This window comes from Miscanthus floridulus, chromosome 8 (assembly GCF_019320115.1).
Source record: "Miscanthus floridulus cultivar M001 chromosome 8, ASM1932011v1, whole genome shotgun sequence".
Classification (NCBI taxonomy): domain Eukaryota; kingdom Viridiplantae; phylum Streptophyta; class Magnoliopsida; order Poales; family Poaceae; genus Miscanthus; species Miscanthus floridulus.
Window position 1 is genome coordinate 181451256 of NC_089587.1, and position 70161 is coordinate 181521416.

Sequence of the window (70161 nt, forward strand, 5' to 3'; positions counted from 1 at the left end):
GACGTGTCCAGTATGGATGACCAGAAGCCAACGGCTAGTTTTCAAAAGCCGTGAGGGTCGGGAGTTCCGACGTAAGTCGGGAGTTCCGACGGTCGGGAGTTCCGACATATGTCGGGAGTTCCGACACCTCACTAACTTTAACTCAGTTACATGTTTTTCAAAATTACTGAGGGTCGGGGGTTCCGACTTGGGTCAGGAGTTCCGATGGTCGGAAGTCCCGGCGTTCTTCGGGAGTTCCGACGCCTCACAACTTCACTGTAACTTAGTTACCGTTGGCGCAGTGTGAGTCATACCGGACGTGTCCGGTATTGCAACGGCTATAAAACGGCTAGTTTTTCAAGGGGGCTATAAATACCCCCAAGCCTCCACCTTTGGAGGCTGCTGAGATAGACACACGTTTTTGAGCCTTGCCAACTCTCCTAAACCCTCTCTTAGTGAGTGTGTGATCCAAATTGCAAAATCAATTTGTGGGTTAAGAGAGAATTTGAAAAAGAGAGCAAGCCACCACTTGAGCACTTGTGCATATTGTCAATCTCGTGATTCGCATTTGTTACTCTTGGACTCTTCGGTCCTAGACGGCTAGGCGTCGCCGGAGAGCAACCGAGAGATTGTGGTTGCTTCGGAAAGTTTGTAACGGTCGATTCCGCCGCCTCGGAATCATTTAGTGGAAGGAGGAAAAGGAGTTGGAAAAGACTCCGGCTAGAGTGACCTTCGTGGTACCCTCTAGGGCTGACCTTCGCTGGGTCGCCCGCAGCCCCCTCAACGAAGAGTAGGACTCGAACGAGTCCGAACTTCGGTAAAACAAATATCGTGTCTAAATTCGCATTTCATTTGATATTTGTGTTGCTCTAGCTGTTTTGCAGGTTCTCTATGTATATTGTCATCTCCACTAGGTGCCTGCAGTTTGGTTTGAAGATAGAAATCGAAAGGAGCAAGTTCGGGGCAGATCTGCAGAAATCGTGTATACCGGACACGTCCGGTATTCATACCGGACATGTCCGGTATTTCCTGCCTGCACTGAAAATATTTATTCTCTGTTCTAACTTGGTGTTGCAGGGTTGTAGCTTCTAGATATATCCTTTATACCTTGTTTACTTTGTGGCTAACTTGTGAGGGGTGGTAGTACTCTTGATTTGGAGTTTCCATTTTGTAAACTCCCCTTTCTAATTGTTTCCGCATTTAAAGGTGTTAATTTTCAGAAACACCTATTCACCCCCCTCTAGGCGGTATCCTAGGTCCTTTCACCCCCCTCTTCGCTACTACTCACGACGTCCTCGACCGTCGCCTGAGCCCGTGACTCAGGCACCGACCCGGCATAAATTCACTGCTGATGGTGCGTTGGAGCGTTACAAGGCTCGATGGGTTCTTTGAGGTTTCACACAGCGACCTGGGATTGACTTCTCGGAGACCTTCAGTCCTGTCGTCAAGCCTGCAACCGTCCGCACTGTGCTCTCTCTGGCTTTCTCTCGACGGTGGCCGATCCATCAGTTGGACGTCAAGAACGCCTTCCTCCATGGGACCCTGTCCGAGACGGTATACTGCGCACAGCCCGCTGGTTTTGAGGATCCTGCTCTTCCTGGCCACGTCTGCCGCCTGAACCGTTCTCTCTACGGTCTCAAGCAGGCGCCACGTGCGTGGTACAGCAGGTTTGCCACCTACCTGCAGCAGCTGGGCTTTGTGGAAGCCAAGACTGACACGTCGTTGTTTGTGTTCCATCAGGGTGCTGACACGGTGTATCTCCTCCTCTACGTCGATGACATTGTCTTGACCGCCTCCTCCTCGCAGCTCCTCCGTCGGACCATTGATGCTTTGCAACGTGAGTTCGCTATGAAGGATCTCGGTACTCTGCACCACTTCCTGGGCATGCGTGTACAACCATCTGGAGACGGTCTTCTCCTCGATCAGCACCAGTTCATGCTGGAAATTTTGGACCGTGCTGGCATGGCTGATTGCAAACCATGCTCGACGCCCGTGGACACCAACCCGAAGCTGCCCAGCTCTGAGGGGGATCCTCTTCCTGCCGACGTTGCCTCAGACTACAAGAGTCTTGCCGGTGCACTGCAGTATCTCACCTTCACTAGGCCAGACATCGCCTACGCCGTCCAGCAGGTCTGCCTTCACATGCATGACCCAAGGGACCCGCATCTTGCTGCTCTGAAGCGCATCCTTCGCTATGTCCGTGGCACCCTTCACCTGGGACTACTGCTTCGCCCGTGTGCACAGACCGACTTGGTGGTTTACTCCGACGCTGACTGGGCCAGCTGTCCCGACACCCAGAAGTCCACCTCAGGCTACGCCGTCTTCCTGGGAGACAATCTTGTCTCCTGGTCGTCCAAGAGGCAGACTGTAGTCTCTCGTTCCAGCGCCGAGGCTGAGTACCGAGCAGTTGCCAACGCTGTTGCTGAGATCGCCTGGCTTCGACAGCTACTTCTGGAGCTACTAGCCCCCCTGCGCCGCACAGCCTTGGTCTACTGCGACAACATCAGTGCCATCTACATGTCCTCCAACCCCGTTCAGCATCAGCGAACCAAGCACATCGAGATCGATCTGCACTTCGTTCGGGAGCACGTTGCCACTGGTGATGTCCGCGTCCTTCATGTTCCGACGACTTCGCAGTACGCCGACATTTTCACTAAGGGGCTGCCTTCTTCTGTCTTTACCGAGTTTAGGACCAGTCTGAACGTTTGATCGGCCGACGATCAGACTGCGGGGGGATGTTAGATATATATGATGTACGTGTGTGTGTATGTCTGGCGTGGCCTGTCACGCCAGGCTTGGACGGCTGAGTCAGCCCTGCCCTCAGAATAGGATCGGTAGCATCCCCAGGATTGCTGCCCAAGATAGCCACCTCCCCTGATTCTAGGCTTCCATAGTTAGCCAGGGAGGCGCCTATATGTACTACCCTCTGGGCCTTTCCTATTCATCTAAGAATTCCACACAATCTAATCTACTTACAATGAGGAACGTATCCGTGCCTGTAGTAGTCAACATATCCTCATGCAAGAGTTGCACAGGCTTTATGCAATGTCTAAATTGCGCCTTTTCCTATGATTCATGCTACTAAACAGCTCCTTGCATATAGGCTAATAATATTTCCTCTAATGGTTATGCTTAGCCTAACCAAGTGTTGCCGCTGTACTCATTTCTTTCTAACAGCAGCTGTCTCTAATTATCTATTCTCTAATGTTTCTCTTTCTACTTCAGGTTTGATCCATACTGTATGCCATCCATGTAAGGATCGCAAAGCCTTTGTTCCCCTTCTACAGATCCCTTTTGTTCCATGATATATAATACGTGCTCCACATCTTATAAGGTAATAATTTTCCTTGCACAATTGTTCATGACATCATCCATAACTATTTTGTCAGTACAAGGCTGTTTTTAACCTCAAACCATTTATTCCATATGTTTTGGTGGCCTCATTTTAGGTATCTACATAGCAAGCAATCGTCCTTGAGTCAAGAGAGAACAAGACAGAGCCATCCGCCTTTTGGTCAGCATGTAGCTTTAATATTTTGCCAGCTAGCTACGTTTGCCGTTGGCGAGACCAACATTGCTCCTACTATTGCAGTGCTGCCCCTATGTGTAAAAATACATAATTTTGTTGCAATATGTGCACATACATGGTTCATTGTCCTTTACGTTTTCAGACCCGCTGCTGAATGGTCATATACAAAATTTTTATGCTTCTGTCACTACATTCAAACAAAAATGAATCCATACGCACCTATCACTCTTACAGTGCCTACCCGCGCGCGGGGGTTCTGGCTAGTATGGTCCCTACTCCCTACAAATCTCGTTAACTTGTAATGTATTTTTTAAATCATAACAGATCAACATCTGAATTAAAAATAAAAGGGGAGCAGACCTACTGTCGGAGGCTCCCACATGAGTGGGATCTGGGGAAGGAAAAAACCGAGGCAAGCCTTCCTCCTGTAAAATCTACGAAGAGGCTGCTTCGAACTCGCGACCTGGTGACTCAGTGAGACAGCTCTCACCACTGCACTAGACCTGCCCTTCCTGAATTAAAAATAAGAAGTAGGTTAACATCTAAGAGCATTTGCAATAGTTCTCAAATAATCAATTGGTAAATCAATGAGTTTTCCAAATGGCTTAAAAAGTTGGGTGTATATTTGTTGACCTTCTTCGACAGTTTTCAAAATCCTGCTCCTAAAATATAGAATACAATTTTGCATCAGAATCCTAGACTACTGTCAATCACCCTAACCGATTTTGTACTTTCTTTTCGCTTGTATATTTACGTTCGGAACCCTGTCTAACTCTTTATTCTTCCCCCGCATCTTTCTACCTTCAAATTGGCGGACCGATAGGCACGCGTATATTTCCGCGGCCAATTTTGCCAAGTGCGAAAAGATTGGGAGTTAAGAGCAACTCCAAGAGACTCTGTATCATATCCTTCCTAAATGCTAGGAATAGAGATTTTGGTGTGAAAGCAACTAGGCCCCTAGTTGGGTTTCGGTGATTAATGACAATATGTGATTACTATGACTAACGTGTGTTTTGCAGAGGCAATTAAGTTAGGTCATGGTAATGGAGATCGATTGGGCAATCATGGTGGTCATGCCTCTACGATGGAAATCGTTTCGGTTTTTAAAGGATGGACGACAAGGTTAATGATGAACTAGTTCTAAGTGTCGTTTGGTGTTGAAGAGACACTTAGAGTAGTTTAGGACTTTGTTTTTCCTTTGGCCGTACTATTAAGGGGGTATGGACGGGTAGCCTGACCTAGGTGAGTCTAGTGGGTTAGGTGTGGTGCACACTTGCTAAAACTAGCACTAGGTAGCTCCTAAAAAGCCTTTAGATCCATTGGAGCAAACTTCATTCACGTATGATCGAGAGTTGTAAGTGAATGGAGGGTCAAATACTGATTGGACGCTGGTTCCGGTGTGATCGGATGCTAGTGCAGAGTCCGGTCAGTTCATTTGATCAAGGTGAAATCGTCTGGTGTGATCGGACGCTGAGAGGTGAGCGATCGGACGCTGGGTGCCAGCGTCCGGTCGACTCCAGTAAGGTTCCAAAGAGGGAAAATCTCGACCGGACGTGTTCGGTCAGTGCTGATCGAACGTTGTCCAATGTCCGGTCACTACTTTAACACTGGAGGTCGGGGTGAACTGATCGGAGCGTCCGGTCGCCCCGCAGAGGCACATAACGGTTCGTTTTTCAACCAAGGTTATAAATACTTCCTCCATTCGTGTGAGGGGGTACTTTTGCTCATTCCAACAACTGAGAAACACCTTTGAGAGTGCCAAGAAGAGTAAGGTCCTAGTGAGGTGATTGAGATTTGAGAATCCTAAAGAGAGCCCTCATTAGTGAGATCAAGAGTAGCAAAGTGTGCATCCACCTTCTCATTAGGCTTGTCGTGGTCATGTGAGAGTCCGTGCTTGTTACTCTTGGTGATCGCCATCACCTAGATGGCTTGGTGGTGATTGGGAGCTTGGTGATTGTTGACAAAATATGGTTGGCAGTCCACCGAGGGGGGTGCCCATGGTGGTAGATTATCGGTAGGATGCGTGTGATCTGGAACCGGATGGTGACACAAGGCGCAGAGACAGCGATTTAGACAGGTTCGGGCCGTCTGGTCGACGTAATACCCTACGTCCTGTGTCTTTGGTGTATTGTATTGAGATGTATACTGTATGATCTCTATGGATCTGTCCTCTAGGGGACCCTTGTATCTCCTTATATACTCCGAAGAGACAAGGTTACAAGTAAAGTATCCAATTTGGTACTATTATAATATCTAGTACAACTTGTAATCTTGATGTGCACGCCTTGATCTTACGGGCCGGGCCACCTCGGATGGTGCGGCCCATGTACCATCTTGTGGTACCCGGGGGTCTATCCCCCACAGCTAGTCCCCGAGCGCCATGTATTTTGATACGACATGCCATTTCAACCTTCTCCGAACAGTGAGGCTTGAGTTCTTGACATCTCCGACCACCATTGTCGCCGGAGAAGGAGGTTGTCCGAAGAATGTATGGTGCTCTTAAAAAGAAAGAAAAAGATTTCCGTCCTGGGAAGTATGCCCACTTGTATTTCTGAAAAGAAATGTAAGTGCGTCCTGAAGCGTAGCGTCCTTGATCATCAGAGGCGTAGAGGTCGAAAAACAAACACATTCACCGCAAGGTGAAGTGTGCCCACTTAGTCCCCGAGCCTGGTAGTAGGTGACGTAGGCACGTGGTGCCAGGGTCTAAAAAGAATTCCCAATTAAGTTGAGAATCCAACCATCGTACAGGCGATACAAGATGCACCGGCAGGTGCATCGTACCGATGTAGTCCCCGAGCTTGCTGGAAGGCGAGGTATGAGCCTTATAGCAAGGTCTAAATGAGAAAGAATATCCCCAACTGTATGCGAGTTGCCTGTCGCATGTAGTCGAGACGCAAAGTCCCCGAGCCGTGGTCGGAGAGTGGTCGAGGCAGTCCCCGAGCATAGGTCGAGGAGCGAGCAACGAAGTCTCTGAGCACAGGTCGAGGAGCGAGCGACGAAGTCCCCGAGCCGTGGTCGGAGAGTGATCGAGGCAGTCCCCGAGCACAGGTCGAGGAGCGACCGACGAAGTCCCCGAGACGTGGTCGGAGCTCAGTGGAGTTGCTCGAGATGTGATCGACGTGGTCGGAGCTCGGAGTGGTCTGGCGAGAAGTCCCAGAGCATGGAGTGGTCTGGCGAGTCTCCGAGCACGAGCGTGGTCTGGCCAGAGTCCCCGAGCACGAGCGTGGTCTGGCCAGAGTCCTCGAGCACCGTAGTGGTCTTGGCGAACCCTGAAGCATGAGCTCACTGACCGAACTGTGTTCCTGAAAAATAAACACGGAGAGCGGTAGTACATGATGATGTACGAAATATATTGACCTCTCTATAGGAGGTGAAGTAAACACTTGGTGTTCGGTTGGCGATGAATTATACTTGGTGTAATATTCGAAAAATAACATTAGCTGTTTTTAGCCCTTTTGTTATGTAGAGGCGTAGCGCGATGTATTAACCTGTCCTGAAGAATGCGCCAGCCCTGGGCTGACCAACATCTCGTAGCGCGAGGTACGGAACGCTGCCGCGCGTAGAGTGCCAGTGTTACCAGGGAGCGACTGCCGACTACCCGTAGCGCAGAGGGCGGACTCTCATGCACGCGTGGGGTGGAGCCGGAGACAGTGCCGGCTCTGGGATTCTCAAGCAGGAAGGAAAACGTATCGGCGAACCATTGTAAAAACTTATACATGTTTTGGACTGTATGTATGGAGAAAATTCGACGCGGAGCGCACCCTAAGGGTGGTCGGCGGAGGTGTACGATGATCGAAGAAATTTTCAATTAAAAATAATACTTAGCTTTATTGACGACCGGTGGGTGTAGTCGGTGTGTTGCGATGTTCGAGAGATGGCTTGACGTGTCATTGGCGATGAAGTTGTCTGGTCCTTGAGCTTTTCGACCTGTCGTCATGACTGTGGTCGCGATTGTCGTAGCGCCGTTCTTCGCGGCGATCATCATGGCGACGTAGTCTTGTGGTCGAGGTGGTCGGAGCTCGGTAGAGCCACTCGAGACGTGGTCGACGTGGTCGGAACTCGGCGTGGCTCGCTTGATGGCTTGCTGCGGCTCGCCAACGGCTCGGACAGCTTGTTCGATGGCTTGGAATCTCATCTCGGCGATGATGTCGTCGTCGGAGATCTTGTGGTCATGAGATGAGATGCTCCCGGCTTGGCCGCGGCGGTTGGCGCACGATGTTGAAGGTTTCAACTGGAGTCGGTGCAGCCGTGCAGGTTACGTGTTCGTCAGACTCGGAACTCTTGCTTGCTTGTCGCTGCTTGATCAGAGACGAGTAGTCGCTTGCGTGGTCATGTACGTGGATGCAAGTACGTGAAGCTTGCATGTGATGCATATATACATGTAAGTTGATCGCAAACATCCTGGTAGCCTCTGGATCAAGTAGTCATTGGATGAAAACAGCTAGCCTGTACGTGATACATATACACGTATATGCATGATTAGCTTGCATGCCTTGCTCCTTCCTTATTGGCTTGTCGTATATCTTGTTGATACGACGTGACCCTAAAGTCTGTTAGGTTCCGTGGGGTGCTTGTAGGCTTTCTCTCGGAGAGTTGGAGCCGGTCAGGGCAGGTTGCCCACGTGTCGGAGTCGGCGTGGATTCAGCAGAAGTTGAACGCTGGAATCTGCAGGTAGTCGAATCGCCGTAAATCGAGGTGCTCTGCAGGTAGCCGAATCGCTGCAGATGATAATGGTTTCCGTGCAAGACCGAAGAACGATCTTGCGGACAACGTCATGTTGATCTTGAGGTCCATCTGGTTCACCGGAGGATCAGCACGCACGAGCCCCTAAAGGGGTCCCCTACCTGGCGCGCCAGCTGTCGATGTTTAACCACCGGTAGCCCGCCATGGGAGTACCCGGGGCGGTGATTTGTTCGGAGGGGTATCGGCGTATGTAGGAACTCGGTAGTAAACGTAGGGAGACAACGATTTATACTGGTTCGGTACGCCGGAAAATCACGGCGCCCTATGTCCAGTGTGGGGTGGATAGTATATTGTGCCCTGCGCTATTTGTTGTGTTGCGAGGTATCTTGTGGTTATGTGTAGGTGCCGGTCTAGGGACCCCTGCCCTCCTTTATATAGTCCAGGAGAGGCGGGAGTCGTCGGTTACAAAGTAGAGATCCTAGTAGGATTACGTATAACTAGTTCTAGTAGGATTACATGTAGGAAATCCTAGCGGTTGTGGGTGATTCACCGCGACGAAGTCTCAAAGAATCAACCCGTAGAGAGCACTTGATCCTTGCGCGGATCAAGGAGGAGCTACACCCTTGCGCGGGTGCTCCAACGAGGACTAGTGGGGAGTGGCGACTCTCTAATACCTCGGCAAAACATCGTCGCGTTCCTCATTCTCTCTTTACTTTGAGCATTTACTTTGAGCAATTCAATTCTTGTCATTTACATTCATAGAATTGCCATGCTAGAGCAGGATTGGAACATATGTTGCTAAACTTTTGTGTGGTAGATCAATATAAACACTTTCTAGGCGTAAGGGGTTAATTGGGCTAACCGTAGGATTTGATTATTGCAAAGAAATTTAGAATTAGCCCAATTCACCCCTCCCCCTCTTGGGCATCTTGATCCTTTCATGGTGAAAAACTACCCTCCAGTAGCTTTTCTAAATGATCATCTAAATATAGCCATCTTCTATTCTATTTTTTCGCTAGCCAAAAATAGAAGACGAGAATGACTTTCTAGAGTGCGCACGAGATATAGAAAATTTGTAAGAGAGTGAAAAGATATAGAAATCATTTTTTATGCGAATGACTCTCCAAATGATAATTTAGATAGTGAGATTTAAAAAGGCTCTTAGAGATGATCTAAGGTAGAGAGTTGTTGGAGAGCAGTTTTTTTTATCTTACCCAAAAAAATCAAGATTGGGTGGGTTTTGGAAACTCTTGGAGATACTCTAAGGTCCTATTTAGGAGGGATACTCCTCCATAGTGGCTTTAATTTCTAAAGTAATCTTATGCTCTAAGAGCATTTCTAAGAGTCTTTTAAAATTTTCTCTCTAAATCATGAATTAGAGAGTCAATTGAGTAAAAAATCACTTTTTATATCTTTATATCCAGCTTTTTTATATCTGGTGTGCACTCTAGAGAGCCATCATCGCTCTCCATGGCTAGCGAAAAATCTAGAATAAATGATGTCTATATTCGAAGAACCGATTAAAGAGGCCAATTAGAGTTTTTTTTCACCAACATCTCCATTCTAATAAATTAGAAATGATACAAAGAGACTCTTGGAGTTACTCTAAACTATTTCTCTTTCTTTTTTAAAAAAATACACTAGAGATCGATAAACTCAGACAAGAGAAGCTCTTTGTGTTGAACTATAAATCTTTCAAAATAGAATTTGGAAAACTACGCAGGTTGTGTTGAAAAATGAAAACATTTCACATTGAGTCAAACCATCACATCCAGAGGCAATGTTTTCCTAAACGGTAAACGGTCTTTACATGGTCGCCCTTTGTTTAGCGTTTAGACTGTTTACATGGTGTTTAAACGAAGTTAAACGGTCTAAATGGTTTTGTACTTTAAAAAAATACATATAATTATATATGTGCATGTAAAAAATTAAGTATTCTAGCATTTATACATATTTATATGAGCAAAAATCAATTATTTTAGTATGTATATATATTTATGCATGTGAAAAGAACCGAATATAGATATTTATGTATGTAACATATCAAGTGTACACATTTATAAATATAATAAACTTAAGTATACAAATTTATTCATACAAAACTGAACTAGATTTACCTCATGTTCGCCTAAACAGCCGTTTAAACAGCTGTTTAGCCCCTTTAATGCTGTTTATCTCCATTCCGTTTAGGCCGTTTAGACCATTTTTCCTGTTTTTTTGACCGTTTTAAACGGTCAACCGTTTAATTTTCGTTTACCCCCTAAATAAAACAGTTTACCACCGTTTACCGTTTACTGGCTGTTTAAACTGTTTAGGCGAACACTGTCTCGAGGTCTTGTTTATTGGGCAACAAAACCTCATCAATTGTATTTCAATTATCTCTTGTATGAGAATGTAACCGTAAATCCCACGCCCACCGCCAACATCATCCACCTTAGTTCAGTCACCAATGGGAAGCCATGCCTACTTCACCGAAACCCAAAATCGTTTCTCATCGGGAGGCCTCACCCTCTTCCTCTACCTAGCCTTCTACCGACGCTAGTATAGTGGAGATCTATCGGAACCTACATCAATTTCTTCTTCTTTTAGAGCTTGTTTGGATGTCCATGTTTCACCTCAATCTATGTGAGTTGGGTGGGTTGATGTGGAATTTAGTGGGCAAATCCTGGATCTATTTGATTTGGAAATATAGCGTTAGATTAGATTAGGAAGGCGATATCATCGGGGGCTGATATGTGCCGATCAGTGTCGATGAAATATGGTCGGCAGTCCACCGAGGGGGTACCCATGGTGGTAGATTATCGGTAGACGGTGCGTGTAATCAGGAACCAGATGGTTACAGAGGCACAAGACACAAGATTTATACAGGTTCGGCCGCCGTGTTGGCGTAATACCTACGTCCCGTGTCTCATTATTCTGTATTGATTGAGGTGCCCTCTGAGGGGGACCCCTGCCTCTCCTTATATAGTCTAGAGGAGGAGGGTTACAAGTAAAGTATCCTATTTGGTACTATTACAATATCTAGTACAACTTGTAATCTTGCCGTGCACGCCTCGATCTTATGGTCCGGGCCACCTCTGATGGTGCGGCCCATGTCTTGTCTTGAGGATACCGAGGGCCATGCCCCCACAACTAGTCCCCGAGCCTAACAGTAGGTGACGTAGTCGCGTGGTGCCAGGGTCAGAAAGTAGAAGACTAGCCGAGCAGGTAGCCAGTCCCTAGGCGTAGCCTCGAGATGAGAACAAGCACATTCACCGCAAGGTGAAGTGTGCCCACTTAGTCCCCAAGTCTACTGGAAGATGAAGAATGAATCTTGTAGCAGGGTCAAAGAAGTCGAAAAGCTTGGTGACGTCGTCTGACATGCGTGTATCAAGACCCCAGACGTGCTGCCCAAGATTAGCACCCTGATCCAAATAGCATGGAGTAGCTTGATAGCACACCGACGAGACGTAGCAAGATCCGAGCAGCAAGGGAGTCCCCGGTGTCGTTGGCGATGACCGAGCACTGAGGAGCGAGGAGTCTCTAACGTCGCTGGCGATGACCGAGCACCGAGGAGTGAGGAGTCCCCGGCATCGCTGGCGATGACCGAGCACCGAGGAGCGAGGAGTCCCCGGTGTCGCTGGCGATGTCCGAGCATCGAAGAGCGTGGAGTCCCCGGCGTCGCTGGCGAGGACCAAGCACCAAGGAGCGAGGAGTCCCCGGCGTCGCTGGCGATGACCGAGCACTGAGGAGCGAGGAGTCCCCGACATCGTTGGCGATGACCGAGCACCGAGGAGCAAGGAGTCCCCGGCGTCGCTGGCGATGTCCGAGCACCGAGGAGCGAGGAGTCCCCGGCGTCGCTGGCGATGTCCGAGCATCGAGGAGTGTGGAGTCCCCGGCGTCGCTGGCGATGACCGAGCACCGAGGAGCGAGGAGTCCCCGGCGTCATAGGCGATGATCGAGCACCGAGGGGGGGTACCTGTGGTGGTAGATTGTCGGTAGATGGTGCGTGTAATCAGGAACCAGAGGATGACATAAGGCGCAGAGACAGCGATTTAGACAGGTTCGGGCCGTCTGGTCGATGTAATACCCTACGTCCTATATCTTTGGTGTATTGTATTGAGATGTATACAGATTAACCTGTCCTCTAGGGGACCCTTGTCTCTCCTTATATACTCCGAAGAGACAAGGTTACAAGTAAAGTATCCAATTTGGTACTATTACAATATCTAGTACAACTTATAATTTTGATGTGCACGCCTTGATCTTACAGGCCGGGCCACCTCGGATGGTGCGGCCCATGTACCATCTTGTGGTACCTGGGGGTATATCCCCCACAGCTAGTCCCCGAGCGCCATGTATTCTGATGCGACACACCATTTTAACCTTCTCCGAACAGTGAGGCTTGAGTTCTTGACATCTCCGACCACCGTTGTCGCCGGAGAAGTAGGTTGTCCGAAGAATGTATGGTGCTCTTAAGAAGAAAGAAAAAGATTTCCGTCCCGGGAAATGTGCCCACTTGTATTTCTAAAAAGAAATATAAGTGCGTCTTGAAGCGTAGCGTCTTTGATCATCAGAGGCGTAGGGGTCGAAAAACAAACACATTCATCGTAAGGTGAAGTGTGCCTACTTAGTCCCCGAGCCTAGTAGTAGGTGACGTAGGCACGTGGTGCTAGGGTCTAAAAAGAATTCCCAGTTAAGTTGAGAATCTAATCGTCGTACAGGCGATACAAGATGCACCGGCAGGTGCATCGTACCGATGTAGTCCCCGAGCTTGCTGGAAGGTAAGGTATGAGCCTTGTAGTAAGGTCTAAATGAGAAAGAATATCCCAACTGTATGTGAGTCACCAGTCGCATGTAGTTGAGACGTAAAGTCCCCGAGCTGTGGTCGGAGAGTGATCGAGGCAGTCCCCGAGCGTAGGTCGAGAAGTGAGCGACGAAGTCCCCGAGCTATGGTCAGAGAGTGATCGAGGCAGTCCCCGAGCGTAGGTCGAGAAGCGAGCGACGAAGTCCTCGAGCATAGCTCGAAATTCCTGTAGATAAATATGTAGAATGGTAGTACATGATGTACAAAATAATAAATTATGGAGAAAAAATCAGCGGTGAAGAAACAACGCTCAGCAGTCATTTGCAAATGAGCATGATGTGATAAAGCAATTGGTGCTTTGTAAACATCAGTGTTAATATGAAGTTTGTGTTTATACTTAATATAAACTGCCCGACCAGTTAGTATGTAGCTGAGTCTCCAGCCCTAGCTAGCCCGTTAACCATAACGCGGGGCACGGAGCCCGTGCACGTGTAGGAAGAATAAAGCGTCACTAAAGAGCCGCTGCCGACCACCCATAACGCAGAGGACAGACGCTCGTGCACGTGTAGGGAGGAGCCAGAGACAGGGCCGTCTCTAGAGGCATCGAGCGTCAACATGACTGGTCGAGGATTTGTATTAAGTATAGCTGTATGTTATATTTAAGATGGTATACATGGACAAACGTTATTTGAAGAATAATCATGACAAGGACGTTGTGGAGAAACGTCATAATGAAAATTATATTAAATATAAATATTAGAAGTGTACTTATCTTTGGATAGAAATCCGGTCGGCGGTGATGAAGTTGTCCGGTCCTCGAGCTTTTCGGCCTGTTGTGACGGTGGTCACGGTTGTCATAGCGCCGTTCTTTGTGGCGATCATCATTGCGACGTGGTCTGGTGGTCGGAGCTCGACGGAGCCGCTCGGGACGTGGTCGACGTGGTCTGGTGGTCGAGGTGGTCGGAGCTCGGCAGAGCCGCTCGGGGGCATGGTCTGGTGGTCGGAGTTCGGCGGATCCGCTCGGGATGTGGTCTGGTGGTCGGGGCTTGGTGGAGCCGCTCGGGACGTGGTCGACGTGGTCTGCTTGTGGCTCGACGCGGCTCGCTTGGCTCGATGTAGCTTACTCAATGGCTCGATGCAGCTCGCCGTGGCTCGCTCAGCGGCTCGACACGACTAACCAGACGGCTCGGCGTGGCTCGCTTAGCGGCTTGCTCGGTGGCTCAGCTGGGTGGCTATTGATCCCGTACATTGGAGTCCGCCTCATTTGCTTGCATATAGTGCTTCAGCTGGAGTCGATGCAGGTTACGTGCACGATGGACTCGGACTTGGAACTGCATTTTCTTCAGGCGTGGAGCCATCGTTTTAGGAGATTGGACTTGCGACGGATCATGCAAGCATAGGCAAGCATGGAAAAATTATTCCATGCCTTGCATGCCTGACGTACATGCATGATCGTCAATATCTTTATTATTTCCTTAATTAGCTTTCTTGCTTGCCATCTTTGGTCCTGGTCAGATCCGACTCCACTCGATGCAGACGGGGTAGCGGATCCGCAGCCGATCGTCCTTGATGTAGCGCGCCTCCAGTTTGTGGAACACCTCAGGAGCGTCGACCACGTAGGAGCAGGAATTGGTGGGTGAACACCGTGTCCTCGTCCTCCTCTCTGCTTCCGATCTTTGTGGGCTTCTCCCCACGACGTGATCCGCGACACCAATGCGAGACGACGCAGAACGATGACGAGCGTAGTTGGATTCCTGCCAAAATAATCATGCGTATATGTAGATATCTGGACACGTACTATATCATAGGATATTATAGATTGAAGATTGACTTAGCTTTCGAGATGAAATTGCATGTGACAACATCGAGCATCCTGCATCCCACCGCTCCGTAGATCTAGATGCATACGTGCTCGAATATTTCTTCGATTGCTCCAGTTTGCTCGTACGGCCGATTAGCATCTTTGATGGAAACATAGCTCCATGTTGCTTTATTGCTGGTCGCCGCTTGATCGTTGGAGTGCAGTAGATGCGAAATCAGATCCGTCTGTCGAGGGATGCCGCCGCCAGTCGCCAGGTTGCCACGGATGAAGTTGGTGAAGAAAAAGCCCATCTGGTTCGCCGGATGATCAGCACGCACACCCCTTACCTGGCACGCCACTGTCCACGAAATATGGTCAGCAGTCCACCGAGGGGGGTACCCGTGGTGGTAGATTGTCGGTAGACGGTGTGTGTAATCAGAAACTAGATGGTAACACAAGGCGCAGAGACAGCAATTTAGACAGGTTCGGGCCGTCTGGTCGACGTAATACCCTACGTCCTGTGTCTTTGGTGTATTATATTGAGATGTATACAGATTAACCTGTCCTCTAGGGGACCCTTGTCTCTCCTTATATACTCCGAAGAGACAAGGTTACAAGTAAAGTATCCAATTTGATCCTATTACAATATCTAGTACAACTTGTAATTTTGATGTGCACGCCTGGATCTTACGGGCCGGACCACCTCAGATGGTGCGGCCCATGTAACATCTTGTGGTATCCGGGAGTATATCCCCCACAATCAGGGTGGCACCCAATCATGCGCCGACTAGAAATTAATAATGCTTACAGTTTGTTATAGGGGTCGAAAGACTATACTTGGGCCGTGTAAAAAAAGCAGGTCGGTAAGCAGCGCGCATACAGAGAAAGCACATGCCGGTGAATACTTTTGCTCACATCATCCATATCGCGTTTCAAAGTTTTAATAGTTGTATTTCTTAAACCAAATTTTAAATTTAAATTACGATTGCACCATGGTGTTTCTTACCATAAATCCTTCAAAATAAAATCTCACTTTATATTTTAAAAAATATTAAATAAATTTTTTGATGAAGATATAATATTTTTTATTAAGCATATACGATGTTCTAGGCCCTCTAAAGACAAATGTTCTAAATTTTAAAAATAAAATATTTCAGGAGCATAATAAAATACATTATATAAGACAAATGTTCTTCTATTAGATCTCACTCAAAGATAATTACAAAACATCACAATTATGTAACGTGAACATAACAAAATACGTGATAGGACAGACATACATACATACATATATATATATATATATATATATATATATATATATATATATATATATATACATATATATATATATATATATATATATATTACGTTAACATTGTAACAAAATACGTTAGAGAATAAAAAACTATGAAAACATTATAAATTACATAGTAGAACATCACACGTACAATATGTGAGAATATATCATCGAACATCATATACACAGTGGACATCTTATTTCTTTATCCCATCCTCTTCCCGCACCCTCTCGCATCCCCGCCCTCCGAACCCCCGCGACTCCGCTCTCCGACCCCCGCGACCCGCGCCGCCGCCCTCCGACGCCCGCGACTCCGCCGCAGCCGCCCTCTGCACCGTTATCGCCGCGTACCCCTGCGACTCCGACCGTGGCCCGCAGTCCGGCTCGCCGCCAGTACTCGGAGCCCGCAGGCGGCGCCCGCAGCCGAGCCAGAGGTCGCCAGCGCCGCCAGAAGACTTGCTTCGAGGGATTTCCCTAGGGTTGGTCTTATTCTGACGGCCTTTTGTTTGCTAATTTGATTGCAGCATGGTTTGCCTGCTTACTGAATCCCGTTCAGTTTATGGTATGAATCTGTTCTTCCTCTTCTTCAGGGCACAAGGTCAATCAGGTGTGGTTGCACTTTTCCATTTTTAGGGTTCAGCTAAACTGAACCCTCATGTCCCATGGTGTGCCCGCCCCCATGTTAGAAGAGTTGGCGAGGGAGGCAACACTCGCCGATGTGTCTATTCTTGTGGATGGGAATGGCGCAGAGCTACATGGCAATGGCGCAGAGGTACATGGTAATGACGCAGAGTTACATGGCAATGGCGCAGTGCTGAAAAGAGTTGAGGTGCCCCAGGTTAGAGAGGTGTAGGTTAGTTTGAATGTTTATTTTTGGTGCTGACTGCTATGGAAACTTGTAATGCTTTGCTTTGTTCGCTAGGATTTGGGAAGGATTTCGCCCAAGGAGGTGCCGCTGCATGAGGGCAAGGAGGTGATACTCGTGGATGATAATGACAGCGGGCAGGAAGATGATGGGGAGGGTAAGGTGGATGAGAACGCACCGCGTGTTGGGCTGAGATTCAAAACTTATGATGACGCTCTCAAGTACTATAAACAATATGCTGAGGATTCTCAGTTTTCAGCAATCATTCTGAAGTCGTCTTATTTAAAGTCAGGGGTGTGCCGAAGGTTGGTGATTGGATGTAGTCGAGCTGGGAGAGGGAGAGCAAATGCGTGCTATCTATCGAGAGAGTCGACCAAGATAAATTGTCCAGCAAGGATCTCTTTGAAGTTAAGGCAAGATAGATGGCTTCATATTGATGATGCTAAGCTCGAGCACAACCATCCACTAAACCAGTCCTCTACATCACTCATTAATTGTTATAAAAAGCTAACAGATGCCAAGAATGGGGGATCTGCCTCACGACTGAAGGGTCGCAGGAACATTCCAGCTGAAAAAGAGCAAGGGAACTTCACGGAGATAGGAAGGCTTAAATTTGGGGAAGGAGACGATGAATATATCCAGAAGTTTTTTGGGACTATGCAGAACAAGAATCCTTACTTCTTCTACTCAGTAGATTTGGATAATCAGGGCCGTTTGAGGAACTTATTTTGGAGTGATGCTAGGTCACGGGCAGCGAATGATTACTTTGGTCATGATGTTGTTTACTTTGACACCTCATACTTGACAGAAAAATATGATTTGCCACTTGTTTTCTTCACTGGGATGAATAACCATGGTCAGCCTGTTCTGTTTGGTGCTGGTTTACTATCAGATCTAAGTGCTGATAGTTATGCTTGGTTATTTAGAGCTTTTTTATCATGTATGAAGGGTCTCTGCCCAAAGGCAATCATCACTGAACATTACAATGCTATTCTAGATGCTGTTCAAGAAGTTCTCCCTGAAGTTAGACATCGCCTTTGCCTGTATCGAATTATGAAAGATGTAGCAGAGAACTTGAAAGAACATGCAGAGTTTAAAACAATCAAGAAAGCACTGAAGAAAGTAACATATGGGTCTTTGAAGATCCCAGAGTTTGAAATGGACTGGAAGAAGATTATCGAGGAGCATGGACTTGGAGAAAACGGGTGCCTCAGTTCCCTTTATGAGCATCGCCAACTCTGGGCACCTGCATATCTGAGAGATAAATTCTGGGCAGGGATGTCTATTTCACAGCGTGGGGAGTCTATTTCCTCGTACTATGATGGGTTTGTGTACCCAAAAACTTCTTTGAAGCAATTTTTCAGTAAATATGAGATGATATTAGAGAACAAATACAAGAAGGAGTGGCAAGCAGATGAAGAATCTTCCCATAGGTCTCCATTGACTGTAACAAAATTCTACATGGAAGAACAGCTGGCCAAAGCCTACACAATAAACATGTTCAGAAAATTTCAAGATGAGTTGAAAGCAACAATGTATTGCGATGGTATGCCAATTAAAGTTGATGGCCGACTTGTTACTTTTGAAGTGAAAGAATGCTCATACATGGAAGATGGAAAGGACACAGAGAGCAGGACCTATGAAGTTTACTTTTGTAAAGAAGAGCCCAAAGTTGAAATTGAGTGTGAATGTGGTTTCGTTCAGTTCACTGGCATCCTGTGTAGACATGCACTGTCTGTGTTGAAGTTGCAGGAGATATTTGAGATCCCAAAAGATTATGTTCTTGATCGCTGGAGAAGGGATTATAAGAAATTATATTCTAACGCAAAGAAACCTAATGAAATGCCCCTTAGTGACATTGTTGAGCGCTCTGATTATTTGTTCACACAATGTAGTCAGCTGCTCAATCTAGGGTTTGTATCTGAGAGTAGGTACCTTGTTGCTCTGAAGTTACTGAGAGAAGCGGAAAGATCTCTTCTGGATGATGGACTGCCTGCTAGAGACAGGCAGCCAATGCTTCTTTCCTTTGAGGCTGATGCACAAGAAAATGGTCAAGGCCTTTTTAGTCCTCAGTTTTCAGAGGGAGTAAAGAATTCTCAGTCAGCCCATGCAAAGCGCCGTGGTCGGCCACCGAAGAAAGTGACAGAATCTAATGATGACACCGTAACACAGCCAAATAAAGAACAGGTCAGTCTCAGTTCCCTTTTTTATCGAGAGTATATTCATGAGCCTCAGACCCACACTTCAGTTAATATAATATGAATACCCCTTTTGTTGTTCATGGATATTCTTGTTGAGCAGGATTTCCTACGGTCATCATTTGTCAGAGACAATACAAATATGATCCAAGGGCCGTCTTCTGCCTCCCATCTTGAAGGTCCTCACATGGGAGTTCAAGGAGGCATTGATTTAATGGTACACATTATTATTTTTGTTTGCCGCTGCTATTAATACTACATATATTTGATAAAGTCTCGCTGCAAACTTACACAGGAAGGAATACCAAATCTCTCATTTGGTAATCATTTTGGAATGGATATTAATCACCAGCATCAAGTGCCCAGCCACCAAAGGATGCAGCAGAACAATTTTATACAGGTTTCTGTCATACAATTGGCCATGTCTTGATAATTTCGTATAGTTGTCTTTGTTTGCAACTATTTTTTTTTGACACCTTGTTTTTTAGGTGCAGGCAGAACCACATGGGTTTGGGAATCAGTGGGTTTACCACCCAATGCTGCAGGTATTTCTAGTCAATCTTGGTTCTTGACTTTGAAGTTTATCTATGGATATCTGTCTGAAAATGACTCATATGGCCATGTTGCAGGATAATCCAGTGCTAAGAACTCCTACGCGAAGAGCAGGGTAGTGCATATTCATTGCTCCAATTATTTCAGTTAAACTTTAGGTAACGTGTCAGCTTTTTCTTATCCATGTAGCTATGTGTCCTTGTTTAATTTTTCCATCATCCTCCAAGTGCCAACCTTTAAGACTTTTTATTTTTCTTGGTTCAGAATTGTGCCCATGCATATTCTGTGAGAAATGCTATTCCTTATTTACTTTGATATATATAGGTATTTGAGTTAACTTGCATGGGTATGCCACTTGGGTTCTTGAAGAATTGAGTCCCACACCTTAACTGTGTTATATTGTCAATGGGGTCCAAAATTTGCTTAATTGGTCGTGACATAACATCTTTGGTTCAATCTATATTGTTTTCTTTTAGAGTTTTCAATCTATCTATATTATTTTCTGACCAATGGTCATCGTGTGGAATAAATAGAAAAATCGAACATCTTTCAATGTGGACAGACTATTACATGCTTTTGGTATGTTTATATAGCATTGTTTAATATTATCCAGCAAAAGTATAGCTACACTTTAACTTTATACACTGTCACAGCAAGATGCAATTGATAGTTAATAATTGAAGTTGGGTTTGGACTTAACTCGACACTCCTTTACAAGATTAGGGACCTAAATACGAATTCTTGTTTGAAGGACTTGAACAAAACACATGAACTGTGATGCATTTTCATCACTCGTTCTAATATTTTTTTTATACACAAACTCAGTAACATCAGGATTTTTCCCACCCCTTCTTTTAATCAAGATCAGAGCCCCTGTTGTTTCATTAGAAAAAACCACCACTTCAAGCTTATTTTGCATTGCTACGAAAGTACTCAGCACTTGAGTGTGCTATATGCCATGTCTGGGTCACACGCTCACAGATGTGATGAGGGAAGAAGAGATCCTTGTAGTTTCTGCATTTTTTTTTCTGGCATGGCGCCATAGAGCTTATTTCAAACCGATCGCCATGGTTTATCACATGATAACTTCACTATTTTGTATTACCTACACTATTTGCTGCTGTTAATTGTTATACCATCTATTGCTAGTTATGGTAGTCATGCATCTCTAGACATAAATTTTTACCATGATAATTTCTTTACACCTGAGTTCAGCGATGATTTCTCAGCTTCACATATAGTTATGACCTAGATGCAGTCATACACTACGACATGATTTTTGAGCCTAATTGTTGTTTAGTATTGTAGTGTTGTCTTTTTGTCCAAGGCTTTATTTATAACATGAACTTTGATCATACACTGTACCCTTATGAAACTATGTGTCGGGTATCGATATTAAGGATACCTAAAGCAAGGAAGTTAGCGTCCCATGCTGACTTTCCCGGATGGCTCGAGACGTATTAAAAGGTCTCGCCCGACTCCAAGGCCGCGGGCTCCTGTCTCGCCTGAGGCCGCGGGCTCCGTCTCGCCCGACCTCGAGGCCGCGGGCTCCGTCTTGCCCGACCTCGAGACCGCGGGTCCCGTCTTGTCCGACCCCTTGGGTGCGGGCTCTGTCTCGTCCGCCCCCAAGGCCGCGGTTTCCGTCTCGTTCAAGGTCTTGGGCTCCGTCTCGCTCGACCTCTAGGACGTGGGTTCCGTCTTGTCCGACGGGGACCCATACCGCTGCCAACCACTCCAGGTCCAAGCGTATGGGCTTGGGTCAAAACTCTGATGCCAGGGAAGAGGCTAGCACGCCTCGATGTAACCCGTGGCTAGGTACCCGTGGTCATGACGGGTCATACCTGGGGATTCACATCAAGAATAGTGTCGGGTGTGCCGGTGCTGTTCTACCTAATCATCGTACGGACGCTGACAGGCGCGTCAGTTCACCACGACGTCCGCCGGGACGGAGTGGAACGGCATGATCGGCAGATGATGCCTGCGCATGGCGCCAGTGACGAGTAGGGCCGCGATATGGAGCCGTCCCTGTTGACATCTACAGGATCGGCGGGGCTTGCATGAAGGAGAAGAAGGACCCGACAACCCTAGAAGCCTTCTCTCTCTCGTTCTTCTCCTTTTCCTCCTCTGTAACCTGCGTTTTTTCTTCGCCTATAAAAAGGGAAGCAGGGCGTCCCACAAAGAGGAGAGCTGGACGGGAGATTTGAAAAACTAGAGACACAAGCACACGGCTGAGCGGCAAGCGAGCTCTCAGCACCCGTTCACTATTTTCATCAGAGACTTGGGATCCTCTTCCTCTTTTGCCTGTTTGTAACCCCTACTGCAACCCAAATGTTGGTAACACGAGCAACAGCGAACTGGACGTAGGGATGTTCCGCTCGAACCAGTATAAACTTTTGTGTCCTCCGAGCACACCATTCGAGCTAAACGTGTAAATACAAATTTATTCGTCGGTGGTCCGAAAACATCGACAATTGGTGCGCCAGGTAGGGGCTTTTTGCGCGTCTCGACGTCCACATCAGGCCTCGGATGGCTAGTCACGGCGTTAGTTGGGTCCCGGGCGCGCACGTGCGCTTCGGGAACCTGGACTTCATCGTTACGACAGAGGAAGAGTTGGCGTAGGTTTCCGCCGTCGTCCAGCCTCTCCACTCCGTCCGGCCTCGACGCGATCGCCGAGACGCTTAAGGAGCTGCAGCTACACGCACTGGAGACCCGCGCCTCCGGGAGCGACCTGCTTCTCGGCTTCGATTATCGGAGGCTAGAGCGCCAGCTCGGCGCCTTCCTAGGACCCCGACCGTCTCGGGAGGACCTACGCTGCCTCACCTTCTCGTTCGCCAACGTCATGATGCAGCTTGCCGGAGGAGAGCCGCTCTCCCACAGAATACCTCATCCGGAGCGTCCCGACAACGCTCCCGTTCGGTCTTGCGCAACGCTGCAGAGACTGTTGGTCCACCTTGTGGCGCAGCGCACGCCCCCATCCCCTATGAACGACGAGTTCATGGGGATGATCGAATACGTCGTGGAATCTTTCCATGACCTTCTCGTGGGAGAATCAGAGTCGTCCCTCCGACTCTGACTCCAGCAGGGGGAGCCATCACCCCTCGCGAGAATGTTTCATGGCAGGTACCCCCGAGGGATACATCGAAAGCATCCACGAGGGAGGGGCTACCCCAATAGATGACCTCGACGACGAGGTCGATGGGGATGCAGGGGCCCCACCTCGCCCGCGGGTAGAGCAGCTGAGGGCGTGGCACCAAGAGCTCGAAGAAGCATGACTCCAGCTCGAGCAGGAACGTGCGGAGCTCGAGCGAGAGATCGAGCGCCACGGAGACGGTGGGCGTGCACGCGCCGTGGCTCGTGACGTGAACCGAAGGATCATCGAGGACGATGAAGCCCTACCACACTTGACCTGGGCAAGCCAGAACATCGCTGCCGTGGCGGCCTTGCTCCGGGGGATTTCGGAGCCTGCGACACCCGAGGATCGTCGGGCCCATCACGAGATTCGCACGCTACTCGAGCGTGCGGCGGCGCAGCAGACCGAGAGCTCGTTGTCTCGACGACGCGAGCTCAACGTCAGCAAGCGCGCGCCCTTAGAGCGACCCGACAGGGACGTGTCAGTCCACCAAGCGTAGCGAGGCGGCAGGCCGTTTGCCACGGCCCCGGTGCATGAGCGTCTTGGCCTCCACCGTGGTGCGTGGAACACCCTGGATGCCCGCAGGCGTGCCCGCGGCGATGAGAGGGAGGAGGCTAACCGCGGCTACCACCCTCGTCGTGGCGGACGCTACGACAGCGGCGAGGACCGAAGCCCAGGGCCCTGACTTGCAGGGACCTCAGGCCTTTGGACGACACATCCTCAACGCCGTCTTCCCACCGCGGTATCGACCGTCGATCAACATCCTGAAATACTCCGGGGAAACAAACCCAGGACTGTGGCTCGAGGATTATCGGCTTGCTTGCCAAGCCGGTGGAGTGGATAGTGATAATTTCATTATCCGCAATTTATCATTGTTCTTGGCCGATTCGGCGCGAACGTGGTTGGAACACCTTTCGCCCAATCGAATCCAAAGTTGGGCGGACCTAAAAGAGATCTTTGTGGGAAACTTCCAGAGCACATACGTGCGTCCTAGGAACCTATGGGATCTCAAGAATTGCCGACAGAAGTCTAGGGAAACTCTTCGTGGGTATATCTGATGCTTCTCCCGGTAGTACAACGTGCTGCCCGACGTCGCCGACATTGACATCATAGGAGCTTTTCTGTATGGGGCCAACTGCGAGTTCCTGGTTCACAAGCTGGGACGTAAGGGCCCGCGAACCATCAAGGAGCTCCTTGACATCGTCACTAGCCACGCCTCGGGTGAGGAGGCGGTCGGGGCGATTTTCGACCGTCCCAAGGGCAAGGCAAAGCGGGACGAGGACGTCGACGAAGGCGCCTCCAATAGCTAGATGAAGCGCGCGACATTGCCCTCCTCTGCTTAGCCAAGTACTAGCAAGCGTTGCGTCGGAACCACAGCTGTCGAGTGCGAGGTCGGGCCTTCAATGTCGGGGACCTGGTGCTCTGCCTCGTTCAGAGCAATAAGAACCGCCACAAGCTCTCTCTGCCGTGGGAAGGACTGTACGTTGTCGCGGAGGTGCTCCGACCAGGCACCTATAAGCTCAGGACCATCGACGGCGAAGTCTTCGTCAACGCCTGGAACATCGAACAACTACGTCGCTTTTACCCTTAATCAACGCACGCTTTCTCTTATCGGTTTTGCTATCGACTCCTCGATCTTTAGTGACACTCGACCCCAGCAACGGCAAGGGGTCGGGCCTCACTCGGGGGCTGATAAGAGCATATCTATTTGGTAGACATTCTCTATGTCCGACCCTTTCTCACGTTAAGATCTAGAAGCAAGGGTTGTGGAAATAAACGCTGAGTAAAACTGATCGGACCGCAAGAAACCTACACCCCAGTGGCTACGACGTTTTTTCTCACCAGCATGATCAGAGTTTTTTGCCTGCACCCCTAGCTTTTTAGTCTTAACTACGAAAAGAGTCGGGACGCATTAGAGTATATCTACCTAGCAAACATTCTCTGTGTCCGACCCTTTCTCACGTTAAGATCTAGAAGCAAGGGTTGCAGAAACGAACGCTGAGTAAAACTGGTCGGACTGCAAGAAACCTATGCCCTAGCGGTTACGGCGTTTTTGCTCACCAGCGTTATCCGAGTTTTTTCACCTGCACCCCAAGCTTTACAGGCTTAACGACGGAAAGGGTCGGAACGCATTAACCTTTTTATAAAAAAGTAGAGAAGAGCTAAAAATTTGTTTGGCCATAACAAAATTTAAGAGTTTGCCCACTCATTACAAGTTCGTCGCCTGGCTTATCTACCTAACTAATTTTTTGGGGGATGATCTCATCCTCTATCTCGGCAGGTAAGTCCTGTGCCAGAGGGGCCACCTCCTTCTTGATGTTGTCCAGCTCGGCGTCGGTGTAGACAGGCGCGAAAACCATTACAGGTAAAGAGGGATACGGAGCTGAAAACGCTCCTACGGCCCATTCAGGCCCAGGAGTTTGAAGGCTGGGCCTTCGACGGGTTCACAGCCGCTTCGGGGCACCCTTAGAGTGAGGGGTGGAAAGGGTGGGCCCACTAGTGGCTAGTACCCGGGTGCACGAGCGTCACAGGCATCTCGGCCCATGTTCGTGTCTTGGTCGGTTCCTAGTCCATGGTTTTGCCTCGAAGAAAGGCAACGAGCCCTTGGGACTGATCGAACGGACCCGAGAACTATATGGATTGGCCACTGAGAATCTGGAGTCGGTCACCAACTGACCCATGTCGAACCCCCGCGAACGGGAAGCCGGGCCCCACTCGAACTAGCCCGTTAACAGCTCACCGAGCACCATGTTTCGTCCATTTAGGAAAAACGTGGCACGGCTCAGCCCCTCCGTTTTATCGAAAAAAACGCTTGAGGGATGATCACAAAGACGAGCCGACCCTCGACCGAACCCTGCTACGCGCGGAGGCTCGAGGGAAGTTGGACTCACAAGGAGACCGAACGCGCGGTCGCAGTACGACGGCGGACCAATCGGATACTAGGGACCGGAATGAAGAAAAATCTTTTCGACCTCCCGAATCCTACGGTTACATGCCCCAAAGAAGACTGATTGCGATAAAAGGAAATCGCCGTCCTAAGACGCCACGAGCTTCAGAAAGAAGGCCAAGGCCCTCAGAGTCCTCCCGTCCGGAAAAGCCTCCAAAGGAGTATTCTACTCCTCCGCAGGCTTGGGGGCTACGGTCGGGTATCGATATTAAGGATACCAAAAGCAATGAAGTTAGCACCCACGCTGACTTCCCCGGATGGCTCGAGACATATTAAAAGGTCTCGCCCGACCCCAAGGCTGCGGGCTCCGTCTCACCCGACCTCGAGGTCGTGGGCTCTGTCTCGTCCGACCTCGAGGACACGGGTTCCGTCTCGTCCGACGGGGACCCATACCGTCGCCAACCACTCTAGGTCAAGCGTATGGGTCTGGGTCAAAACTCTAACACCAGGGAAGAGGCTGGCATGCCTCGATGTAACCCGTGGCCATGACGGGCCATATCTGGGGATTCACATCAAGAACAGTATCGGGCGTGCCGGTGCTGTTCTGCCTAATCCTCATACGGACGTTGACAGGTGCGTCAGTTCACCACGACGTCCGCTGAGACGGAGTGAAACGCCATGACCGGCAGATGACGCCTGCGCATGGCGCCAGTGACAAGCGGGGCAGCGACATGGAGCCGTCCCTGTTGACATCTACAGGATCGGCGGGGCCCGCATGAAGGAGGACCCGGCAACCCTGGAAGCCTTCTCTCTCTTTTTTCTTCTTTTCCTCCTCTGTAACCCACGCTTTCCCTTCACCTATAAAAGGGGAAGCAGGGCGCCCCATGAAGAGGAGAGCTGGACGGGAGATCTGAAAAATAAGAGCACGACAAGAGCACACGGCTGAGCGGCACCGAGCTCTCAGCACCCGTTCACTCCTTTCACCAAAGACTTGGGATTCTCTTCCTCTCTCGCCTGTTTGTAACCCTTACTGCAACCCAAGTGCCCGTAACACGAGCAACAACGAACTGGACGTAGGGACGTTTTGTCCTGAACAAGTATAAACCCTTTTGTCCTCTGAGCACACCATCCGAGCCAGACGCGTAAATACAAATTTACTAGGTCGATGGTCTGAAAACACCGACACTATGGATCTGCATGGAATACCTTTGTTTCAATTAATAATAATTATATACTGTGCCAATGGTTCATTAGCTTGGTAAGGATGCATGCATTCCCAATATGTATCAGATTTTCATAGCCAGTTCCTGCTTTAAACTGATTAGAAAAGCAGAAACACAGTAGTTTGCTTTCTTAGATAATAATTTACAATTATATAAAACATATATCTGCAATGGTTCTTACTAGCTATGTAGCATCGATGTTTTAAATAGCTGGCTAAAGTTGCGCTATAGCAAATTTCTGAACTTGGCTTTTACGTCTGTGAAAATTGCAATTTAAAACCTTGGTTAGCATCAGTACCGGTATACCAGCTATCCGTCCTTAATAGGTTTCCCTGTGTAATTTCAGGCACCATGACTTCTCAGGCTCCTGTAATGACTTCCTGAGTCCTGAACTAACCTAAGGATACCGAGGCTGTACGTGGCACTGGCGCTCCAGATGGCAAGAACTTGGCAGAGGGTCCAATGGATCAAAACATTTTTGTTATATGATACTGTTAGCTGCTGTCGCTAGGATGAATGTTCAAACTGTACATAACATTGGCTCAATAATAGGTTTTCTTTTTTTTGCCTGATGTGCGCCAGATTTGATAATGTGGCAGAGGACGCGTATTGTGTAGCTTATCGGTTAGTTTCAGACAAAAATCAGACTAGACCGTTCGCGTGCCCTTAAATCTGGTTTGATTTGCTTTTTTTTTTTAATCCAAAATAGTATTTTTTTATCATAAATTTCTCTGAATTCCTTCAGAATTCGGGCCTAAAACGGAGGAGCGGCGGTAGCCCAAGACGTCCTCGCCAGTCGCCAGCACCGTGTACTGTACCTCATATTCCGCCCATACGCGACGTCCGTTCTCCGTTGCCCCTTGCCATGCCTAGTTGCCAAGTTTTGGCTTGGCTCACCAGCGTTACGGACCAAAATACACCGTGTATTGTTTTAGTTGCTATATACATCAGCCATTGCCACGACGGATGTGTTGCTAGCGGCCAGGCCCATCACCATCAGTGAATCCGCGACAGCTGCTGGATCGCGTTCACGGGCGTGTGCCGTCTGGGCGCGGGAGACGCCCGAGGTGCTGAGGAGCGGCCGGGCCCCACTTCTCTCTCGGGTCGGGCCCTTGTGCAGATGCGCAGAGGTAGCGCCGTAGCGGGCCCCTAATTCATTTGTCACCGAACTTTGCACCCGCCTCCCCCGTACCCGTCCGAAACCCTAGCCTACCTCGTCGGCGGCGGGCCCTCCGGCGATGGAGGTGGAGGAGCCGCTCCTAACGTCCAAGAACCCCCGCCGTGCAAGGCGCCGGGACCTCAACGCACTGGTCAGGCTCGCCCCGTCCCTCCTGTTCTTCTGTCGTTCATGATCCTTCTATCGCCTTTGTGATCCTGAGAGTAGAGTTTGATATGTGCTAACTTGTCGGTGTGGGGAAATTTCCATTTCCTTCCTTGATTGATTCTGATTTCAATTTGAACTCTAGACTAGAAGTGGGCGGGCAGACAGTGGTTGTCATTTAGGGTTTGGATTTGATTGATTCATTTGGTTTTGATGGATAGTTATTTCGTATTTGAACTCTATTTTCGTGACGTGGACTAGCATTTGTTTTTTTCGTAAGCGGTCTAGTGTCTAGTAATTCTGTTCATCACTATGGGCTTGAGGTTCTAATTTAGGATATCCTTTGCTTTGGAGGCATTGATAATAGCACTGCTTAGTTGGTGGCCATTGGAGCATTTACCAGCAGTTGAAACCAAATGTTAGTGTCATGCCATCCTGAAATACCTACATTCAGGACGTTCGATTTGCTCTCAGTCACTCATGCTGTTCCTATGTTTTAAAAAGTTAATTTTAAGTTGATTTCACTTTGTATTAGCTTGAAAAACTTAAAAAAAATTCCGGTAGTTTGCAATGTAAGTGGTTTCATGATGAAGTTTTTTTTTTAATTTTTTTTAGGATCCCAGCATGGAGGAGTCCGATGGGGAGGATATTGGTGTTCCAGAAGTTGGCATGGTGTTCAATAATCACACAGAAGTCAACCGATTCTACCGCAAGTATGCCCGCCGTGTTGGCTTTGGTGTCTCAGTAAGGAGGTCCTCTTTCTCACAAGAAGGGACCTGCTTATATCTCGAGCTTATGTGCTGCAAAGGAGGGCGGCCACGTTATGAGCCAAAGTTTCGGAAACGGTCTTCATCGACCACTAACTGCCCAGCCAAGATCCGAGTGAAGTTGTGGGGAGATAAATTGTTGCATGTAGAGTTGGCGATCCTCGATCATAATCATCCAGTGAGCCCAGCAATGGCAAGGTTTTTGAACTCTTATAAGCAGCTCTCTGGCCCTGCGAAGAAGCGGTTGCGTATGGGTGGCCCTGGGGCTATGCCTGTTGAAGAGTCAAGCGAGATGCCCATGGATAAGCTGGGGGAGCTTGAGCAGCTTCTTTTTGGCGAGAGCAAGCACCACAGCTTTGTGGAGAGGGGTCAGTTTGAAGCTCCAACCTGGAGATTCAGAGGCCCTTCGTCTTTTCTTCACTCGGATGCAGGCCAAAAATGCCAACTTTTTCAATGTCATTGACCTGGACGATGAAGGCTGTACCAGGAATGTTTTCTGGGCAGATGCACGGTCAAGAGCCATGTGTGAGTACTATAGTGATGTCATCACACTTGATACGTCATATGTGGCTAGTAAATATGATATGCCTCTTGCAACATTTATTGGGGTGAATCATCATGGACAATCTGTCTTGATGGGGTGTGCCCTGCTTTCTGATGAAACAGCAGAAACCTATTCATGGCTACTTAAGGCTTGGATAGCATGTATGTATGGCAATCGTCCGAAGGCTATTGTCACTGACTATTGTAGGGGCATCCAAAGTGCTGTAGCTGAGGTTATTCCAGGAGTCCGTCATAGAATGTGCTTGTTTCAGATAATGAGGAAGGCCGCAGAACGTTTAGGTGGGCTGTCAGAGTACAGAGCTATCAACAAGGCGATGCATAAGGCTGTGTATGATTCTTTAACCATCGATGAGTTTGAAGGGGAATGGAATACTTTAATTACATATAGTGGGCTTCAGGGCAATGACTGGCTAAGATCACTTTATGAATGCCGATCTTCATGGGTTCCTGTTTTCATTAAAGATACATTTTGGGCAGGAATGTCTGCTACACAAAGAAATGAAACAATCACTCCTTTCTTTTATGGATATGTTGATTTAAAAACCACCTTGAAGCATTTTCTTGGCAAGTATGAGATGGCTTTGCAGAGTAAATATGAGAAGGAGGCCCAAGCAGATTTTGAGACATTTCATAAGCAACGTCCACCGGTATCAAAATTCTATATGGAAGAGCAGCTCTCAAAGGTATACACGCATAATATGTTCAAGAAGTTCCAAGATGAGATTGAAGCCATAATGTACTGCCACGTATCTTTAATTGGTGTTGACGGGCCTGTCTCCACATTCAATGTCAAGGAGTGCATTTTCCTTGAAGATGGTAAAAGGACCATGAGTAAAATTTTTGCAGTGACATACAAAGCGGACGAAAAGAGTATTAGTTGTATATGTGGAGGTTTCCAATTCAGTGGCATACTATGTAGGCATAGTCTCTCAATGCTCAAGTTTCAACTGGTTCGTGAAATTCCACAACATTATATTCTTGATAGGTGGAAAAAGGATTTTAGACAGTTGCATGTGAAGAGACGCCCTCCAAGCGATCTTGTCCCCAACAATCGCATGGATCGATATGACTATATATCAATGAGATGTTTGCAACTTGTTGACTCTGCAGTCCTATCAGATAAGTATCGCCTTGCTTTGAGGTTGGTAAGGGAGACAGAAAATTTTCTGCTAAATAGCAACACACATGATGATACACAACCAAGGATCAAGTCTCGTGTTCCTAAAGTAAATAAACCAAATACAGTGACTGGTCAAACCGTGGTGGGTGCAGCTACTGGAAACAGAAATGATGGTCTCAAAGGAGCAGAGGTACTGGTTCGACCTATAATAAATCTTATATACACATGTTTGCTTGTAAGCTTTGTGGAAATTAGAATCGATAGTCCATATGATTTGCTTAAATGGGTTGTTTGGCAATATGCAGGCTCCAGCAGTCATGCAAGTACCAGCAAATCCAAAAGGTAAGATTGCACTAAGCATTAGTTAATTTTATATCCTTAGTTGACACATTTGGCTCTGAGGATATTGATTGGTTTGTAAGACTATATGCTTCCAATATCAGAGACCTCCTTAAAAAGAAGATATTGATTGGTTGCTATTTTTACTCCAGGGAGGGGCAGAAAAAGGAATAGTTCCTACTGGCTACATTGGAGTACCAGCTAATATCCAGCAATTTGTAGGCAATCAAGCAGCATTTCAGCCAAGCATTGTGTACATGGTACCGGTATGTCAGAACAGATGGTCATATATGCTGACTCAGTATCTTTGACTAAATCCCACAGGCACTAGAAAACCAAATTTCCATGATACCAAAATAGTATGGCGCCCAGGGGTGCTGGCGCCCTCCTTATCTGGAGTCGTTGCCTGGCATCGCTGAGATTTGTTTTGACGACAGGCTGTGATGGTATTTCTTCCTCCACCTTCTTCCTCGCATTGCGTTCCTCAGCTTCTGTCCTTGTCTCACCATGAGCACAGCCCTCCCCCATGAGTGCTGTGTCCGTGACTGTGCCCGGCCTCACATTCCTCCGCTCCCAGTCCGTGCGCCCCATGAGCACACCCTCCCCCATGAGCGTGTGCGCCTCTCCACGAGTGTGCCCTCCCCCCTGAGCGCATGCACCTCTCCATGAGAGCGCGCCTCCCTTGTGACTGTGAGCGTGTCCCTCCTCCCCCATGAGCGCTGTGTCCATGACTGAGTGCCGGCCCATGATCGAGGTCAAGCAGCGGTGCAAGAAGCCAGTAGATCCGCGCCTCCTCCCCCGTGATGCGGCAGCTGGAGCTAGGAGGAGACTGGGAGGCGCAAAGGGGGTCACAAGGGAGCAGGCCCATGGCTAGCATGCTTGTTGGCGGTGTGAGGAAGATGATCGGTGGTGCGGGCTGTGTGGCGCAGTGGCAGTGAGGAAGAGGAAGACGGCTCCATTATCTCTGTTTTCTTCTGTTTATTTCTACCAAGATGTCTGCTCCAGATAAGGAGGCAGCCTCCCTGGGTGCCAAATCCGTACTCTTCCAGGATATTTGGATGCTTTTCTTGCATATTAAATCAGGAATATTTGCAATAAACAGTAGTTATTCATCGTTCTCTATAGTTGGTAAAAAAAATTGAATCTTCTAACAAAAATAAATCATATGTCATTCCGTTCCAATTTCCAAATTGTAAATCATTTTGGCTGTTTCAGATACATAGTTTTTGCTATGTATCTAGACAACGGATGCACAGCAATGTGCCTAGAAAATCCAAAACAACTTACAATTTGGAATGGAGGGAGTACTTATTAATCGGTAATTGTTCTTTATTTTCAAGTTTTTCTTTATTATTTTTACTTTGAGGCAGATTCTATTCTGTAGGAATATGCTACTGACTGTTGCTGATTTAAAATTTCAGAGTGGTGTTGACCCACATGCTTTTGGAAATGTTCTGATGCCGGTGATGTACCAGCAGATGTTCCAGGTTTGAGTTTATGTTTGTTTGCAAGTTCCATTCATCTTGCATGGACTTTTTTTTGGCATAAATTGATGGCATTCAATGGCACGGTGGTATGGCTAGGTGCCTCCGAAGCCAAATGAGACCGTGCAAGATACTTCAGCCAACGGAAAAAGGAAGCGACCTCGTGGTCAGAAGCTTACAGAGACATCTCAACAGGCAAATGGAACCCCAGCATCTGCATCTGGCTAGGGGGGACTGCTAACATTTAGAACAGGTTCTCCTGATTTACTCCTAATACTTGGTATGCTTTGTTCAACTATAGTCACCTCACCTGAGTTGTGGCAACTGTGTTTGTTCTTCCCAGGATTTCTGTACATACGTTGACCTCCTGCCGTGAGAAATTTTACATATGGACGCCGGCACTAACAATTACCTCAATTGTGATCCAAGGTATCTGGCCCAGGAATGGAAATTTAGTTGCTCACACATTTTTTTTGCTGATTTCAGCAAGACAGGTTGCACTCGGGGAATATCCAGTATCCACGGTTTTATTGTAATGTGCAAGTCCCCGTGTCCTTTTTTATGATATGTAAATGATTTTTTTTTGGAATAGCTCTGTGGCTCATGAGTACAGTGTCAGTTGCCTTTGAATTCCCATTGTCGATGCACCAGATCGATGTCTAATGCATATTTGAGAAATATAAAGCATGGAGGGTGGAAGCGTTTCCTGACTGTGGTCATTGGGTACTTTGGCAACAATCATGGAGCAAGGACATGCCAAAGCAGAGCTCTGTTGGAAATTAAGTTATTCTCTCGATATTTAAGACAGCTAATTAATTCAAAACTAATAAGCGTGTCATAAATGTGAAAAATGCGCTCTTGTTCTATTATAGCCTTTTTGTTTTTCTAGAGATATACTCTCTCTATTCTAAATTGCAAGACGTTTTGACTTTTTTAGGTCCATAATTTTTGCTATGTATTTAGATATATATTGTAAAAACTATGAACCTAGAGAAGCCAAAGCAACTTACAATTTGGAATGATGGTATATATAATGTATCTAACATAGTGAATATGTACCTAGAAAAGCCAAAGATGATCTATAATTCAGGATAGAGAACTAGGTAATACAATTTACCTATAATTTGGGACAGAGAAGTAGGTAATATAGTTTACTCTTAGGGAGCTTGCAACATGTCTAAAAAATTTAGAAGTTGGAAAGAAAGAAATAGTGCATAGTGATATACTGGTGTTGTATTGGATTGCTCAAGGTTCTTAAGGATATTAGAAGATTGCAGATTGGTGAACAGGTTCCGACACAAAAGAAATGAAAAAGGAAAAAAAATGAATACTCCCAAAACTTTTACAAGCTGCAGAATGCGACATTCAATTACTTCACTGCACACATTGTTTGTTGTACAAGCAACATGGCTGACAGCGTGTAAATGTAGGGGCCAACAGCCCAGGGCTCCGACTTCCCATGCGAGTTTCCTGATCGCCCATTTCGGTCCAAATTCACAATTTTAAATTTCAACTTATGAAAATTGACTCCAACCACGTAGGCATGTAGACAACAGATCATAATTGGTCATGATAAAATCAGCTAACACCATAATGATTCCATAAACTTTATGGGTTGGTTCCGGTGACTAAAATTTAGGTGTGTCGGGAGGATGTTGCATGGGATGTTCGGATACTAATAAAAAAATAAATTATATAATCCATCGGTACTCCACGAGACGATTTTTTAAGCCTAATTAATCTATCGGTAGCACATGTTTACTGTAGCAAATATTGTCAAATCATAGACTAATTAGGCTTAAAAGATTCATTTCGCAAATTAGTCGCAAACTATACAATTAGTTTCGTAATTAGTCTATATTTAGTACTTTATGCATGTGTCCAAACATTCGATGGGACAACGACTAAAATTTAGGAGGGGCAACCAAACACCCCCTAAATTACCCCAATATCCACCAACATTCTATGAATTTAAAACATATTCAATATTTCAGGATTGCATAGTACCATAACAATTGATCTGTATTTTCCACGTCCATAGCAGCCGGTGAAATTTCGGTTGCAATTTACCTGCCAAACCACGCCTAACTAAATGCATGTCAGCATGAGCATCTCTAAAGCAAGTCTATCCACCTTACTAATTGCAAAAAATGGCCGTATTGCCTTTCAATATATATGATACTGCCGCTAGGTAGCTGAGGTCTCTTGAATTTTCTGAGTTCTGACTGCTGAAATAATATATATAATAATAGGCCACCTATCTAAACGAGCCCTATGTTTCCGAATACTCTTCCAGCTACTGCCGTGCTTCCTCTTCCTCTTCATTGTTCTCTGTTTGGGATGCTAGCTTCACAATATCTTCAACAAGGATCTTTCCTTCTGAAGGCGTGCATAAAGAGAACGTTCAGAAAAATACAAGAAAATTGGGCAGATGTAACACTGGAGCAGCATGTAGGTGTCATGGGTAAACGAACCTTTGTCTTTAGAAAGGTTGCTGATGAGCTCTTGCACTCCTTCTTTCCCTATGGTGTCCTTGAGATAGGCTGCTGCGGCCGCCACCTCTTCAGGTGTCACTTTGCCATCATGGTCCCTGAAAATTGTGTGCAAATTGGATCATAATGCTGAGGACTATGTGCAAAATGGTTATGGTGGCATATTACAAATGACTTCTCTGTTTGATAAAGTAGGCCATCCCACATATCTTAGGATAATAGGAAGCAGCAACCATGCTTTTACAGGGACTCCACAAGGAAGATGAGTTTATGAACTAGTGCATTTCATAAAACAATCATCTGAATATGGTTAGGTAGATCACAGAAACACCTGACACAGAACTGTGTTTTGACAGGGCAATAGAGTTACCGCCGATTGTAAATTAACAAAAAATAGCATTAAGTTTCCCTATCAGGGAGAACTCAGTAACAAAATGCACTGGCTGACAAGCACACAACATAAAAAGATCCATACATACAAGTGACTTACTTATCAAGTAGTTGCCAACGATTTCCAATTTGTGCATCCACATCATCAATCTCCTTTTCTAATTCTTGAAGCATAGCATCAACCTGAATGCAGCAAAGGTCATAGTTATATGTGATTCATGCGAACAGCAAACCCATGAATCATAAATATTCAACCAAAAAAGGGATATAATAGCATACATATGCCAACAACATAGTGAAGATACAAAAGCATGCGGATGCTTGTTTCCTTTGCAGCACTTTTAAAATGCCAAAAGAGGTGTTCAGTTCAGGCAGGCTTTCTAAGATTACATCATCATAATGAAAATCAGAGGCCTTTTAGTTACCAAGTCTTGTCAATATAGACCTTAGTTACATTTTGCAAGTAAAAGTTTGCACTCTTATCTCCAACTTTTAGATATTTGTTTATAGTTTTCACTGTCGATATTCAAGGCTATTTAGGCAGCATAGTTCCAAGAGTAGTAGCAATAAAATATGGGAAATATAAACAGATTTTAGGTAGACACTGCTCAACTACGGGGCATGCCCCGAAGGATTCCTTACCTTCTCAATAAGTGCTGATGAGACTTTTTCTTCTGCAGCAGCCTCAGCATGACGGTCTGATTCCTCTCTAGCAGCTATGTATGCTCTCTTAGCTTCTTCTTCACCCTCTGTACCCTCCTTTTCAAGCATTGAGTTGTATAGTTCTATCTGCATGCGGACAAAAGTCCTATTAAATATCCAGTGTACATATTTATATATACAATACCATGAAAGATGCCTGCATGAGTATTTGTTTGTCTAATCCACTTCATATTATACCTCCTTGTTGACAAGTCCCAAGAACTCCTGACGCTCCTTGCTTACAGACTGCAAATACAGGTCACAAAAATGATCAAACAGAGAGGATGGAATGAGGAGACACTAGTGTTCCATAGCTACGATGTTGTCACTGTCAACATGTATAGTTACTAAATGAAAATACTGATTGTATAGGAGCATACTGATGCAGATGCGAGCACTGCCAATGCTCGGCCGATATTACAGAGTTTTTCCCTGTCGTGTTGTTTTGCCTTTCGCAGTTCTTCTTCCCTAGCAGTAGCATCAGTCATTTCTTTCAAAGCTAAATCTTCAGCAGCACCCTCTGGTTCTTTGAGCTTTGTCTTTTCCTCTTCCTCTTGTTTTGCTTTTTCTTCTTTCTCCTTCCTTTTCTCTTCCTCCTGAATATATTTTTGCATTAAAAAATCAATAATAGATTTGCAGCATTACGTTAACAAAATAAAATGGTTGGGTTAGATATAAAAAAATACATGTTCCGACAAACATAGGATAATTATCAAGTAAAATGTGTATGCAGATTTGTGAAAGAGAACAAATCTGCCATAATTACAGTGCGAGTCTTTAAGTACTCCAGATAAGATGACAGCATTGGGATTAGAAACTACACAAATTGGAAGCATGCCTCGAGTTACAAACTTACAATACAGGCAGGGATATCAATTATGAAATCTAATTTGTAATAACATTTTCATTTCAGATTCTCTTAATCGAACATCTTCTCCCTAACCATGAAACTGCATAAACCACGTAATGAGAAACTTTAATGGATAGGGACTAGATAGATTCCTTTGAATATGAAGGGGTTCTAGTTCAATTCCCTACCGATTCCATGAGATTAAACCTAATCTCTATAATCGAAACAAAGGCTAAGTAATTGTGCTCATCTGAACATCTAACACGTGACAAAGATATGAACAGGATCTCCTATGAAGTTTACACATAGGATCCAACTAAGGATTCATTCATGATGTATAACTAGGGAGCAGAAACATATGGAATAACAATGCACGAAAGTAGGAATTTCAAAATCTGAAACAGCGCATTGGGTTAGATAAAATTAAATATGTGGCTTAACTCTAGCTTTTTCGACTAATAATAAAACATAGGTTACAAACTACAAGCCAGCAGGTACACATTCAGTGGAGGGAAGTTCTCTATCAGCTTATCATTACAGTGGTTTTATGTCCCCAAAGATTATGGCTGCATTGGCACAATGGGAGGTTAAAAAAAAAACACATCGTTTAACTATTACAATCTATATGCTATCTCTAGAGAAATAAAAAGATGCATATGTACACGTCACCTTGATAAGTTCTTCTTGCATCTCAAGGAATTCAAGTTTTCTCCTCCTCTCAGAAACTGAATCTTCAGATGGCAGTACTGTCCCAACTGTATCCACAACTTCATCCGGTAGTGAAGATAGTGTTGCTACAACAGCTTCCTCAGGCTTCACTTTCCCAGATACAGTAAAAGCTCTGACAGAATTACCAAACATAAGAATGCAAGCATAAAAATAGCATGACAACTGGGAAAATGTTTACTAAATTTACCTTGAAAGTATGAGAAGTGAAGATGGCACTGCATAGTTTAGTGAGAGATCCAACCAGTCTCGGAGCTGGCAAAAAAGATGAATGTTACTAGAATAATTTTATATGCATTTATATGGCATTAGTTAATTTTTTTTCTATATAAATAGTTGCCTTGAACTTGCAGTTAAACTCAAAGGCCATGCAATCCCTCAATATCAGTTGTGTTTGATTGAAAGTGCAAGCTAAGTGCTGCCATAACATTTCCTCAACAGTACATCAGACTTGAAAAATGTAACAAGGACATAAAAAGTGTCAACTAAAAAAGATTAAAGAAAAAGATGATATTTACTAGGAAACGTAAACATGGCACTTTATAGCTCATATAGGTGCTTAAATGCAGCTATGAACTAAGAAAAGTATCATGTATTCTTGGGAAGAACACAAAACAGAACCTACATGGAAATGGATGGAGCATAGCCCAACTCTATCATAGGAATACAGGATGACTACTCCATTCCATAGTATAACGAGTTAAGGTAGGGGCTGATCTAGGAAATCAATTCAGTGGTGCCACCAGTCAATTATCTTGCTAAAGCAGTAGCCTATGATTTGCATAATGGTAGTGTTACAAAGGTAATTCCTCAAGCCACTGATGTCACAGGACACCACTGATTGCACTGTGGATCTGCCCCTGAGTTAAAGGTGTTGCTGTCTTTTTTTTTTCTTTTTCTCTCAAATGACACAGGAGAGCTGCGTGTCATTTCATTAAGAGAGAATACAAGTTACATACGCACCACATACAATAGAGACTCAACCACGTCCAAACAGACCTTGACGTAGGTGTCAAGGTTAAGCGACCTTGATGAGTAGTTCATGGACAGCTGACGAACCAGCCAAACACCACAAACTACCCTCATTTGCCACTGCCTGTAAGACTACTGAAATACAAGGCCTAGTACCCCTCAGACACACAAGCATTGAGATGTTTCCGTATCTCCCTAACCACAAGGATGGTGAGGGAATTCAGCCCTTTCTTTCTGACTTTTGGAAGTCTAAAATTATTTCATGTTATAAGATTAAGTGGGGAAACCTGCTGTCTCATCTCTTCAGTTGACAGTAGACCTAGGTGACCACGTTCCCGACAGGCTTGCCGAAGCTCCTCTTCAGAAAGAGACTCCACACCCTCAGCTTGAATCATCTTATCATCATTCTTAATGCTGCAAAGATAGGTACCGATACCAAAATAATAAGCAGCACTATAAGAAGACAGTTCAAAATTCAAATGGTAGCATATTAAATCAAACAGAAACAAGACAAAGGGCAAAAGAACTAGCAAATTGTGAAACAAGAAAAGAATCTTGATGCTATATCATTTTTTTTTTAAAAAAAAGGTGTACTGCTGAACCTGAACTACTATTCGACCTAAACACCACTTAAATCCATTTCAGAGATTTCTAAATTCTGGTAAGCTTGCACATCCATCGTGAATTGACTAATATGAAATATTTACTTGAAACTACTTAATGTAAAGATAGGCCACAAGCCTCATCACAGTTTGATCTACAAAATTGAACATTTTCTGTTATACTGGCTTTTTTTTTAAAGGGGTGGCAGGAGTTCTGCCTTTCAATTAAGGTAGGAAAGCAAGTTTGTGTACAGTGAGGCCAATGTTACACTGGCATTTAAGTAGATACAATCAGAATAGTATATAGATGCTCCAGATGCAAATTAAACCAGCATTTCTACAGTATCAATTTAAATACTTACTCTTGCAGTTTTTTGCGAAGCATGAACCTCAAGTAGTGATCTGTACCAAAAGGCCGGATACCCATATATTTGCACATATTTACCAAGCGTGGTCTGCAGAAAAAATACCAAGCAACTGTTTAGTCACTGGTGTAACTTTGATAGCTTGATGATCAATTTATACAGGTAAGATAAAAGAACATCGAACCTGCTCATGTTATCCAAAGTAAGTTCATCATTGAAAAGCTTCGCAAAGCTCAAGATTTCGTCATTAGAGACACGTTCACCTCTCCTTACCTAAGCAAAATTTAGGTATGTTATCCAATCACAGAATAGCAAATGGCTGTTTACAATACATAACTAATTGTGGTAATGATTCGAGCATAGAAAGAATCTATACCTTGTTACAATAGATAACTAATTACAGTAATGATTGGAGCATGGAAAGAATATATACCTTGTTCAAAAACTCGTCCAGATCTTCAGCAGTCTGTTTTATGTCCCCACTACGTGATGTTTGAACTTCCTTTGCCATTTCTTTTGCTGTATCTTGCAAAAATTTTGCATATTCCATCCTTGCTTTTAGTTTCCTTTTCAATGCTTCCTGCACAGTAAAATGAATCATGTCCTTAAGCCAATCAGTTTGCACTATGATAATGTCTTCACTCTGTAGTCATGACACAAAATGGCACAGAAGACCCAGTTCAAACATGAGACGCAAAAATGACTATCTACAGCAACAAGAGCAACAGTAAGGTATGCTGTGCCATGGAACTAATACACTAATAACAAATGTGCAGCAGTGAGTTTGTGACATACAGAGTACTATTCGCATGACGAGAAATGTAACACCACCAAACCAGTATAATCTCTGGTTCTGAAACCAATCAAACACGTACCTCTTCTTTCATTTTGTCTTGGAAAGTTGATGGAAGCATGTTTGGAAATAACTTCAGGAACACTGGCAGTAAGAACTCCATGAAAGGAACAATGATGAACACAGCAAATGGTACCAGCCTGAAGATATCAGCTGTTGTGCGTGTCAGCTGTTGCCTCTCTCTTCTAGAAAGGCTTTTTCCACCGGCAAGTTTCACCAGCAATCTTGATGAGATTCTAACATCTGCCCATAGTAGCTTTGTCCCTAACCAGTAATGCTGCAGTGTAGAAACAAATTCATCCTTCCAATGCTTAAGCTTTGCAGCCCAATCAGCCCTTGACAAACAAAGAGGTAAAGTTTCGTAAGTTAAGAAAGAAACAGACCAATCATTCTTCTTATATGTACGCATTTAGGTACAAAGGAAGGAACTGAGACCTGCTCATTGAAGCCACAGCTCGCAGAGCAGGGCCAATACCCAGAAGCCTTGCCCAGAATTTCTGCATAACTGATTGGCTAGCCTTCGGAGATTCTTGGACCTGTTTAGCTTTGGCTTTAGCTTTTGCAGTACTTAGGCCTTCCACAGCCTGATCACATTCCTCTGGGGATGCCTCTTTTTTCTTTCTATTTTGCTTCTGATCCTCACTCTGTTCATCATCAATATCCAACTTAGGTTGCCCTGCAGTTGCAGTTGATGATGCACGAACTGACTGCAGAATAGATCTAGCTCCCAGCGGCAACCCAAAGTCATTCTTTCCAATTCCATAATATGAAAGAGATATCCCATGAGCTGGACATCGCAGAAATCTATTAGCAAGACCTGCCAAATTCCTTTTATTCAAATTCACACTGTATTGCTCCTTCTCAGATCTTGAGTCTCCGGAGCTTTGCTCCAGAAACCGTAGTGCTATTCTTGGCTCAGCCTCACAATCAATTCTTCCATGTTGGAAGGTAGAGGATGAAGATGAGAGGTTAAGTGTTTTAACATGATCGAAAAGATATTTCCTTCTCCTCGTGATTGCTCTTGAAGCCATACTTGATTGTTACTCAATCTCCAGATGGGAAGGCCAAGGTCATGCCTTTTAGGGTAGAATCCTGAAGTGGTCTAATTGTCCAAACATAAGCATAAGATTTGATTATTCCCATAAAGAAATAAAATAGTTGCAAAGAACAGGTGCTTGGTGCAATAAGACTTCACAACCATATATAACAACAATTTTCAAGGAATCCTAGGATGTTGTTCTAATGGAACCGAATGTTCAGTTCTCTTGAATTGCCTAAAAATATAATTATTGAAAAAACAAGAAGCTAGCAACTACTCCCTCCGTTACAAATTATAAGTCGCTTTGACTTGTTTTGGTACATCCATTTCGCTATGCATCTAGATATAATAATATGTCTACATACATAGCAAAATGGATGAACCAAAAAAGTCAAAACGACTTATAATTTGGAACGGAGGGAGTAATTCATAAGAACCATTAGGCTAATTCACTAAAGCAATTAGTGTCCAAGCTTGGCATAGTTCATCCAATCATAGGCATTACAACAAATAAGTTTGCAATTTGTTTTTTCCTTTTGGCATGTGACCTCAGCATTTAGTTTTAGAAAATGAAAATTTTGAATCCCCAGCTGGACAAATATCTAGAGTCTTCTCTCAGATGCTGGTAAGAAGTTAAATAAGAATACCCTTGTTATTTGCCTCAACTGTCCAGATTTATCACTAGTAACTGTCATGGGTCAACTGTGAACTAATTCTGACACCATTGAGAGCACTTCCTCTAACAGTCCCTGAATATCAGTAACAGATGGACTATAGAGATCAGTAGCCAACCATTCCAAGAAATTCCTATTTCACGTTTACACGAGCCCCTCTACTTAGCCAAAGTTTCGTTTTTGCTGATCTCGTTGAGGAATCTGATGATTATCCACATATCAACAGAAAAAAAAGCAGACTTTTATCATCAGCAGCAGTTCAACAGTTCCAGACTACAACAGGAAGGCACGTATTAATCTACCCAGCCTAAGCGGCTGAACAACAAAGGAACAGGTGAAGTACGGAAACAGTACCTAAAGGAAGGGGCAGCAACGAGACAACGACGCGTGCCACCGTGGTTTGTACATTAAAAAAATAACTCACTGGGATCAATTAGCGATTAAGCACAGTTTCAATTCGGTCCTTTTCGTTACCGCATAGACCCCCAAAATGCCCAAAACTCACCGATCGCCACTGAAATTTTCCCCAAAAAAGGGCCAAAAATTAAAAATTACAAAGAGCACCATGCGGAGTCATTGATTGGCGATCCCACTGATCAAACCATCCCTGGATCATCGCCGAACCACCGACGCAACGGCGAGCGAACTCGACTCGCAGCAAACAGAACCTAAAACATAATGCCAATGGGGAAAAAAGTAATACGGGAAGGGGGGAGAGAGAGAGCCAGAGAGGATCGCTTCCTGGAGCGAGACGGAGGGGGGCGCTCACCGAGAGAGGGGTGCCGCGCTGACCGGGCGGGCGAGTGGACTGGCACACCGAGCTGCGCTGGGGTGGGGTTTAGGGCTTTGGAGGAGGGGAGGGGAGGGGAGGGAGAGGGAGAGGGAGAGGAGATGAAGGAGGGAGGTGAAGAAGCAGGCGTGAGAAGGAAGAAAGAAAAGTAACAGGAGGAGCGGTCGCAAGCCGCCGCACATGTCTTGCAGTTCCAGATGGCCAACGGGCAACGGGGCCAGGTAAGTCCTCTGCTGGAGTGGAAGCGCTGGTCTATTCGTGTTTTTTTTTTATAATCGAACTATTCGTTGAACGAAATTATCTATACTGACAGCCCTTGCAAGCTTAAGTTAACTTGCAAGCTTAAGTTAACCGTGAACGAAATTATTTAGTGTTGCTTGGCTACCATTGCACGTCTGTTTTTTTTTTCTTCAAATTTCAAAGTAGCAAGTTACTTTATTGTTCCAAAATAATTACTCATCTTATTTTTCGAGTAGTCAAATTTTTTAAATACTACTCACTTTGTCCCAAATAATTAATTCCTAAAACTATTTAAACTAAAGTATCTTAAATTTAACTAAGTATATAGAAAATATAATAACAACTATAAAAGCAAATAAATATATTGTGAAAAATATATTTAGGTCATAAATATTGATGATATTTTTTATAAATTTTGTTAAACTTAAAATAGTTTAATAGTTTGTTTAGCACAACTCTAGAGGTTAACTTAATTTAGGATGGAGGTAGTAAATATAAAACTATTAAGATATATAAATGTTAATAATAATTTTCTATAAATCTAGTTAAGTTTAGAAAAAATGATTTCTCGTAAAATGTGGAAATATTTTGGAACGGGTGGACTAGTATAACTTTTGAAGTTGTTCTCGATCAAAGCAGTTCCAAACTTCTTGGTACTCCGTATTAAAATAAAAACACGCGAAGTGACTTTGAAAATTGGCGAGGAATCGGCACCAGTCCTCACTCCTCAGTCCTCAGACATGGCTGCGCGTACCCCGTTCTTCTGACTTCCCATTGGCTGCCCTGGGCAGATGCCAGATCCCGGACACTCGTGAGCGGCGAACGTTTCTTCGCTTTGCGTGCTTCCCCTTCGTCGCTGCAGCATATTTCTCGGGATATGCCTCTGGTTCTCTTTCAGCACAACGTACACAAGCGACAGAACAAGTCCAAGCATATTCCCCTTGCCTTTACGTAACGTATCAAGGCCGCGCTTAGCTCCAGCCAAAGTTGGCGGCGCCGGAAATCAAGCTGCACTGTTGGACGCTGTAATATTTTGTTTGTATTTGATAATAATTGTCCAAACATTGACTAATTAGGCTCAAAATGCTCGTCTCGTAAAGTACAATCAAACTGTGCAATTAGTTTTTAATTTCGTCTACATTTAGTACTTCATGTATGTACCGTAAGTTTGATGTGACAGGAAATCTTCTTTTTACATAGTGCCAAATTTAGGAAATTGGGGAAAAACATGGCCCAACCTATCCCCAACCCAACTATTCCTCTGTACGCAAATTCGCACATGCTAGCTGCCAAAAAGGAAAGAAATCGTGCAGAATTTACAGCATTCACATGTCGTAGCTCGTAGGAGTTCAAAAGCAAGTGGCGAGTACTGAATGCTCAGAAAAGTAATACTCTGTTCACTGTTCCCGTTTGGATGAAGATAGCTCAAGAGAAATTGGGCCGGTGGCATAAGCCTAGATACAGTCATACAGGCTACAATCTGTGCTCTCCTTTTGGACGCGTATAGAACCTGAACTGAAAAGGAACGGCTTCTGTTTGTAACTCTGTACGTTTCTTCACTCCTGTTTACTCACATTTGCTGAAGGGAGGGGCGAAATCTTTGACGGCAGCCTCGCGGAACTTTACAACTATCTCTCTCCAGTTTGTTTCCTGTGTCAGATAAAACGAGGAGTATGATGACCAAACCCCCACGAGACAGATTTTTATGGCGTAACAATGAGCTAGGTTCATGTTCTGGAAAACGCATCAGAATGGAGAAGCAATTGTAGGAAACGGGTAACACTTCAGAGAGGGATTGGACTGGGGGATTGGCAACTGATGCTGCTCATATGATAAGATCAGCTAGAGATGTACCATGGAAGCTTGAAGGTGTCTCTCCAGCGACCCTGCTTAGTACAGCTCGCTTGTATCTTGTTCAGGCGCACAATTATCTCCGCGAATGTTGGCCTGACAGAAGGCGTCGGATCCCAGCATTCTTGTATCAGCCTGCAGCGTGCAAAGAACCATTATGAGCAGCAAAATGGCACGATGCTAAATGCAGCGTTTCACCTATGTAAATATCCACTGCTAGTGACCATTAGCCTAGTATGTACTATGTAGTTGCACGCTGCTAGTGTGGTTGAGTTGGCAAGAGAACTTGATCGATCAAGTGAAAGCAAAACTCCTCGAGTAAGTAGAGCGTGTGATTCACTCACTCTTTCACATCACTGGGGTAGTATTTTGGTCTATTCTTGAATGTTGGTCTCGATCCCTCTAAACAAATCATCTTAGCTGCTTCTTCTTGTGGCTTTGGGTGAAAAGGAGTTCCTTCAATCATCTGAACCAGAGCCATCCATAGAACGGGCAAGCAGTGTAAACGTGAGAAGCTAAGAATTTCTGTTCATCTAAGTGACACATCAGCCAGGATGCAACACATGGTTAGCCTGGATTCCTTGCATGTAGATTGGATAGCTTTGCGTACCTCATAAAGAATGAGACCAAATGCAAATACATCTACACTTCTGTCAAATGGTTCATTTTTGTAGACCTCGGGAGCGATGTATACATCTATGCACATTGAGGAAAGTATCAGCAAGCTACAAGACAGAGTTGCCAAATAGACAGGGGGGTTAAAAGGAACTCGGACACTAGCTAAAAGAGTATTATATAGTAAAATGAACACTACATCTGAAAAAGGAACTGACCAAACTCATGAACTTACATTTCGACGGCAAAGGCATAACAAAGAAAGAGGATTGGCTAGGAGGAGCATAACATGGGTTGAACATTTGAACTATTTTTTCCTTCGAGATGGTGACATCTAAGGTCCATTTATAAATCAAAGCTCTTCTTTAATAAGAAAAAAACTTCTGAGTAAGCGCAACATACTGTCTAGTTTTCCAACTGGCTGAGCCATTTGTACTTTATCTTCAGAAACTTTAGTCAAATTCAGTGATCCAAACCCAGCCACCTTAAGCTGTCCTTCATCGTCCTGAACGATGTTTCTGCAACCTTACCAAAGTATCATAGCGTACAGCATACATGTAGCCACTTATATTTAAAAGTTTTGCATGAATTCAACAATGGAATAATGCTTAATGAGCTTACTTTGGTGACAAATGTCCATGAATGATTGGTTCAGGCTTGCACTCATGAAGATAATTCAGTCCCCTGAACAAGAAGGGAAAAAATCCTGAACACTTTGTTCGGTTCAACTGTAGCAGACACAAGCTTCATAGTGTTGTTTCAATTGTACCCAACTGAATCAACACAAAATTGCTATCTGAAAACACATTTGTGTGTTACCACACCTAAAAGAACAGTCCTGCCATTCTGATCCATAAGCCAGGAAAGAATATATTCTTTTTCTATGTGAGTATAAAATAGTGTACTTCAGTGAACATTTTGCAAGCCGCAAGGTGCATAAAATTTTATCAACAAAAAAAATATAGATTTCGTGAGTATTTACACACCTCGCAATTTCAAGAGCAAATCTTATAGCTTTGTGAGGCTTCAGGCGACCTTTCATCTCAAGATAACTGGCTAAATCACCCTAATCAGGGAAAAACGGATATAGTCATCAATGACAAAGACGGCATAGATTTTATGTGTAAAAAGAGTGCTACTTGAAAGAGAATGGGTTGAGCAACTAACTGAAACTGAATACAGAAATTTGTCTTGTTCAGTCAGTTATAGTAACTTACCTTTTGATGGTACTCTGAAACAATCATCATTGGGACATTTTGTGTGACAGCTCCAACAAATTGGACCAAATTGGGATGCCGTGCTTTCTCAAGTAAGGTAAGCTCGTCTTTGAACGCATTTCTGAACAAATATAACAATGGCACTTAGAAACATTGCATGCAAAAAGAAAAGGAGAGCTCAAAAGTTAATTAATAGGCCAACCCCTATGAAACAGAACAAAAATTACAATGCTACAGACATATTTTAGGTTATATTACAGACTAACTATATGGCAAACCCCCTATGTAGCATTGCTTGGTTAAAAAGCTTGAATCTGTTTGCCTACACGGCCATTTAGCCCGTTTATGCGCCATGTAAACGCTGCACGGTGGCTTGCCGTGTCTGTTTAATCAGCAGTTTATCCTGTTTAATCACCATTTAGTTTGTTTAAATAGTCATTTAGCCTGAATAAATAGTTAAATGATAGGTGACCGTTTAGTCCGTTAAACATTTAGGCTAACACTTACACACTATGTTCTCTACATGACTATAACAGTCCAAAAATCATATTTGGATATGCATTCCTAATAAAGAGACAAAACTGCACAAGCAGTCCCTAAACTTGCTTGGGGTGTCACCTAGGTCCTTGAACTTAATTGTGCCACTCAAGATCTAAATACCATTAGTTAGCATGACTCCAGATGTTGCAAACCAGAATGCATTATAGCCATCTAAGAGAGAGAGATGATGCTAAACATGTGCATCCACTGGAATTCTTATTTTTTTCATTGTCTATGATGTGTGACCCAATAGTGATATGAATGATGAATTTCAAATTTTCATTGACATGGATGCTGCCATAGATGCGAAGTAAACAGATCAACACTATAGGTTTGGACCTCGAATGATCCACTTAGTAAGTTTAGGGACATAGATATGCAAATTAATAGTTCTGGGACCTAGGTGACATGCGGAACAAGTTTCAAGATCGCCCTGAAATTGTAGTACACATGAACTTACTGAGTGAATGAGATGGAATAAATTATGGTGTTGATTATTCAACGTCATTTGACATAATGGAAGGTATAACAGAATGCACATGTAATTAATATAAAAAGATTACTCAAGATAAGAGTTAATGTAGGTAGCCATTACATGCTATCAGCATCCGAGAAGCTGTCTTTGTCAAGTATCTTAACAAACACTTTCGAGCCATACCATTTTGCCAGATATGTACCCTGTAAATTGTATGGCAAGTAGCACTGTCACAATTGTCTGCAAATTTTTAAGCTAATGTACACTTGCACGAATAGATAGAGAAGACATAATGTAGCACATGCAGAGCATATATATTGAGAATAAATAGATCTGAAAATTCTAAAAAAAACATCCTTTAGCTTGAGCTTCTATGTGGAAGTAAAATCATGGTGGAAGTCACTGAATAACCAAAACCCAAAGTACAAAAATATTAAGAACAGAGTAAGATGAACAATAAACAGACAATATTCTTAAAAAAAAACAAACATGCCTTTGTGACCTCCTCTCCTCTTGGGAACTCCAGTTCAAGTGGGTTCAGTTCATACTCTGGAACTTCTTTCGGATTTGACACAGCCATTGGAGTCTTTCTGGATTTCTAGGGAGTAGAATAAGCACATGTTAAATATATGCAGTATCTTTGAAAGCAAGAGAGGAGGAATGGCTCAGATCCCTTGCATCTTTTTTTCTTCTAAAAAAAGGAATAGCTCAGTATTTTTGCGTCAGTGAAATATAGTACCGGAACTTTTGCTCCTCTTGCTCTCAGAAGATTATATACTTCAAAATGGCCGTAATGTTTCGCGTCTGCTGCTGGCTGAAAATCGTCCAAAAAAATGCAGGAAGACAGAGATAAAGTTCAGTTAGATAAGGTACTTCCTCTTATCATGGAGGTCTAATCAACCTCGTTGAGACGTTGACTATTCTCTATAAATAACCAGTTGCATAGGTTAAACCATAATAAAATTCGTTCAGCTAGCGTGGCATTGATCTAACGTTGCTTTGTACTCCCTCCATCCCAAATTGTAAGTCATTCCAAGAATCTTGGAGAGTCAAACTTTTTTAAGTTTGACTAAAATTATAGAGAGAAACACAAAGATTGATGACATCAAATAGGTATAATATGAAAATATAACTAATGAAGAATCTAATGATATTTACTTGGTATGATAAATATTATTATTTTGTTATATAAATTTGGTCAAACTTGAAAAACTTTGACTCTCCAAGATTCTTGGAATGACTTACAATTTGGGATGGAGGGAGTAGATGTTTTTTCGTCCTTTCCATTAGTATGAACTGAAGCACATCAGAAACTACAAAGGCTCCACCCATTCAGACATTCAGTGCTCTAGACGGATCGCGTTCGTCTTAGAGGAACAGAGACAGCTAGTAACGAAAATGAAGTAGTAGCAGTAGAGTTGACGAACCGTGCTACCCCATCGGTCGCGGGCGTTGATGTTGGCCTTCCAGTCGAGCAGCAGGCGCACGACCTCCCCCTGTCCCTCGCAGGCCGCGATGTGGAGCGCCGTGCGCCCGTCGAGGTCGATGCTGTCGACGTCCACCCTGCTCCGGAGCAGCTCCTCCACCGCGGTGGCGTCCCCCTGGCAGGCCGCGAAGAGCAGGCGCATGGTGGCGTCCAGGTTCTCCGGCACCGCGAGCTGCTGGTGCGCCGACGACCCGTCCGGCCCGCCGCGTGGCGTCGGGTCGAGCGACGACTGCCTCGCGATCGCGAACCGCGTCTGCTGCCGCGGCCCCGCCGCCGCCCCCGGCCCAGGGCCGCCGCGGCGCGGGGTGTGCGGGTCCAGCGACAGCTGGCGCCACAGCCGCGCCGCCCCCGACGAGAGCTGCCGCGAGATGCTCCGCGTCATCTTCTTCGCTGCCGCCCCGTCCATGAGTCGTCGTCGTCGCAGGGCCTCCGGAAGCCACCGCCGGCCTGGGACCGCGCTGGAGGAGGTGGTGCAGCGTGCTGGTGGGACGCGCGTGGGATCTCGCGCGCGACGGGTGGGTGCTTCTGGGGATTTGGGGGCGGATGATTGGGCGTGGGCGATGCCTCTACTCCCGATTAACCAATTGGGCGACGACTCGATCGAGACCAGCAGTTGTATATATATATGGCACGTTAGGTTTTTTGGTGTACAGCTCACTACTGGTAGCAGCCGAGTTCGAGCAGCAGCGATGGAAATGAATGAATCCTCTTGCAGTTGCAAGCAGCAGAGTGGCAGAGCATTTGTGCGCGCAGTTGGGGCGCGGGGAATAAAGCGAGTGGAGGAAAACGCGCGGTGAGGTGTGAGGGGTTTTAAAAACGCGGCCTCGTGTAAGCTACAGGGATGTTGGGAAGCAATGTGCCACTGATTAGTGGGACCCAAGTGGAGCTGGTCATGTTGTCAGTGAGGGCGAGTGGATGGTGCTGTGTGTGTTGTTTGCGTTTGTTCGCTTCGTGAGAACGCTTGCCGACGACTTTTTTTCCTCCTCTTTGTTTGCTTCGCGCTCCTCCGGTTACTAGTGTGTGTGTTTATCTTTGCCAGCCTGGAATGCTGGATGGGGATATCAGATCAGCAGCCTACGACCAGTTTGCTGTTTGCGTGTTGAATTTTCCTCTACGTGCATAGTTTTATTTCTGCAATCCACGATGTTTTTTAAAATGGAAATATCAAATGTTACCATCTACAGTGGTGCTACACGAACATTTGCTAACACGGTATCGATTTGGTCCATCGGCTTTGAAAGTGCATTTTTAGATCCAAAACCTTGATTATTGATGCTTAAAGAGTTCATACCCCTTCGTTTCATGTTTTCTGTCTACGTGGACAGGCCACCGCTGGCCGTCATCGTGCGTGCAGAGCACGTGACCGCGCTGGGCCACGGCTTTTTCGCAGAAAGGCCCCTCGAAGCCGTGCGCCTCTCATTCCCCAATCCTCCCCCCCTCTCTTCCTCTGTCTCCCGCAACGCGACGGCGGCGGAGGCGAGCACGGTGCGGTGGAGGAGGGACGGCAGATCTGCGGACAGGAGTCGAGGCTACGTGGAGGTGGAGGCGGAAGGGGAGGTCTCCAAGCGCTAGTTCCCGCGGTAGCCGCGGTGAACCTGCGCGATGGTGGCCACCGTGCGGTGGCTGACGGATCCACCGCCCGAATACAGTGAGTCAAGTGCCGTCAAAATCTAGTTTTTTGGATTAGGAGGTAGTATATTGGTGGATGGTACTGTCCGTAGCTGTATTTTGGATAGTTTCTATTGGTTAGGGTTTGATGATGTGGGTAGGGTTCTATCGTTTGTGTTGGTTAGGGCTTGTTCATTTCTGTTTCGTCGATATGGTAGTGACGTTAATCTGTTGCGGTAATGTAGGGGATGATGATGAAGAGTTCACAGTGGAGTTGCATCATGGGTTTTTTTCTTGGTCAAGGTTCGAACAAATCTTATGTCGGTGGCAAGGTCAGCTATTTTGATCATTGTGAGGTGGATACCTGGTTGATAGTTTGGATAGATGACTTCCTTGTCAGCTACATTACCCCAAGGATCTAGACCGACAGGTGCATTGGCTTTTACCAGGCAAGGCTTTGTCAAATGGGCTTAGGATTGTTAGTTCAGACACTAAAATTATTGTCATGCAATCACTGGTTCATGAGGTGAAGAACTTCGTACTCTACATAGATCATGATAACCATAGTTCTTAAGGCGTCGCCTAGGCGTCGCCTAGGCGTCCAGGCGACCCCCAAGCGCCTTGCAAAATGCTCGCCTAGGCGTCTAAGGCGGGCGCCTAGGCGTCTAAGGCGGGCGCCTAGGCGTCTGGGCGGTGGCACATTGTCATGCCTCGCCTTTACGCCTTAAGAACTATGATGATAACAACATTTCAGGGCTCAATTGGGATGACATTGTTGCTAATCTAGTGGCAAGGTGTTTAGTCCACAGAATGTGATCAATGCTGGAAGGAAGGAGGATGAGAAGCTACCAGATTTCTACTCTGACTTGAAGAGGGCAAGTGAAGAAATGGATCCAGATAATGGGAGTGAGACCAAGGAGATGAAGATGACCCTGACTTTGTGGATTCAGATTATGAGGTAGATGCTGAGGATGATGACCTCTTTACTGACAATGTTGATGAGGGAGTTAAAGAAGGATTGGCTACAGGCAACAAGTTTAGCAAAGGAAAGAAGTCTGTCAGGTTCATAGAGATGTAGATGATACAACTGATGAAGGAGAGGACCTAGACTTACCTGACTCAGATGGGGAAGGTGAAGTTAGGATGAGGTTTCAGTCATTCAGAGATAGTGACATGAGCAATCCTAGATTCAAGGTTGGTATGGTATTTGATTCTGTGGTGGTACTGAAGAGGGCTGTCACTAAGTATAGTGTTAAGGAGAGAGTGGACATCAGGTATCCAAGGAATGAGAAGAAAAGGCTGCATGCAGTTTGTGACAAGGACTGCACCTGGGAATTATATGGATCAATTGATGCCAGGTCTCCTGACATGGTTATCAAGAGGTACTGTGGTACTCATACTTGCCATAGGAAGTGGGTTGTCAAGAGGTGTACTTCTAAGTGGCTTGCTGAGAAGTACCTGGATTCCTTCAGAGTTGATCAGAAAATGTCCTTGAGCATTTTCTCTAGGATAGTAGAGAAAGAGTGGAACTTGACACCATCAAGGTCCAAGCTTGCTAGAGCTAGAAGGTTGGCCATGAAGAAAGTGCTGGGAGATGAAGCTGAGTAGTACTCCATGCTATGGGACTATGGACATGAACTAAGGAGGAGCAATCCTGGTACCAGATTTTTCATCAACTTAAATGGCAACCTGTTCAGCAGTCTGTACATGTCCTTGGATGCTTGTAAGAGGGGTTTCTTGGCTGCTTGTAGACCCATTATTTGCTTGGATGGGTGCCCCATAAAGACTAAGTATGGTGGTATAATTCTTGGCTGTTGGCATAGATCCAAATGATTGCATCTTTCCAATTGCTTAGGCCATAATTGAAGTTGAGTCCCTGCTGACATGGAAGTGGTTCCTACAGACACTTAAGCAGGACCTTCAAATTTAGAACACATCTCCCTAGACCATCATGACAGATAAGCAGAAGGTAAGAACAGCTGCTGCCTCTCTATCCCATAACTGCCATTAGTAGCTAATTGTTCATTAGTGTCTAATGTTTGCATTTATAATTGTAGGGGTTGATACCAGCAGTGCAACAAGTGTTTCTAGAGTTAGAGCATCGGTTCTGTGTGAAGCACCTGTACAACAACTTCCAACAACATATCAAAGGTGAGAATCTAAAAACTAGTTGTGGACTTGTGCTAGGTCTAGTTCAGTGGTCCAGTGGAACTGGAACATGGATAAGATGAGGACATTAGATTAGGGAGCATTTGCTTGGCTTGAGAAGATGCCACCATAGACTTGGTGTAGGGCCTTTTTTAGTACTTTTCCCAAATGTGACATCCTGTTGAACAATTGTGTGAGGTCTTCAATAACTACATTCTAGAAGCTAGGGAGATGCCTGTACTTAGTATGTTGGAGACAATGAAGTGCAAGCTTATGACCAGGTTCTATAACAAGGAGAAGGAAGTTGGGCAAGACTGGTATGGGGCTGTATGTCCTAAGATTAGAAAGAAGCTGCAGAAAACATGGAATGGGCAAACACTTGTTATGCTTTGCCAGCAGGACAGGGCATATTCCAAGTGCAGGATAGAGACTACTCCTTTAGAGTTGACCTTGATGGTAAGAAATGTGACTGCAGGAGGTTGGACTTGACAGGTATCCCATGCTCTCATGCAATATCTTGTCTTAGACATGAAAGGGTGCCAGTAGAGTTAGTCATACCAGATTGCTATTCAACTACCACTTACCTGATTGCATATGGGCAAAACATTTGGCCATGTAAGGACAACACTGAATTGGAGAAGGTCAGTGCAACTGAGATTCATCCTCCAGTGTATGAAAAGAAGGTTGGCAGGCCTCCTAAGTATAGAAGGATGCAGTCATGTGAGATACAAGGACCCAATGGACCCAGACTATCAAAACATGGGATTATAATGATCTGCACCCACTATGGAGAAACTGGACACAACAATAGAGGATGTGCCCTCAGGAAGGTAGGCACCAGACCAAAGATAGTTCCCAAAAGAACTGCATGTGTCATCAATGCAGAGGATGAACCTGGACCATCACACAAGGAGTATGATGAACCTATAGCTGCCTAGGTAATGACATCTTACACTTTCATATAGATGTGTCTTCCGTATGTATTGAACTGTGCATATTTTGTAGACTGTCATGTTCTTTGATGGTTCACAGCCTCCAACCCTAAGCTAGCTGAGTGAGACAATGTTATCTCAAATGGAAAATGAGGTAATTATATTGACAATTGTCAATCCATCATCACTAATAAATTGTACTCATGAACAATGTTAACTCAATTGCAGGCAACCAACACCAGAGATGTTAACCAAGGGCCTCTACCTAACTCTACCTTCATTGCAACCAACTAGCCAGAAGCAAGACCAATCTCACCTACAACTACAACCAGGGTTCGTAGAAAGAGTGTAAAGGCAAAGGAAGTGTGGTAGAACCGCCCAAAATAACACATTTTTGGAGGCGATCGTCTTTCACTAGACACTAAGCACCCCAAAAGTTATCTACATCGAACAGTTCCATCGAGCACACCCCATGGGAGAACTCGAATCAATCCATGTTTTACCTCCAAAATCCAATAATGAGTACGAGCTTATAATACTTAGTCCATTTCATACAACAAGAGTTTTTGGAAATTATTTATTATAATACCAGGGTTCAGAGTGCGATAATTAAACAACGGAATGAAGATAAACATCTAGTGGAAACGATACAAGGATCCATTTGTGCCCACCAAAAGAATCCTCCACACAAGAGCTACTCCTCAAGTTACACCTGCAATAGGGTAAAATAAACCCTGAGTACACAATATACTCACAAGACTTACCCGACTAGTGGGAATAGTTTCCTGACTCCAAGGGGTATGATAGGCAATATTGGTTTGCTGTTTTCTTTTTGTTTGCGAAAAGCATTACTAGAAGTACATCATTAAGATCAAGTTTAATTAGCAGTCATGATTACTTCATTAGCTACCCATTCTAGGTAAGCACCAGTTCTACTTTCAAACAAAGGTTGAGCAATCAGAACCAATTTACCACCTTTCATATTCTAGTTCTTACTACGGTGCTAGACCATAGCCAAGTCGTACCGTCTCACGAAAACAGTGATCCACGAACCACACGCCTCTTTTGTACCCTAGGCACAAACAAGACCAACCCATTCTACTCCTATCATAGGGTCCAGGTCCCTGTCCAAACTTAGACTCTAAGCCCCACACTTGAGACCCGGTCTCAATATAGTGCTTAGACCTTCACCTTTCTCTGCCTCCAATCAGTCGGTCCAGAAAGAGCCAGAACCCACGACAAGAGCGTAACGAGCCTTCTCACTCCCATAAGCAAGTATGTGCTCAAGATAATAAATCTATGATCTGACTACCATCCAAAGCAATGGACGGTCCTCAATCAACATAGACAGGGAAAATAGTATAACCACGCTAAATCCCGTGGCCATGGGACACAACTCGTTACACCCACCAATACCCATACCATATCCCTGCCCGGTCTCCATTTTCTTTTCATCATTTTTATCATGTGAGTAATTATAATAATCACCTATTGTGAGTAACGACAGGTTACTCACACTACAGAAAACCTAAGCATAGCAGCTACTCAAACATGCACTAGTAAGACTCATAGGACATATATATCTATGCATGTGGTTTCCATAAAATTCCTGTAATGTAAATGCACATCACATATATATTCAGTGATTATAAAAAAATAAGGGTTATGCACCGGGGCTTGCCTTAGGCAGGCATGGTGTCAACTGCGTCAATCAGTGGTGGTTTCAGGACCTCCTCCTGCCCGAGAATCTCCTCCTCGTACTCCTCGATGATCTCCTCGAATTCGTGATCACCGATGGTCACGATCTCAGCCGACTCGTTCTCTATATGCATGCGATGATGGTGATGCAACAATTTAGTATTTAGGCAGCAACAACTCTTAAAGTAAGAATACATATGTTAAGCTACTAAGCTAGCTCTAATGACTAAGATACTAAGCTAACTATTAGCTCTATCAAATCAAGTGTCAAGCTCACCCTAACAAGTGCTTAATTTCCTAAATCAATGTTATGCTCTTATTCATATTAAAGGTTTAATGGATATGTAGCTACCCTAATAAACAAGCTATATGAGGTCTACAAAAATTATAGTAAGCACATAATAATACAATGAAGCTATTGTAAAAATTTTAGTATCAAAGCTATCACCAATTTACCACAAATTCCTACAATAAGTACCCTAATAATATTAAGCACTTTCAAACGATTTAATAGCCCTTAGTATCAACATAGATATGCATGATCTATCTATACTACCAGATAGATCACAATTTTAGGAACCTAACAAAATTTGTTTCGCAATTTTTAGACACCTACATGAATTTATATCAATTATACAAATCTAGCTCAGAAATTGAAATGGAAAAACTATTACTAATTCCTAAGAAAAAAAGAAAAAGCAGAATCAACCGTGCGGGCCACCTACAAGCGGCCCACGTAGACGCGACCCACGCGCGAGACGGCCCGCAATGGGGGAAGCCCGCGCGCGATGGCGCTTTTGCAAAAGAGACCTCGAGCTTATCCCGAATTACACCTAAACCCATAACACTATTCCTATGTCTCTCAGACGAATTCATTTAACACCCTGAGTTTTTTCTAATTCACCCGCGCACACCCTCAGCAACTCTATGCACGATGATGCAGCGAGCGATGGCACCGGTGACTACGCCGGCTACCTAGGACCTACGCGAGCCTATTTAACGGGTCGATCGCCATCTTCGACCTAGATGACTACGCTAAGCGGCGGTGAGGGGTGGCAGGGCTCATTGGGGAAGCCTGCAGCAGCGCATGGCCATCAACGATGGAGGCGCAATGGTTCCATTGAAGTAGGATAGCTATCGGCTTAACTAGCTAGCGTGCGAGCAGCAGGGGCTCACCGTGGACCTAGCCGAGGTGATGGTACTACCGGGGACTGCCCGAGCAAGGCTAGCCACGTGCGACCGAGTGACATGGCGGTGCACCATGGCAGACATGACCGCATCAGCAGCGCTAGGGTAGCAGTAGAGGTATGTCTAAGAAGCATAGGGCAATGTAGAGGTGGAAGCAAAGCTAGCATTGCACTTGGATTGGGTTGGGTGGATAGATGGAGGACTGCCCATGGCAATGGCCAAGCTTGGCCTTATCGGCACGGCGACGGGGATAAACTCCAAATTGGAGCTAGGCCGTGCTCGCTTTAAGGCTGGGTGGGGTCGGGGGTCAGGTGGCTTAATGGAGAAGCCATGGATGAGTCGAATTGAGTTGAGGTTATCTAACCATGCCAAATTGGGCGAGCAGGGTCGGTCGGTCATGGTGGCAGAGAGAGAGGCAGTCCATGCTCGGCTCATCCTTGCCTTGGCGGGACATGAGTGGCGCGATCAGGATGCACATCCATAGGTGCTATGGACAAGGCATGCACGCATTCGTGATTGACACGGCAGGAGCGGCCGCCGTACCTTTATGGGTGAGACGACAGCGGGTACGACCATGTGCCGATGCCACAGATACGCCAAGTGCGCGTGCAGCAGCAGTAGGGCCACCGATAGGGTGGACAGTGGTGCAGAGCCATAGGGGGTGTGTGGATGCGATGGTGAGGCGACGACAGCACATCGCGGCCACGACGATAGCAATGGCGGCAGCGTGAGGTAGTGCAGCAGGGCGCGGGGCCAGTGGCTCACTACGGTCGGTCTTGGCCAAGCCAAGGAGGGCTCGACCGACCCAGCATGGCAGCACAGGGTGGCCACATGGTGACCGCGCGCACGGCACCAAACATCCTGATGCTGTGTCGTGCTTGAATTTTAAAGTGTTGATACAAACTAAACTAATGAAGTTGGAGCTAAACCGCCTTCACTATGCTAAAGAGGGTATGAAAGCATCTAGGCCTCTAATTGGGTTTCGGTGATTAATGACGACATGAGATTACTATGTCTAACGTGTGTTTTGCAGAGGCAATTTGAGTTAGATCATGGTAATGGCAATTGATTGGGCAATCATGGTTGTTATGCCCCTATCGATGGAAATCGTTTCGGTTTTCAAAGGATGGACGACAAGGTTAAGGATGGACTAGTTCTAAGTGTCGTTTGGTGTTGAAGAGACACTTAGAGTAGTTTAGGACTTTGTTTTTCCTTTGACCATACTATTAAGGGGGGTATGGACTAGTAGCTTGACCTAGGTGAGTCTAGTGGGTTAGGTGTGGTGCACACTTGTCAAATCTAGCACTAGGTAGCTCAGGAGTAGCCCTAAGATCAATTGGAGTAAACTTTTTTCACATCGGATTTCAAGTTGGAAGTGAATGGAGGGTCAAATGATTGACTGGACGCTGGTCTGGTTGTGACCAGATGCTGGAGGGTGAGTCCAGTCAGTTCATTTGATCAACTAAAGTCGTCTGGGTGTGATCGGACGCTGAGTGAAAAGTAACCGGACACTAGGTGCCTGCGTCCGATCAACTCCAGAGAGGTTCCAGAGAGGGAGTTTCCTAATCGGACGCGTCCGGTCAGTGATGATCGGACGCTGGTTAGGATTCGGTAACAGACCGGACGCTGAATAGCGAAGTGATCGAACTATGGGTGCCAGTATCCGGTCAACATCAGTAAGGTTCTAGAGAGCATTTTTCTTGACCGAACATGTCCGGTCAGTGCTGACCGGTCATAGGTCAGAGTCCGATAAGAACTTAATAGCTCTTTCTGACACAGTGGCAGGCATAACTGACCGGAGCATCTGATCACCCTGACCAGAGCATCCGGTCACCCCGCAGAGTGATGACTCAGCCTCCAAACGTTATATTTTGAATGAAGGGGGTATAAATACTTACTCCACTCGTCCAAGGGAGCTCCCTTGCCCATTTGTTCAGCTGAGAAACACCCTTAAGAGTGCAAAGGAGAGCAAGAGCCTAGTGAGGTGATTGAGATTTGAGAATCCAAGATTAAGGCCTCATTAGTGCAAGGAGAGTAGCAAGTGTGCATCCACCCTTCTCATTAGGCTTGTTGTGGTCAAGTGAGAGTTTGTGCTTATTACTCTTGGTGATCACCATCACCTAGACGGCTCGATGGTGATTGAGAGTTTGGTGATCATCCAACGGAGCTTGTGGATGACCCAACTCAAGTTGTGAGCGGTTGTGGGTGATTCATCGCGATGGAGTGTTGAAGAATCAGCCCGTAGAGATCACTTGATCCTTGCGCAGATCAAGTGGGAGGTACACCCTTGCACGGGTGCTCCAACAAGGACTAGTGGGGAGTGGCGACTCTTCGATACCTCGTCAAAACATCTCTGCGTTCCTTTCCCTATCTTTACTTTAAGCATTTACATTCGAGCAATTCATTTCTTATCTTTACATTCCTAGAATTGCCATGCTAGAGTAGGATTGGAACTTAGGGTGCTAAACTTTTATGTGGTAGATCAATAGAATCACATTCGAGGCATAAGGGGTGAAGTGGGCTAAGTGTAGGACTTAATTGTTGCAAAGGATTTAGAATTAGCCCAATTCAACCCCCTCTTGGGCATCTTGATCTTTTCAATTGGTATTAGAGCCTTGTGCTCGCTAAATTAGGCTTAACCACCTAGAGAAAGATGTCCCACGGGGATGGACCTCCTCCTATCTTTGAGGGAGATGATTTTCCTTATTGGAAAATCTACATGGAGGCTTATTTAGAAGCTTTAGATGTTGGAATTCTTAGAGCCGCCTCTCAAGGCTTCCTAAAACCTAAGGATCCCACACACCTTCAAGGCGATGAAGTTAATTATGAGAAATGGAATGCAAAGGCTAGAAACACCATCTTTAGAGGCCTTTGCAAAGATGTTTTTAACCATGTGCGGAACCACAAGGATGCCCATGCACTATGGTCAGATATTTGTGCGCTCCATGAGGGAACAAAGAGTGAGCGTGAGGAACGCTATCATCTTGTTATGAAAAAGCTTAATTCATTTGAGATGCTTCCTAAAGAAAGTGCTAATGAGATGTACTCACGCTTGAATGTTCTTGTAGAGGAAGTCTGTAACACCCTAGGTGTTAGGCTGACATAATTTGACTTGCATTGCATGAGCATCAAACATTCATATTTAAGCTTTTACATTTGAAACATGTGATTGAAACATATGAAACATATTTGTTATTTTATGTTTCTTTATATATATGCATATGATCATGAGTGAATACATGTAAATGGTTGATGTGATTCACTAAAACATCTTAGCTACACTTAGGATGACTAATGGAACATTGTTCATGAAGATCACTTTGTCTAATCAAGTCCTGAAGTGATGCTATGTATGTTGACCTAGAAAGTGAAATGTGTAACCAATGTATGAAATGTTTGTGTGACCTTATGAATAGCTTAAATATGTTTAGAATGTCATTATGAACAACTTTGGTAGTCATGACTAAGGCTAATTTGGTCACTAAGTCTTAGTTCAAGTGTTAGTCATCATTTGAATGTAGTAGGTTTGACCTAGTTTGAACTATATGATAGAGACTTTGCATGGATGTGGTCACTAAAGCAAAGTTGTAGTATTTCATGAGAGGAACAACTTTTATTTTTGGGTCATAGGCTAGTTCAGCTCCTAACATGCTTGAAATTGGCTCACAAAAATCAGATTTGTACTATTTTCAGCACAATAATTTTTTTTTCTGTCTTATACATTGACAGTCGACAGCCTCAACTTGGTGATGAATTTACTCACTAACCATTGAGATTTGGACTTTGGTTTCTTAAGCATTATTGTAGCTGGTACTTAGGGCTACAAGTTTTGTTTTAACATCATTCACTGAATCGATCTGTATTGAGAGAATTAACGTCTTGAAATCACGCTATCAGGCTTCTAATCGTGCCCTGAAGAACGCCGCGACGCACCGGTTCGTGGCCGACCGGCCACAGACGCTGGCCACCACGTGGAGGAAGTGAAGCCACGTGGCCACCGTTGGCCGACACCTGGCCCTCGACGCCACACGCTGGCAGCCGATATCTGCACATCCCACGCCCCGTTTCCACGCACCGAGCTCACTCACTCGCCTCCTCGCTCTCCTTGGCTCACCGCGCCTGCCATCGCCATCGCCATCGCAGCCACTCCGCTGAGCCTGCGCGCGCTCACCGCTACCCCATTCTCGAATCGGCTACACTCAAAGCTCTACCTCGCTCTGCTCTACCCTTCCCACCTTGCAGCACTCACAGTCGTGCCTTTGGTAAGCCGCATTTCGCGTTGCGCCACCACGGGTGCGTCCCCATAGGAGCTTCGCCATGGCCGCCGCCATGGCCATGTTTCCTCGATGCACCTCGTGCTTCTATATTACTTGTCCTAGAATCGCCTTTGAGCCATAGTACTTGAGTACCGCACTGATCCCATGTTACTGTATGGTTCCGCTGGAACATGCCACTGACGCCGCCGTAGTCGCCATGCCCACTGTGGCATGCGAGCTTGCCGCAGTGCAACTTCCCCACCTTTGTGTCCCCCTTTCATCAGCATCAAACTGAGCAACCCTAGGTTTAGTTATTGGCATGACGGAGACCCTTGTGTCACCGCCGTTTAGCCGGAATGGTGACCTCGCCGTTGCGCTCTATGCGCCATCGTGCAGCGGTGCGTGTGGCCGAGCTCAACCGTAGCACCCATAGCGACCTAGTCACCTCCTTAAGATCCGTTGGACCTCCTCATAGACTAGTACAGCATCACTTTACTAGGCCTTGGCCGGAGTTGGCCAGCGTACCACTGCTCCATCGCTGCCGTCCGCCATGGTCGTCGGTGAGGAGCTTCCGTGCTTCTTCCGACCATGCAAAGACCACCACCGGGTGCGGGCGGATGAGTAGATCATGTAGGTGTAGTCGCTACCGCCGGCGAGCTCGCCATCGGCGAGAAACCATCGGCGAGACGTCTCCTCTGTTTTCGCCATCGCTGACATGTGGGGTCAACTGACCTACGGGTCCTACCTGTCAGTGACTATAGGGCTGAAGGATAGTTCATTTATTTTTAGTTTTATGTGCAACTTTGAAAAATGATAAGTTGAGCTGTAGACATCCAAATCTTGTGAACCAACTTTTGTAGTGTTCCTTAGGAAGTGTAGTATTTTATAAAAATATGATATGTACAATTTCTAATATTTTTATTGGAGATTTAAATGTGTTTAGATAAATGAGTTTTGTATGTTTACAATTTTGTAAATTAGATATCTTGAGCTAGAAAACTCCTAAAATTATGATTCCAATTTTGTGGGTTTTGTATTGACATGATCTAGCTAGGAAAAACAATAAGCTTGCTAAGAACTTGATTTAAATATGGTCTTTCTATTTAATTATTAATAAATGGCATTTTCTAAGGAAATTTGTAAGGATAAAAATATGTAATATATTGCTATGCAAATTTTTGTACAGTAGTATGGTACTAATGCAAAGCTAGGAAAGTTGTAGATAACTTACTAATATACCTTGTGTTAAATTTTAATAGTCATTTGACTTTTAGAATTCTAGCTGTTACAAGTTTGCTGTTCGAAATATTTACTTTCTTGATAGATTTGATTTAATGATTTGTTTGCCCTATATAACTATTGAATCACAGTAAGAGTCTTAAAAGAGAGTTGTAGAAAATTTCTTACGCTTTCCAGAATGTCCACAACCATATGATTTTGATGTATATAACTCCAGTTATGAGTAAAACAAGTAGCTGCTATTTTGTGGTGTAGTAAATGAATTGTTGAATTGTTTGATCAAGTAATCAAGAAGAGATATGCACATACTCGGTAAAATGTGATGCACTTATTATTACTTTAACACCATGCTATTAAGAATACTTACACGAATGCATTCATCATGTGTCATCATACTATACTTGTCGGTATGTATGCATTCACAATATCTTATGTCATATTCATGCATCTAGGATCGACAGAGGAGATAACATTGCTGGAATTCAATGAAGGAGAGGAAGGGGACCAGCAGGAGCTTCCTCAAGCCGCAGCTCCCGAAGAAGAGAAGCAGACCCCAGAAGAGCTTCCGGAGTGCCCAGACCACTGCCCCACTTCTTTTCTAAAAGGCAAGCCCCAGAACATTCTAAGTCTCCCAGTGTTTTGCAAAATATTACTTGAGTCCTTTATGATTGATGTATTAAGTTATAAGAGTTGTCTGGAAACACTTGATGCATGGAACTACCTTGTCCAAAAATACACCTTTAACCCTATGTAGGTCTAGGATCGAATATATGCTTAGCCCTGCTTAGACCGGTAGAAGTCGGGTGATTTCCTGTCACCTGCGAGATATAGGTGGATACCAAAGCACGGTTGGCTATATTTGCTATCATGGAAAAGAACCATGGGGTAAAAGTAAATGAAGGCCAGGTGGAGTCTATGGTAGGTTGACTCGTGTGATTCCGTCTGTGCCGATTAAGGACCGTACCGTTGTTGGACCTTTTGACAAGATTGAACGCATGCCTATAACTTAGCTAGCCAGATAACTCGTTCCGACCGCGAAGCCGAGTAGCTCAACTCAAGCCAGGCCCTGCTCTATCAAAGTGTGTACTCTGGATGGTAGTAAGGATGTATAGGGAGCCAGACGTGAGCCCAAGGGCAGGCAGAGCCTGAATGTCCTGGCAGTTGGTTGTCCCTGATTGTGCGGCGCTGGGCGAACCCGTGAAATGTGTACTTGAGTTGTACCAACGGTGACCTAAGGCGACTAAAGATCTGGTCTGCTTGGGTTTGTGTTAGGAATAAATTCCCAGCTGGTTAAAATCGATTCGAATCATCGTCTCTCCCAGATAGTGAGAAACTTGCATACTCCAGCATCGTAGTAATGGTATTATGGAATATAATGGTTTGGATAAACCTAGAATTACTATTCCTGCTATGGTTACTATTGTATGCTCTTAAAATGATGTATCACATGTTTGGCACAGGATAGTTGCTAATTTAGGGATAGATAGTTATAATTAACTTGATAACAGATTTATAATTGTATAACTAAGTTAATCGCTTTTTATGCAAATATTGTCAAGCTACCTCCACTTATACAGCCTTGCATAATCCTTGGAGTCAATTTATTTCTAGTTTATGATGGGTAAGTCTAGCTGAGTACCTTTTCGTACTTAGGGTTTTATTCCCATTGTTGCAGATGGCACAATATTTCATGGTTCTTGCAAGAGTTGCTTCTATCCCGCTGTGGATGAGGAGTAAGCCTTGGGCAGGCTTCTTTACTAATCTCTCTATATGCTTTTGTGGACTGTGATCGTATGTTGGCACTGTATTAAACTATGTTGGCAAATGCTACTTTCGAACTTAATTTGCTTCCGCTATTATCTATCAAACTTGGTTTGTAATAACTTTATTTCATACTCTGATGATGGAAATGTATTTGTGAACTTTATGTAATATGTGACATGTATGTTGAATCATGTATGATCTTGGTTGTATGTGGATCGTTTATTGAGACCCGTCGTGGTACTCGATAGACTACCGGGTTTATATGGGTTCAAGTATGACAGTGCGACCGCTTGTAGGCTGCCATTGTACTTGCGCTCTTATAAATTGGTCGGTTCCGCGACAGCTGGCATCAGAGCAAGGTTCAACGTAAATTGTCACATGTGTATTTAAAACAAAAGTTTTTGTTTTCTAAAACCATTTTCTAGCAACTAATAGCTATGTAAATAGGTATTTGAAATCTAAAGTGTGCCAGTGATCACTTTCCTTATGCCCAAATTAAGGACTATTAGGTGGCTATTTAAGTACTAACTTGGGGGTTTTTATTTTCGTCGTCCATACAGCGTGCTATTGTATGGATGACATTCACTTGAATGGTAATGTATGGATCAAATACCTCTATGTCAAGGTAAGAAGGTAAGTAAATGAGTGGCATGACCGCAAGATGTGAGCGTGTGGTCAGAGAGAGTTAGCTTTGGTACGGCTATGTATGCATGCTTGTATGTGTATATGGTGCGTATTTAATTGTGGGTATAAACTGTCATCGGGTAGCTTTGATACGGAAGTATATGTATGGGTATACATATATGAAAGTATTTAGATTTACATTCTGCATATATAATTGTGGGGTTGGGCTAAAATGAAACTCTTATGCAGGTATACTAACAATGAAACGTGCAACTCAACTAGTTATGCTATATATGAGAGAACATATGTATGCCACCGTGTATGTCGTTAGAAATAATTTTTCCTAAGTTTGTGAGGACGTACGGAACGTGCATGCATCATGATAATATTTAATCAATACTTATATTGTTCCTCTCCTTATAAATTTCTTACTCGGTTATGTAACTCTTATCCATTATGACCTTGTCTCACAAAAGTTCTACCTATTGATGGTACAGATGGCAGCACCAGTTGGATGTGAGAATTTCCTGATGGTGTTCAGAACTCCTGCTTTGCTTTGGAGAGTTTTGCAGTTTGCGGGGTATCATGAGCCACCTCTCTATCATTGGAATGAAGAGTACCTGGAGGGACAGCCATGGTATGAAGTGAGGCTGACCATACCCGCCCGCACACAAGCACCCTTCTGGCAGGAGTGGAAGGCGGAATCTGAAGGGAAAACTCCTTGGGAGGCTGCCCAAGTTGTGGTCTTCGAGGTGTTGAGTCAGATCTGTCAGCAGCATAGGGATGCACTTACCGATAGTGCTGCTGGTATGTTTCCTCGGGTGGATCCATCCATAGCAATATGGGAACAACGCAACCAAAATGCATTGATCCAAGATCGGGACGAGCGGGCCAATAGCTCTAGTCCTGCTATGAGTGCCATGTTTGCGGTGATGAAGATGTTCTGTACACACTAGGACACTAGGAATTTCTGGCAGGAATCATACACCACTTGCATGGACAAGCTCATGAGAGCTAAAGCCGCACAATATAAGCTCAAGAAGCGTGTACGCAAGCATAAGAAGGCAGCAAGTGAGGCCCGATGGGAATCTGACCAAGCCTATGCAGCTTTGGGCAATCTCCATACCCAAATGGAGCAAGTGGATCAACAGAGAGCAGCAGCCCAAGAAGCTAGAGCGGATGATCAAGCATTGCTTGTAGGACTACGGGAGTAGCTGTAGGCCACCCATGCTGAGGCATCCACAGCTACACGCCAGCGAGATGCAGCAAATAACCATGCCATTGTAGTAAGAATAGAATGAGATAGGCACCGTGCCATCAGTGCTATGTAGGACCGTATAGAGAGGGAGTATACGATGGATTTGATAGTATTGCCCAAATTATCTTTAGATGTGATCTTAGGCATGAAATGGATGAGCGATCATGGTGTTCTCATTGGCACTAGCACTCGTACCATTATGTTGAGAGAACCAAAGGGAGGTAATGCTTTCCTAGTACCACTTTCCCAAAATTTTGAACTCCAACACTTGGCTTGTGCTATCCAAACCACTATCCTTTGCGATATCCCAGTGTTTTGTGAGTTTCCTGATGTATTCCTAGAGGAGTTACTAGGTTTACCACCTGATAGGGATGTGTAATTTAAGATTGAGTTAGTGCGAGGTACGACACCTATCTCAAGAAGGCCTTATAGGATGCCACCAAATGAGTTAGCAGAACTTAAAAGTCAGCTACAAGATCTATTGGACAAAGGTCTCATTCAACCCAGTTCATCTCCATGGGGATGTCCAACATTGTTTGTGAAGAAGAAGGACAAGTCCTTGAGAATGTGTGTGGATTACAGGCCACTTAATGCGGTGACCATCAAAAACAAGTATCCTTTGCCTCGCTTTGACATCTTGTTTGATCAGTTGGCAAAAGCAAAGGTATTCTCCAAGATTGACTTGAGATCAGGCTATCATCAGATAAAGATTAGGCCAGAGGATATACCAAAAACTGCTTTTTCCACTAGGTATGGCTTATATGAGTATTTTGTTTTGTCTTTCGGACTAACGAATGCTCCTGCCTACTTCATGTACCTAATGAATTCTGTATTCATGCCCAAACTTGACAAGTTCATGGTAGTGTTTATCGATGATATATTGATTTATTTGGAGAATGAGGCAGATCATGCAGAGCATCTGAGGATTGTTCTATCTAGATTGAGGGAGCATAAGCTATATGCAAAGTTTAGCAAGTGTTAATTTTGGTTGAGCAAGGTACCTTTCTTAGGCCACGTCTTATCAAGAGATGGAATATTGGTAGACCCATCGAAAGTACAAGAGGTCATGGATTGGAAGGCCCCGACTTCGGTTGTTGAAGTTCAGAGTTTTCTAGGGTTAGTAGGATATTATCATTGTTTTATTCCAGATTTCTCCAAGATTGCTAAGCCCATGACTAGGCTACTTCAGAAAGATGAGAAATTCAAGTGGACACCAGAGTGTGAAGCAGCTTTTCACACACTAAGGACCTTGTTAACTACAACTCCTGTTTTAGCACAACCCGATATTAAAAAGCCTTTCGATGTGTTCTATGATGCATTGGGTATAGGTTTAGGGTGTGTGCTCATGCAAGAAGGAAGAGTTATTGCATATGCTTCTCGATAGTTGAGGAAACATGAAGTCAACTACCCTACTCATGATTTAGAACTTGCAGTAGTTGTTCATGCATTAAAGGCATGGAGACATTATTTGTTGGGCAATGTATGTCATATATATACGGACCACAAAAGTCTCAAGTATATCTTTACCCAACCTGAGGTGAATATGAGACAGCGAAGATGGCTAGAGCTGATTAAGGACTATAATTTGGAAGTGCACTACCATCCAGGGAAAGCCAATGTTGTAGCCGATGCACTTAGTCGGAAATCTCATTGCAACACTGTGGAAGCATTGTTGGAAGATGGCTTTCATCTACTACATCCTGTTGTACTGCATAATATCACTATCAGTTGTTCACTTGAGAGTAAAATCTTAGAACTGTAGAAGACAGATATAGGTATATTTCACATCAAGAGAAAGATGCAAGAGCAAGAAACGAAGCATTTCAGATTAGATGAAAGAGATGTGCTATGGTTTGAGGACTGACTTGTGGTACCAAAAGACCATGAGCTTAGAAATTAAATTTTAGATGAAGCTGTTGACACAAAATATGACGCACTGTGCCTCACACACAGCAAGCCAGAAAGCGTGGCTTCAATCGGGTTCCCGGGTGCTTCGTGACCCGGAAGCGTGCCAGTCAGTTTGACCTGAAAGAACTAACAAGGGATAAACAGTTAAATGCCAGACCGGAACATGTCAGGTGAGACCAGACAGTTCCATATATACGGCCCTGAAGCCACTTACAACGACATACAGCTATAGGAAGCTGTCTGCCAACAAGTTTATAAACCATTCAGCTAATCGTAAGATGAACACACGTAAAGATCCGATTGCCGAATGCATGTGCATGGGAAGACATGTTTGAACAAGTGAAATTAATTATGAATTAATGCATAACCAAGCTCAGCAATCCAGCCGAATTGGGATCCATGAAGAAGGAACGTGCAAATAAACACGATTAAACTAATCTAAAACCTGCATCTGCCGCACGACACCTAGTTCCGTCAAAGCTTAAACGTAATTATCATGCATGAACCCACAACATGTAACAATCTAGATTAAAATAATTCAGCCATTATGAGCATGTTATCTATTTGCAGAGGTAATATGACAGTAATGATCATTGAAGCACGAATAAAACCACAAGAGAGGGCCGAATAATATCAATCTAGGTTGGGCAGAAAGTGTGTTACAAATATATGAAATATTTAAAACATGCAACACAGGGTAACTTAATGAATCTATTTAGATTTTGCCGTATCTAATAGAGCCGATAACTGTCTTGCTTTCACTAAGCATATTGAGCAAACGCCTGCCGCACGGTATCTACTCAATAACAAAGCATAAGCAAAGACTTCTTGATTGTCAAGCAAAGATCCGCCGCACGATCATTGAAAACAAACAAGACTACTTGCATCACGTCTAAATCCACCGCATGATACTAAACATGATAACAAGGTTGTCGGAACTTACGGAGGTCGACGGATCGATGACTCCTCTCGAAGAACTCGACGACACGACAAAAGGACTCGAAAGTTGGCACGGGGCCGGTTGTATTGATTTGGTTGTGAACCCCTATTACAATGGTCGAGGGTCAATATTTATACCCTAGACAAAACACGAGTCCTAGAAGACTACGATTTACAAAGGAACTTCTAAACAAACTTGGAAACTTACGATTCCTTACCCTAAACTCCCAGAGTCCTTTATTATTACAACTTTCATCTTTTCGATCGGCCTCGCCTGCCATCTTCTATTTTCCCGAATGGAGTCACCGCCTTCTGGAGTAACCGACCGCACAAGCATTTAGCCGACCGCTTGTTTTGTTTGCCGAATACCCTTCTTCCCGCATGCGGGTCCACCTGTCATCCTCCAGAATCGACCAAAATCCAGTGTTAACACATGCCCCCTCAATTTCGGGATAAAAGTTGTTTTATTCTGAAATTGACCACAAGCTCCTTCTTCTTCCTAGGTCAGCACCGTTCAACACCGCAGCCGCTGCCCAAAAATTCAAGCTTTCAGCGCAACCTCGGACCTACTTCGAATCTTCAATGGCGACCCAGGATGAAATCCCAGAGGTAAACTTTACTTATATTCGGCAATTTTTCATTTGATCCTTCCGTTCCTCTTTTGGCTTATTCCTCTTCGATTTCAATCACCTTCTAAAGGAATACAAGAACCAGATTTTGATCCCCTATGCTGCCAACCTCGATTCCTATTTCCTCGGCCCAATGGGAAATCCTGATCCTTCTGAAATTATCGAGAAGGAAACCCAAAGAATCCCTTTCAAATCTAGGGATCACCTCGCCAAACCGATGGCCAAACACGTTCAAGAATTGGCCATTTCCTCCAATCGCCGGATGGCGGAATTGGTACAGGAGAATGCTAGAGAAAAGCAGCAGCCACTGGGAAAGTCAAGACATCAGTCATTGCTTGGAATTATCCTTAGCAGAAACACCCAGAAACGATTCCCTTTTGATAGCAGCTTCCCATTTTTGGTCTGACACCATTAACGCCTTCATCTTTGGTCATGGTATGATGACCATCACTCTAGCCGACGTGTTCATGATGACTGGCTTGAACGTGTCACTACCAGTATACCCCTATAAGTACAAGAGCAAAAGTAATCAAAGAGCCGTCAGTTCTGGATGTGGATGGGTC

At 44.9% G+C, this 70161-nt stretch overlaps 4 protein-coding genes and 1 pseudogene across 7 annotated transcripts in view; 3 read left to right on the forward strand and 2 right to left on the reverse strand.

Annotated features, from left to right (window-relative positions):
- Window positions 1-16305: 16305 nt before the first annotated feature.
- LOC136477657 (protein FAR1-RELATED SEQUENCE 6-like) lies at window positions 16306-27589 on the forward strand. 2 transcript variants are annotated; one of them, XM_066475890.1, is made up of 8 exons: window positions 16306-16557; window positions 16669-16916; window positions 17001-19130; window positions 19245-19358; window positions 19437-19541; window positions 19630-19686; window positions 19771-19851; window positions 27280-27589. In XM_066475890.1, the coding sequence occupies exons 2-7, from the start codon at window positions 16734-16736 to the stop codon at window positions 19810-19812; spliced, it is 2631 nt and encodes an 876-aa protein (XP_066331987.1). In that variant the 5' UTR covers window positions 16306-16557; window positions 16669-16733; the 3' UTR covers window positions 19813-19851; window positions 27280-27589. The 2 variants fall into 2 exon arrangements, with proteins under 2 accessions (XP_066331987.1, XP_066331988.1); XM_066475891.1 differs by having other exon boundaries at window positions 19636-19686.
- Window positions 27590-27769: 180 nt separating this feature from the next.
- LOC136477658 (protein FAR1-RELATED SEQUENCE 6-like) lies at window positions 27770-33227 on the forward strand (annotated as a pseudogene).
- Window positions 33228-34516: 1289 nt separating this feature from the next.
- Window positions 34517-43303, reverse strand: LOC136477659 (uncharacterized). Of its 2 annotated transcripts, XM_066475894.1 has the most exons (15): window positions 42963-43303; window positions 40916-41582; window positions 40503-40815; window positions 40061-40207; window positions 39812-39900; window positions 39625-39717; window positions 38948-39074; window positions 37879-37943; window positions 37632-37803; window positions 36493-36708; window positions 36311-36358; window positions 36053-36199; window positions 35511-35593; window positions 35003-35118; window positions 34517-34907 (listed from the first exon to the last, which is right to left on the reverse strand). In XM_066475894.1, exons 2-15 carry the CDS (start codon window positions 41509-41511, stop codon window positions 34825-34827), a joined length of 2295 nt encoding a protein of 764 aa, XP_066331991.1. In that variant the 5' UTR covers window positions 41512-41582; window positions 42963-43303; the 3' UTR covers window positions 34517-34824. The 2 variants fall into 2 exon arrangements, with proteins under 2 accessions (XP_066331991.1, XP_066331990.1); XM_066475893.1 differs by lacking the exon at window positions 42963-43303 and having other exon boundaries at window positions 40916-41870.
- A 1264-nt stretch (window positions 43304-44567) lies between these two features.
- LOC136477660 (integrin-linked protein kinase 1-like) lies at window positions 44568-50178 on the reverse strand. 2 transcript variants are annotated; one of them, XM_066475895.1, is made up of 12 exons: window positions 49349-50176; window positions 48661-48735; window positions 48415-48519; window positions 48042-48124; window positions 46907-47027; window positions 46676-46755; window positions 46311-46373; window positions 46092-46207; window positions 45685-45770; window positions 45419-45540; window positions 45078-45209; window positions 44568-44873 (listed from the first exon to the last, which is right to left on the reverse strand). In XM_066475895.1, the coding sequence occupies exons 1-12, from the start codon at window positions 49811-49813 to the stop codon at window positions 44852-44854; spliced, it is 1470 nt and encodes a 489-aa protein (XP_066331992.1). In that variant the 5' UTR covers window positions 49814-50176; the 3' UTR covers window positions 44568-44851. The 2 variants fall into 2 exon arrangements, with proteins under 2 accessions (XP_066331992.1, XP_066331993.1); XM_066475896.1 differs by lacking the exon at window positions 45419-45540 and having other exon boundaries at window positions 49349-50178.
- A 19700-nt stretch (window positions 50179-69878) lies between these two features.
- Window positions 69879-70161, forward strand: part of LOC136470273 (uncharacterized) — a 1663-nt gene continuing 1380 nt past the window's right edge. The window contains exon 1 of the mRNA XM_066468170.1: window positions 69879-70161. This exon is cut by the window's right edge and continues 939 nt beyond it. Within this exon, the coding sequence (XP_066324267.1) occupies window positions 69883-70161 (279 nt within the window). The 5' untranslated portion in view covers window positions 69879-69882.

What these genes read in the sequence shown, in the direction of transcription:
- LOC136477659 (XM_066475894.1), bottom strand. Translation starts at nt 41,511, where the DNA reads ATGGCTTCAAGAGCAATCACGAGGAGAAGGAAATATCTTTTCGATCAT. An exon ending in CTGAAGAGATGAGACAGCAG is followed by an intron (nt 37,944 to 38,947) that starts GTTTCCCCACTT and finishes CTTTTTTGCCAG; the next exon opens with CTCCGAGACTGGTTGGATCT. An exon ending in CGTTGGCAACTACTTGATAA is followed by an intron (nt 35,119 to 35,510) that starts GTAAGTCACTTG and finishes CACAATTTTCAG; the next exon opens with GGACCATGATGGCAAAGTGA.
- LOC136477657 (XM_066475890.1), top strand. Translation starts at nt 16,734, where the DNA reads ATGTCCCATGGTGTGCCCGCCCCCATGTTAGAAGAGTTGGCGAGGGAG. An exon ending in AAAGAGTTGAGGTGCCCCAG is followed by an intron (nt 16,917 to 17,000) that starts GTTAGAGAGGTG and finishes TTTGTTCGCTAG; the next exon opens with GATTTGGGAAGGATTTCGCC. An exon ending in TTTACCACCCAATGCTGCAG is followed by an intron (nt 19,687 to 19,770) that starts GTATTTCTAGTC and finishes GCCATGTTGCAG; the next exon opens with GATAATCCAGTGCTAAGAAC.
- LOC136477660 (XM_066475895.1), bottom strand. Translation starts at nt 49,813, where the DNA reads ATGGACGGGGCGGCAGCGAAGAAGATGACGCGGAGCATCTCGCGGCAG. An exon ending in CAAGAGGAGCAAAAGTTCCG is followed by an intron (nt 48,520 to 48,660) that starts GTACTATATTTC and finishes TCTACTCCCTAG; the next exon opens with AAATCCAGAAAGACTCCAAT. An exon ending in GCCAGTTGGAAAACTAGACA is followed by an intron (nt 45,771 to 46,091) that starts GTATGTTGCGCT and finishes CAATGTGCATAG; the next exon opens with ATGTATACATCGCTCCCGAG.